General features: G+C 35.9%; 3 protein-coding genes and 1 long non-coding RNA gene across 9 annotated transcripts in view; 1 reads left to right on the top strand and 3 right to left on the bottom strand.

The window, feature by feature from the left end:
* LOC118277474 (snake venom 5'-nucleotidase) overlaps nt 1-18,437 on the bottom strand; it is a 27,568-nt gene extending 9,131 nt beyond the window's left edge. For 2 of the 4 annotated variants that reach the window (XR_007705661.1, XM_050696188.1), the window contains exons 1-9: nt 18,224-18,437; nt 15,499-15,641; nt 5,401-5,521; nt 4,041-4,148; nt 3,588-3,674; nt 1,826-1,992; nt 1,324-1,422; nt 686-808; nt 63-228 (exon numbers count right to left, since the gene is read on the bottom strand). Coding sequence is in view for 3 of the 4 variants with exons in the window: in XM_050696188.1 (XP_050552145.1) it covers nt 63-228; nt 686-808; nt 1,324-1,422; nt 1,826-1,992; nt 3,588-3,674; nt 4,041-4,148; nt 5,401-5,521; nt 15,499-15,624 (997 nt within the window). In the remaining variant the exon portion in view is untranslated. Of the gene's footprint in view, nt 1-62; nt 229-685; nt 809-1,323; nt 1,423-1,825; nt 1,993-3,587; nt 3,675-4,040; nt 4,149-5,400; nt 5,522-15,498; nt 15,831-17,979; nt 18,195-18,223 lie in introns of those variants that run through there. The other 2 variants (XM_050696187.1, XM_050696189.1) reach the window with 2 other exon arrangements.
* A 293-nt stretch (nt 18,438-18,730) lies between these two features.
* On the bottom strand, nt 18,731-19,745 carry LOC118277475 (carbonyl reductase [NADPH] 1). The gene has a single exon (XM_035596294.2). It carries the CDS (start codon nt 19,682-19,684, stop codon nt 18,827-18,829), a length of 858 nt encoding a protein of 285 aa, XP_035452187.2. The 5' UTR covers nt 19,685-19,745; the 3' UTR covers nt 18,731-18,826.
* A 12,984-nt stretch (nt 19,746-32,729) lies between these two features.
* Nucleotides 32,730-70,410, top strand: LOC118277646 (lipase member H-like). 3 transcript variants are annotated; one of them, XM_035596538.2, is made up of 5 exons: nt 32,730-32,968; nt 46,949-47,070; nt 50,996-51,148; nt 57,601-57,754; nt 69,567-70,410. In XM_035596538.2, exons 2-5 carry the CDS (start codon nt 46,953-46,955, stop codon nt 70,237-70,239), a joined length of 1,098 nt encoding a protein of 365 aa, XP_035452431.2. In that variant the 5' UTR covers nt 32,730-32,968; nt 46,949-46,952; the 3' UTR covers nt 70,240-70,410. The 3 variants fall into 3 exon arrangements, with proteins under 3 accessions (XP_035452431.2, XP_050552152.1, XP_050552151.1); XM_050696195.1 differs by lacking the exon at nt 32,730-32,968 and adding an exon at nt 41,891-41,917; XM_050696194.1 differs by lacking the exon at nt 32,730-32,968 and adding an exon at nt 41,995-42,062.
* LOC126911100 (uncharacterized) lies at nt 58,918-60,536 on the bottom strand. The gene is made up of 2 exons (XR_007705662.1): nt 60,389-60,536; nt 58,918-59,689 (listed from the first exon to the last, which is right to left on the bottom strand). It is a non-coding gene; the product is annotated as an uncharacterized LOC126911100 (long non-coding RNA).
* Nucleotides 70,411-72,089: the final 1,679 nt, after the last annotated feature.

Here is a 72,089-nt window from a genome sequence, read left to right as displayed (position 1 = left end):
TCTCTGCCTACCCCCATGGGACACAGGCGTGAGGTTATGTATGTATGTATGTATGTACTTACAGGAATATTTATCAGTTTTCTCCTTGAGAACCAGGTCCTCTGCGTACGCGCAGGTGACGGCCATCTCCGCGATATCGACCTGTACACCCTCGTCACCGAAGCTGATGCTGATCTTACTGAACTGGCGGAAGTCCGTGCCGCTCTTCACCACGTATTTGTTGTTTATCTGTAATTATGGTATTTTTTAGTTACACCTATGAAGTTATGTCAGTTATAATAAGTAAGTAATAGGTACCGATGTAGCTACATATTGGAGGTATGAGACAGTTTTGTCCAAAAGATTTTTTTAAAATGTATAACTGAAAATTACTACTAGTTTCGAGTCACAGAAGGACTCTGCATATAAGTGGGCTGCGCGACGTAACTGCGTCTGCGTACGCTGCTCTAGATGAAGAGTCCTACTGTGACTCGAAACTAGTAGAGCTTTCCTCCATTAATATACATGAGTAAACCGTGATTTTTAGTTAATTTAATATGTCTCACAATAGTTATTATAAAAATATACTTCAAAATATGTTAAACTAAACAGTTTCAATTACAATAAACCTAAAAAAGTCATCTTAAAAACCTTTTAAAGTCATTAACCGACTTAAAAAAAGAAGGGTTTTCAAATCAGTACTTACATGTAAGACCTCGTACACATGATCATGTCCTCCCAGTATGAGGTCGATGTCATTGCAGCCCTCAGCAAGCTTTATGTCGTTCGGAGTTCGCATGTGTGTCAGTGATATCACGTATTCACAGCCCTGGAAATTATAAACAAAATATTAGGTAAAGTAAACAAAAATATGAAGTAATAATAAAAGTTCTTGCCCCACATCTAAGCTGTGAAACTATGTAGCTGCGAGTATGATGTGCTATGAAGATGCGCCGACGCAAAGTAGCTGTATAAGATACGCAGCTGGAGTATGCGATGTAACGATAGTAGGGAAAACATCCATATCACGCATCGTTCCATATAAAAAAACATAGCTTGGCTGGGTCCGTTTCCACAAGTGCTAAGCTCTATGTACCAATGAATATGATTGATGGAAACCAAACACACACACATCCACAGCAACATAGCAATATAGAAACATGGCACATCTCTGGTCGAAAAGCAGCCTAATTCGTTGGGATTTTCTATCCATGATTATTCGCATGTAAACTTCATCGATTTGTTCGTCGATCGTCTATGTGCGATTTCTGTCTACTCTACCATTAGTTTATTAAATTCAAACACCTAAAAATATGGGAAACGACTAACAAATAGTGTACTTACCTCTTGTTTCAATTGTGTCGCTAGTTTAGTACCGGCCTGTACGAAGTCAATGAACGTCACCTCCTCTGGGTTTATGGTCGCTAGAGTTTCCAACCACTCCTGCAAATTTAAACAAATAATTTCAATATCAAATAATGTTTCATTAAAACTTAATAGACATGAAATGATAAATTTTAATAATGATGTACAAAGTAGATTTAATATCAATAATTATTTTTATTGAAACTGTTAACTATTTTACTAATGTTTTAATGTAATAGATAATCTACAGGTTTGGAACCTATGAATTAACCTATGTAGGGTGATATGTAATACTTTGCTCAACCCGGGAATCGAAGCGTTCTTATTTGACTTTCTTGACACTTAAAAACGCAATCAATTGTAAAACATTTTACCCAACATAGAAATTCAACCCTTGGAATGGGGTTCAAGAAGGGTCTTTGCTTTGGGTCAGTAAGTATCTCATCCACTATAACCATGTTTAACTAAGTACCAACATTACCTGTTCAACCAATCCGATGAACCCGATCTTATGTCCGTTGCACATGAGCGCGTGCGTGATCTTGCCGTCGCCGAGCGGTCGCCCCGTCTCATTGTCTATCACATTCGACATCAGCCACGGGAAGTTGCACTGAGCCACTAGCCCTGATAGGACTTCTAGACCGAAATCTGTAAGAGAATGTTTAGGCGGGCTTGTATTAGTCATAACATAACCTAATCAAAACCTAACCAAAACAAATCAAATCAAATTATTTATTTGCATAAATACAGGTATAAAGGTAAAAGATGTTACAATTAACCTAAACCTAAATAGTATGATTTTGTGATGATTTGATTAGACGGCTTACCTACTTTTTTTTGAGGGGGAAAATTCAATGACTTCTACCGCCATTGGGGAGGCGAGAGGGAGTGTCAGACTCTTACTGACTAATAACCACCCCGTTCCTACTCCTGCTTTTCCAGCCGGAGCCTCAGTAAACCCTCTAGGTAGTCCGCAGCTCAGACGAATTACCTACATACTCAACACCAGAAGAGACGCGTTGTTAGTTTATTTAAAGTCTTTTGAGGATTGGAGATAGGGATGATTGAGTCAGAAAATTGTCGTGAAACAATGCTTGCATTATGAGGTCGAGGTATTACTCGGGTAGAGCCCAAACATTGCTTATTCACGTGTTAAACTCTCCCTTGTGTTTATAGCTGTACCCACGACACTATTGTCGGGAGTATATATTATTTAACCCGTTTACACGATGAACGGACAAAACGTTTTTAAAGCACATACGAGTTTTTATTACATTACTAGTGGTCGCCTAGTGGTTGAAATTCAACCATATACGATTTAATTTACAATACCACTTAACATACGTTCAAGGATAATTTTTATTTAACTCAAACTCAAACAAACTCTTTTATAAAACTCTATTCATATGAGACGTCAATATCATCGCAATGTCTATCGATTTTGACGTTTTGTCAAATACGATCAGATACCTACTATGCATGTGTGTGTAATGTTTTATTTATTGATTTAATGTACTTTATAAGCATTATTTTTGAAAAATATTAGCGTTCTCCACTTCTCCTACACATAAACTATAAGTGTACCAAATTTTATGCTCCTACGTCCGCGCAATTTTCGTAAAAAGCGGTCCAAAGTTTTTGCATCACGTATTAATATATAGATTCCCAATCTAGGCTTGTCAGATGGTGCGGACTACCTAGCGGGTTTACCGTAAGAACGGGATTGTTTTTAGTCACTAAGGGTCTGACACGCCCCCTCGCCTCGCCCAAGGCGGGAGAAGTTAAATAATAAAAAAATATATATCTATAGTCGAGCAGGAAGTATTGTATACGGTAGCAAAGTTCTGGGCGTTGAGCCTATTGCGAAACTGTGGGCAAGGTTCCAAGAGTAGTGTTACTTGTATCGAGAATTGACAACTAGGAAGATATTGTCGACAGGTTTGGCATGTAGCTGTTATAACTAGTATACCTAGGTACGATTGTACTAAATAAACTATTAATTTAGTATGTCTCACGGAAGTTTGTAATAAAATTAAAATGTATTAAATTTTATCCTACTACTAAAATTGGAAGTTACAGCGGGATATTTACCATGTTTTTCAATTTTAATGAGTTTCCGATATTTCGGCACTGTTGCAAGCGCCATGATCACGGATAAACTCATTAAAATTGATTTATATATTAGCATAGCTATTAGTTTTAAACTAAATCTAATCTACACACAGAGGTATACTTTCACTCACCAAAATCGTGGTTTCCGAACACGGCACAATGCGTTCCGATTTCATTCAGTACCGGTACCATTTGCTCGCCTTTTGTGAACGTGCTCACTGGAATACGAAAGCACATCATTAGTTTATAGTATTAGACATTATTAAAGAAAAAATATATGAAAATCTAACATGTTATGCTTATTTCCGTCCTTCCTTAATAAAATTAACATGCTTTTTTGACTCAAAGCCAATGTCAAAATTACTTATTTCAAATAGACCAGGAAGGCACTTTTGCTCGTTCCAAAATGTAAATTCCTATGGAGAAAAACGAGTAAGAAACTCCATAGGTTACTCTTTTTCAATCAGGTTCACAATACAATTCTTGGTTACATTGTTTCGATTGCTTTAACTATGTGAGAACAATGTAACGATTCTATTCAGTCAAAGGGATAGAAAAAGAAAACGACCTTGATGACTACTTACACATGCTTGGCGAGAAGACATCTCCGCTAAAAAGGACTAGAGGGTTCAGATGCTGGAGTGATTTGACCGCTGTGCTGAACCTTAAGGCACCTCCCACTGGCTCCGTGTCTGAAATAAATACATTAAATAAGTCATAGGCAAAACCTTTTCATTGTGCGAATGACATTAAATGTGCCATTTCCACCCGTCTTGTTAATAGTTGATCATAATTAACATCAACGTTTTGATTTCTCAGTATCACAACAGACTTTAGATTTATTTTTTATGGAATAAGCCGGTAAATGAGGAGACGGATCACCTGATGGTAAGCAATCGTCGCCGCCCATGAACACTTGAAACACCAGAGGCGTTACAAGTGCGTTGCCTTTTAGGGGTTAGGAATTTAAGGGTTATTGAGGAATCGGGAAACGGGAAGAACTCAGACCTCACTCAAAATACGAAACACAACGCAATCGTTGTTTCACGTCGATTTTCTGTGAGGCCGTGGTATCACTCCGGTCAAGCCGGCCCATTCGTGCCGAAGCATGGCTCTCCCACACTTGAAATTGCGTCTGATGTACTCTCTTTGTGACACGAGACGTAGTGTATTTGGTAAAATATCCCGCCACATGCAAGCGGAAGGATTAAGGAGTGATGTAGTAGACGGATTAAAACTGTGATGGCTTCATTTCCACAGCGGTTGAGTGATTAGTAACTGGGGAAGCGATTATGTTCAACATACGATTGTGATCTTTGTAATGAGGATCCATTTCTGTGCATATTTAAATCCATTCCTCATCCATCCATTTAAATTGATTCTGTTTATTTTGAAGGAGATTGTTCAATTCAATTCAATCCCCTGCTTCGTTGGTCGAAAGTTCCAAAGTTCGGCAAGAGGTCTCGGGTTCGATTACAGTTTTTTATTGGGACATTAAAACTCGATTTTAAACTCTTAAAAGAAAACACTACATTTCTAGCAGCTATGTTTGAATTGCATGGTAATAGAAAGCGAATTTATTGCGATATATTGAGCACAAATCTAGCTCCTGTGTTTTACATTTGATGTTCCCTTACGGTCGGTTCATTGCTGACGTAAAATACGTCGAATGTATCATCGGTTGTACTAACGTTTCATCGGTTGAGTGTGAACGGTCAAGTGTTTTTCTATACATTTGACTGTTCTGGCGTTACGCGACCGATGATACGCGACCCATGGGCCGTCAGATATGAACTGACCCTTATAGACTTATAAAACTAAAGACCCCAAATTAATGTTTTCTTGCCAAAATATTAGACCGATTAAGAAATAGTCCAAAAATACTTAATAAACATATTTTTATAATAACCATCGTGAGACATATTAGCACATAATAATACTTACTAGTAGTCTGTTCGATGTTATAAACATCGTTGAAGTGTATGATGACGACCTCGTCTCCCATTCCTCGACCAGCCAACTGGCTGACAGCACGCCTGCCCACTTGACGCACTTCCAGAGACGCCTGCACCCAGCAGAAGAATTTAAGAACACAGAAGAGAACTTTATGGAGAAACCAGAAGATGTGTAGTTTGTTTGGGAATATGGAATACTAGCAAAATGTTTGACTGACTGACTTCAAATGATTTTGACTACTCTGTTATGACGATTTGGAAAGACTGGTAGAAAGAAATGTTTTGGTTTGTTCAAGGTGATTAAAACTACATTATTTATTTTTATGCAATTTTAATTGTTGTAATTAGCTGATAGATTTACTAATGGCATTTTGTTGATATCAGATTGAACGATATTTATTTATAGATGGACAATTGTTTGTATTTATTATTCCTCTTGCTTTCAAGTTAGTGTACTTAAACGTGTAGGTTTCTAATATCTCATGAACCATGTTTGCTTTTTTTTGAGGGGGAACATCATCCAGTGACTTCTCCCGCCTTTGGCAAGGCGAGAGGGAATTTCAGACTCTTACTGACTAAAAACCACCCCATTCCTACTCCTGCTTTTCGAGCCGGAGCCCCGGTAACCCGCTAGGCAGTCCGCAGCTCCGGATCCAAAAACAAGAACATAGACTATAATTTTTATTGTCATTTGTAAGATTTTTAAAATTACTTTCATTTTCATTAGAACTTAAGACGGGTTATTTACCAAGTTCAATTTTGTCTATTAGTTTCCGATATTTCGGCACTGTTGTAAGCGCCATGATCACGGATGAACTGGAAAACCGGAAACTCCAAGACAAATAAACATGGTAAATATCCCGTCTTAAGTTCTAATGAAAGTTTTAGTGATCATGTCTGTTTAATGACCTTCATTTGCAAGAAAATCGCCCACAATTCAGATCTCCCTTTTACAAAACACAACTGCGAAAATGACCAGCAGCATGCTAAATATACAGCTAGACTACCTATAGGTATATCCGAGTTTCCCACGGTACTTGAAGCCGGTCGGGAGTTCGGGAAGTACCATAATAGCTGCTAGGGTGCAAGGAGAAGGTCAGATCAATACCAGACCGGTTGCTGCCGTCGGATTGAATTTATTGTAGCCAAGAGTTCAAGTTTAATTTTGTACTACGATGCTGTATTGCGATTCTCGTTGATAGAGAATCTTTGAGTCATTAAGTGTTAAAAAATGGTATGGGGAAAGATGTATGTCTATTTAGAAAGTCGGACCTTTTTCTTTACTTATTGGTCTTTGTACCAACCAAGGTTTGGACAAGGTACTATGTTTGAAGATCTTTCTGTGTTTGAGTTATTTTGAAAATATGCTAAAATGTAAATTCGAATAATTTGCACGCTTGCTTGCAGGCCGAAATACTGTAACTTTTAGGTTATAAGATCTTTCCTTGTAAACCTTGTATTTCTTGCAAATAAATATTTTTGATTTTAATTATGTTAAAACTTGTGAGACCATAATATATATAATACCCAAGTTGTGGCTTCAATTTGTAAAACCACAGTACAATTTGATAGACGATCTTGATGTGTGAATGAGTCATTCAAATATCTGACCAAGTATTATTTCGTAAGCAACGTCTTTGACATTTCATTTGCGAAATGTTGCAATTTTTATCGTTCTCTTGTTTAACATATGTACATATTTAGTTTTTTGTAGCAAATTAAATACCAGTACCAATAGAAAGATTAGGTTTTTCTTTATAGCCTTTATTAGCTTGCTTCTCAGATCTTTAACGCCCGTATACTAAATGTTAAGATGTACTTAAATATCGTACTATCTCTGTCATTTTATAAAGAATTGATAGTGACAGAACTAGTTTAGAACGTCTTAAAATTGAGTAGCGTTTGAGTATTTGAACATAAATTCGAATACTCAAACGCTTTAGATACTTAATTTATCGTATTTTTTTTACAAGGCAGCTTTGATACATTCAAATGAGTCATTATTTTTTTTATCAAACAGCTACACGAATTACTACACTGGCGTTATATCGTCTTATCAGTATTGTGGAAAGCTTTTATTTCTTTATACAATGTGCGTGCCTTTACCCCGTATAATCAACTGTACCCTTACTACGAGTTTGCTTTACGTTGAACGAAAACGAAACGAGAGAGCGTTCAGCGCTCTGATTGGTCGGCGCGAATGTACCAACCAATCACAGCACCGAACGCGCTCTCGTTTTATTTTCGTTCAACGTAAAACAAACTCGTACTAAGGGAACTGGTGTTTTCTGGACATGAATAAGGAAATAAGTAAGTGCGTATTTTTTTATGATCGAGTCTTTATACACACTGGCTGGTAAAGGTTTGATTAAAGGAATAAATAGGGTAGGTTTGTATGACTTATGTGGGTCTAAGGTGTAGTAAAATAACATATAGCTATTGAATGGAAATGCTTTTTTTAAGGGGGTAATTCATTTAAGGGCTGCTCCCGCAATGGGCGAGGCAAGAGGGAGTATCAGACTCTTACTGGCTAAAAACCACCCCGTTCCTACTCCTACTTTTCCAGCCGGAGCCCCGGTATTTCGAGCCGGAGTCATAATAAGGGACCAATTTACACGATTCAATAGTCGGAATTTTGTTTTTTTTTTATCATTTTGTAGGTGTATAGTACAATTTATCAGAGACTATAAATCACACATGTGTTATGCCAGATGTTTATTTACAGGACGTAATTTATGAATGGCTTTCGGGATCCATTTTATAATTGAGAATTTTGAATTGGAAAACCAAATTGAAATGAATGATCTGGGAATCGAACCCAAGTTTTTGGTCAGCAGTCACGTTTAACACTATGAGGTAGAACCATGAAGCAAATACAAAGAGGAGATGTCATAACTGAATTTCCTTTTAACATAATGCGTGACACTTTACGGGGAGCGCGTGACGTTACAAACCACGCCTCTCTTTATTTTCTAACATGCAGTCCCATACTACAAACACGATGCCAATTGTCCACATTTTAATGTGCCACTTTCTGAGCGCTTATAACCTATCTACACCTTTTTACTTATAATATCATTGGGCAGGGCCCATGTTTTGTCACAGTGCACAATCACATTATGGCATCTCCTCTTTGTAATTGCTTCATGATACTAAAAACCATATTTGCTGAAATAAATATTGAGATTAACTGTCGTACTCAGAGACATTTAACAATTACTTAAACTATTCCTTAGTAACGATTTTGTTCTGAAAACAATTGCTAAGACTGTATTGCTAAGAAATGTCTCGGAGTACGGCAGTAAAGTAAGTATCGGTATTAAATGTTCAGAGTCATTTAAAGGTTACTTAAACCATCCCTTAGCAATCGTTTTCGATACAAAATCGTTATTAAGGACTAGCATAAGTTCTCATTAAATGTCTCTGAGTACGGCAGTTAATAGATATTTTATCTTAATGTAAATCATGCAAGACAACATGTAGATACAAGACACTGAATTTCATGCAGTGCTACTACTGAAACATGTCAATATAGTATGTAGGTATGTAATTAAGTTTCCTGAAGACCTGTAAAAGAGGACGAGCTCATACAACACTTGGGTTCGATCTAGACAAGATCGGAATCTAATAACCTGTATCAATTCAAAATCGGTGGATTTGAAACGATTTTTATCATGATATGCATATAATATCCCAAAATATTAGTACTTTTCGATACGATATAGGTACTTTTTTCCTGAATTTTTCTAGCAAATTTTTGAGAAATAAGTATCTATGATCTAGGTGACCAAAAAATTTGATGACGTTGTAAAATAAGACGACGTAAAATTCAACGTATCGTTTTTGACATTTCGATAAAAGTCTTGAATTCAATTAGGTCGAAACTACCGTATATCCTAATCTTTTAGATGAATAAAATTAAAGACAGCATTAACTAAGGATATTTCATCAAACTGAACACACGTACCGACATTGCCATAAAAGTCCGCTCTGCAATTTGCTTTTTCATAAATTCTGCGATCATTTAACGCTGTGTCATTAGGCCTTGAGTGGTAATTAAAACTAAAATTGACAATTAAAAGCGGTAGCTCTCCTGCCGCTATGTATGTTAGATAATGTTTGAATAGATTCATCGTATTTTATTCGGCCAAAACTAGGCCCTTTAGAGGGTTTCGTATCCAAAAGGCAAAAAACGGAACCCTTATAGATGCGTCATGTCTGTCTGTCCGTCCGTCCGTATGTCACAGCCATTTATTAAGGTGAGAAAATCATCCAATTATTCTCCCGCTTTGGGCAAGTGGAGAGGGAGTGTCGGACTCTTACTGACTAAAATACGACCCGTTCCTACTTCTGCTTTAGGAGAAACTGCCGGTAAACCCGATAGATAGTCCACAGCTCGTCTAAACTTGGCTGCGAACTGTATTATTTACAAAATCCATATCAAGTTTGCAGCAGTCATATTATATTATGGAGTACGATGAAGGTAATACGGTTTCAATTGCAATATTAATAAAAATCTCTGTCAATATGTTATGTAGTTCACAATAAACACAAGGAAAAATTACCACATACAGGTTACACTTTATCTGAAGTGTCTACTGCGGTTTTATTTAGCTTGACCTGTTGGTTTGTTTGCGTCAAATGTAGCTATTGGAATTTCTCCCCCTTCCTGGTGACATTTCAATCTGATTTTGGTACACATACTTATTCTTGATGACCATACACATTAAAATCGTTTAACATAAAAGAATATATTTTTATTTACCTATCACTTGTTTTCTTGCATTTAATAAACAGTAAATTAAACACCGTTTGGAAACAAACCGCCCATTTTAAAATCCATGCTACTACGAAGAATCTGGACCACGAAAATCCATAAGGACCAATGATGTAGCAAAACAATCTCATCCTAAAAGCTATGTATAATAAGGCATATTACCGCATAAAATAAATAAATAGCGAACATCAGTGCGGAATGCAATTACTGACGATAGAAATGTGAAATGAATTACTACTAGTTCTACGTGTGACCAGAAATATTAAAAAGCAATGAACCATATAAATTAATAGCGTAAATACTTAAAGGCGTGGTTGCGTTTGTCTGACTCTTAAGTAAGTTTATAGTATTATTCACTATTTCCACCAACCTACATTTTAAAGAAGCACTTTAACTAACATAGAAGACACGTAACGTAATTTTTGTGATCTATAAGTGACACCTAACAGTATATGTAAGGGTAATTCCTTACATATACTTATACTGTTTAGGTACTACATCACGCTAAGTGTCTTTTAGTTATATAGGATTCTGGGTATTTGCTCCATACATTTTTGGGCATCGTTCAAATGATAAGTTTATTTCTGGGTTGGAGCGGTGGGACCTCTTTAAGTCAGCTCTTACTATACCCTAGAGAAGACTAGGGGTGGGGATGGTGACTTTATTCTACTCATATCAACTACGTGGTTGATATACCTAAGCTTATATTATAGTATATTTCTTATTTCTTTTATTTATTTAAGTAGTTCAATAGAATTAAATATAATTTCAACACTTTTGCGACGACAGAAAATAGTCGCGAATGATAGGAAGAGATATTTATTGTGGGAGATGCTATAGCTATTTATAAACACACGTTTCAGGTAAAAATAGACCACCTACACGATGTAGAAATGTTTTTCATAAGAAAACATATTATTGGAACGTTAATATTGTGAGATTGGTATCAAATTCACGTTGTAACGTAACGGATAGGAGGTTCGTTCACACTTGCATTGGCTTTGTGGCTCGTCCGTTTTAAAACTGATTATAATCAGTTTAATAATTATTTCTTTAAAATGACAATTGAGGACTTTACAAGCATTGTAACGACTCTGAAGATATTTTTTATGGGAAAAGGGGTCAAACAGAAGACGGATCACCTGATGGTAGGCGATCAGTGCCGCTCATGGACAACACAAAAGGAATTCAAGTGTGGGAGAGCCATGCTTCGGCATGAAGTGTGTAAGTGAGGTTACCGGAGGCCCCATTACCCCCTTTTCCAATCTTCCCAATCCCCGATTCGCCAACAACCCTTAAATTCCTAATCCCCAAAAGGCCAGCAACGGTTCTGATGTTTCGGGTGTCCTTGAGCGACGACAATAGCTTACCATCAGGTGATGCGTCTTCTCGTTTACTGGCTTATACCATTAAAAAGGAAGATACAATTTTGTTGTACCACGACGTAGACATAAGACTCAATAGTCAACAACTATTTTGGGACAAACATACAAAATTATACGACATATATTTATTTAAAATCCTATAAAATTACATTTTTAAATACGATGAAATAGGTAGGAATATTGCAACATCGATTATATCAACGTACGACGTGACTACTTGTCAATCTATCACCACTACATCAGGTCTATAGCTATTAGTTAATTCAATTTATTATATCGACAAACTCTTGCCAAAAGGGATTTTCCTAAGCCTCTTCAATTGATGAGGCTGTTATTTTTAGCCTCGGTATTAGATTAGATTATAACTGCCGTACGCAGAGACGTTTAATGATTACGTAAACTATTCCTTAGTTACGATTTTGTTCCGAAAACAATTACTAAAGACTGGGTAAAGTAATTTGAGGCATCATAGTTAATAATAGTTTAATTTTTATTATATTAACATTTATTTCATCATGATCGGCTTTTAAAAAGGCCAATGAAAAATGTATTAGAACAAAAAGACTTGGATTAATCCATCCAAATTATTGACATTTGTTAGTCACAAAGCGATCTTTGATCTCTAGGTACTTAGGCTTATCTTTATCTTTTGTCAAAGATAAAAAGAAAGTCCTAAATTTAAGTCTGAATGAAGACCTAGTCCATTAATTATGTAAGTGATATTAGGCTAAAGAGGCTAAAACAAGAATATTTGATTAGCTTATAACAAAAATAATAGATTAGCCGAAAATACTTTTTCCACGAAATTAATCCTGATCCGACTATTTCGTTCACTACAGGGTTTTCTTAAGGATTCCTTTTAGTGAACCAAGAGCTTAGTTAATCTTCAATTCTATAAAGTAAGGATCAAAAACGGTAATATAATACTTAATGTGTACTCAAGCTTTTTATAATGTACTTATAGTATTTTGTAGTCCATCGAAATTATTGTTGACTTTTAGTTTCTCATTGATTTATGATCCTTATAGGTAGTTTTGTCCTCGGTTTTAACTACACTATAAAAATGAATATTGCATCCACTTTTTTTAATCATCCAATGTTTTTTTTTTCACCTTGGGCGAGGCGAGAGAGTGTCAGACTTTTAGTTACTGACTAAAAATCACCCTGTTTCTATTCCTGCTTTTTGAGCCGGAACCCCGGTAACCCGCAAGGAAGTTCGCACTTCTCGGTCGGCATCAGCCCTACTGGATCCTATCTGTGAATATTGCATCCACTAGGTTTATTTTTTAGTGGTAGGAACCTATGTTTATTAAACTTTTAGGGAACACGTTTCTAGATCCTTAAGTCAGACCTAGTTCTTTCGAATCGGTCATCAAAATTTGCACCAGCATTAAGAAAGATATTAAAACTCTACTAAAGGCATTTCAAACTGTCACAAAAATTCGCTTAATTCAGCTAAGCAGCATAAAAGCACTATCAAGCAATTACCTCGTACGGTGAGCAATGATTATGACGAAAAAATGGGTTAATGCGCACATTTCCAGCTGCAAATCACATAATGGGTCTTTAGGAGTTCATTAAAAGGAACGAGTCGTTTACATGTTCGCAGGCAATGGATGCCAAGGACGTTTAGATGCCAACAGATATTGGGAATGGAATTCTTCAGGCATGTTTCTTGGGATGAGCGGAGTAGCACGAACTGAATTCAGAACTATTAGGTGTTCTAAAAGACTATCTACGAGTTTTCTTTTTCTATTGATAATTGAGTTTGAAATGCTATGCGAATATATTAAGAAATCTATATCTAGAAAAGGAAAAAGTAACTTTGAAGGACTTGGGTGATCTTGTGGCCCACTTGAATGACCGTAACATGGTACTTGAAAGTTATAAAAGAGCGATAAAGCTAAATGTGGGCTGTGTGTCAATATTTGAAAAGGAGGGATGGATTTAGTATCAGACAGTCTACAAATTATGTAATTAATCCCTCGTCTAACAGTATATGTATAAGACACAATAAAATTTGTTCTCGCGTGGATCTACCAAGGGTTAAATGGGTTGTCCTTTTGCAATTCCTAGATTTAAAGGAAACCCAATTACCAAACTTGGATTTCATTTGCATTTAAAGATCCCATTGTCAAAGAAAACTACAGCAATTATCAAATGGAACGCGGTTCAAACTACAGCGAAAACTTATTAGGGAATAAATATAGTTAACAGATGTTTCCCGAACAATTGGAACTTGTAAACTTCCCTTTCTTAGTCTTCCAAAGAGATTTCGTTTATTCAGAAATCTAGGACAATTTATTCATGTCCTTGAGATAAATCGGTCCATTAATTTAACTCTTTCGATGTTCTGGAGTGTCGCCACTGTCGATTTTGGAGTATAGAAGTTGCACCGATTAAGAAATACTGTTTTCTTGTAAGCAAATATTAGGATATGCTGTAAATAACTTATGCTTATATATTTGGCTGTCTTTATTTTAGATTGCAGTGCAGCATTTTAAGAGTAACTTCACGTCTTTTATCCCCAAAGGGGTAGAGAAAGGTGCGCATTAGGGCATGGAGCATTTTTAGGTATGATTTTTGTATCTGCAGATAGAGTGATATAGGTAGGCTATCATTTTTACTTAAACCTATATAGGTACAGACGAAGCTGCGAACAGAATGCTAATAGGAATAATATAATTTAGCTTTGCCACCAAGCAAGCTGAGGTAAGAGCGATTTTTTCCATCCGGTCGTTGAACTAATCAAATTACCACATACTAGACATTTCATATGTGGGTGTTGAGCTATTTTATAGGTCTTTGGACTCAAATTAATCATTGTAACTAGTTAGATGTTGCACAAAAAACTTTTTATAACTAACTAAAAGCTACCTTAGATTGTAATTATGAATATGTTCGACTGATTATATTATTGAGAAGCTGAGCGTGTTATTTTTTGCAAAATGATAGGCCAAGTAGATTGTCAAAAAGCTGTTTTGATCATTAGGTAGTATGAAGCGATTTTTGACCATTAATATCTGGATATTTTGAAAGGCGAAAATAAAAAAATAAGCATGATTAACATGGAAATGAATTTCATATTTTCGACCCTGGCTATAAAGGCTAGTTAGAAAACTAATAATTGAGAATTTAACATTATTATTATCCTAACATTTAAACAAATCAGACATTGCAACAACATCATCATATTTGTTTTTCATAAAATAAATCGCTAGAAAACATCGAAAACATACAAAATACGAAGTATTCTGTAGAATAACTTCACATCAAGAGACCAGACAAACGATAACCATGCCAACATTTATATAAAATTAAGTTTAACATCTTTGCCGCTATAGGTTTTCCCACAGTACCCTTAGTATGAATTTGCTTTACGTTTAAATTAAAAGAAAGAAGAGCGCATTCAACGCTCTGATAGGCCGGCTCGAATAAACCAACCAATCAGAGCGCCGAACCCGCTCTTGTTTAGATTACTTTAAACGTAAAGCAAACTCGTACTAAGGTTACAGACCAGCGTTTGTGCATTCATGACGTTTATGTGCTAAAAAGTGCAGAAGAATAACAGTTGCAATACGATTGTTTAAGGGAACTACTATTTGCTGGAGGTTAATAAACATTTCGCACTTATTTAAGCATCAATTTTGAGTAGTATTTGTAAAGGAAATTGTTTTCTTTTACGAGTCAAATCAAGTGCTAATACATTTATTAATCTCCAGCTAAAAGAATACACCCTGTGCAAGAAGACTCCCTATAAAGAATGATTTACGCTAGATACATAGGAAATTGATAGTGATTTCTTAAAATCAACCATTTAGCAATAGAAATAAAGTCCCAATTACACTAGCATAGATCATTCTTTAATCACAAAACTGCACAAACGCTGCCCAAGCAGCATTGATGTTCTATATAAAGTCCGTGCCTGTTTCAACCATCCGACGACTGAACGGACTCCATCAGTGACTTCCCCGGGCACATCGACGCTGGTAGATTCAATTAGAGAACTCCATCTAGATCGCAGAGCCGCCTGCGCCGCAAACGACGCCATCGCACGTACTGAACGCACTAATATAATCATTTTTTGCTATTATTTTTTTAATTATATTAAACACTTTTTTAAACTAGTTATTTCGTTATCACATTATTTTTTTGTCTATAATTAACTATACTAATATCACTATAATAGGTATTGTCGTTATAACAGTCTTCTGGGTTTTGGCATTAATTTTAAAGTCTTTACGGTCATTGCGTACCCTGTGGTCGGTTAAGGGTCATTTAGTTGGGACGTATTTACTGTTAGTCGATTTGTAGTGTTGTGTGTGTTTTAGTGACTATTCCAAAAAATAATTATAATTAAGAAGCGATTTAAGTATGTTTTTAGTTAAAAACTTGATTACCTAACTAAGAATAGGTACTCTAAGGTACTCTAAACCCAAATGATTTCCAACAAACTAGTTTTGCACAATACTGTAAAGTATAAATATTCTGTTTTTATGGGATAGGTGGCAAACGAGATGACTGATCACCTGATGGTAAGCGATTAACGCCGCTCATGGACACCCGCAACACCAGATGAGACACAGATGCATTGCCGGCATTTTAATAAAGAATATGCACTTTTCTTGAAGGTTTGAAGATACAGATTCCAACATGTAAAAAGTTACACAAGAGTAAATGTAAGTAAGTTGCATAAGGTTATTAGAGCTAAACCAATTAAATACGTTATTAAGACGGATATAAAAAAAAGATATTTATACAATTGAATTGGCAATCTAGTTATGTTATCACTTTTATATACTATTGTAATGAAAACTATGTATAAGACATTAAAAATACATAAAAATTGGCTTCTTTTTGAGAGGGGAAAATCATTTTGACTTTTCCCGCCTTGGGCGAAGCAAGAGGTAGACTCACTTTGACTAAATACCACCCCGTTCTTACTCCTGCTTTTCGAGCCAGAGCCCCGGTAACCCGCTAGGCAGTCCGCAGCTCCGGATAAAAATTGGCTTAGTAACAAAAAATATCAAACAGATAATATTAAATAAAGCAACTCATTACTTAAATTATCTGTTTTAATATAAACATTTCTAATTGGCGGATGAATCATTTCCGCGTGGGATAAGACAGATATCTGTTATCATAACTATGTAGTTTTTTGTGTCATTGAACTTCTAAATAATTGGACTGAATTTGATAAAATAATATAAGATTAATGTGAACCTTCAAATAATTTAGGTACCTAATTAATTATATGGTATTTTATTTTGAATTATATAGTTAGGTTTAATTTCCTAGTGTTCCATATTTGCAAAAATATTTGATTTGACTAGATTTGACCTAGGCAATTCTACAAAATGCTTTTCTTTTTACTTTTATTGAAATGTTTCTTGGTTTATTGTCGCACAAATCATTCCTAAATTACAATATTACAGTTCTAAAATTTTGTAAGTTTAAAGGAAAATACTTTAAAATTTCTTGCTAACTATAACTGGAAAATAATAAATCAATGTGAACATATCGGAGGACCAATCATTTGGCAATAGGCGGCCATATTAGAATTTCAACTTTCTCTAATGGCAAAGGTAATTTAGGTCATACAGCCTATCTATCGGTAGTGTAGAAAAATTATCCAAAATTTTACTCAATAAAAATATTTCGTTGGTAATATTTTATTTGGACTGCATTGCAGTATTTCTTTCAACTACAATTCCAATGTTTACAACAGGTAATTAGCCAATTAGCATGTATTGGAATTCTCATCCTTAAACTTTGCAAGGTAAAGACTAATTTGAAACGAAGCTAATTGAAATACAAAATATTTAGCAGACTAGATTTCTAGTGTTAGTAACCATGACCTAGATTCAAAATAAGAAAATGCAAAATACTTGACATTTCTTTGAGAACCTAATGTTTTGTTTAACAGTATTATGTAATAATGTTTTTGCTTAGCTACCTATATTATTTATAACAATATTTTTTCCTGTATAGAGCAGAGTATTTGGTCAATTAAAAATACAAGTAATCAATCACCTTCTGTCAGATTTACTTGATTTATCAGCAAACCAGTTTACCTTGTGTGTCTAAAACAGAATTAATTATCATAAACTCAAGGTTACATACTCTACATCAAACCTAAACAAAGTATAAGAAAAATATTACATAAAATCAATTTGTCAAATTAAATTAAATAAATCCTAACATAATTCAACCTTCATAGTACACTAAAAACACCACAACACTAAATATGCCAAGGTCCCAATTCCGCATTCCGAATTTAAATTTGAAAAAAGGAGTTTCTAATCACTGTATCCTCTACATGATTCTTAAAAAAAAAACACTGTTTGAAAAACAAAACTATAGTCTGTTCACTTTTTAAAAAAACAGTAAACTGATTGTACATTACTGCATTAGGAATAGTAATGGCACGAGCTAGGTCAAGGCGTCAAAATATCTATTTTAGTACAGAAACGTCGGCCTTTTATGTACTGTCACATCTTAGAAAACATTAAACACTACTAATATACAGTTGCAGCAAGTTTACTCCTCATCTGACGTAAATTATGTCATAATATTGTATTCCTTTCCTCTCCCACCGATTGCATTTGTTAATATTTATTTCTATACGAAAAATCAGGAAAATTACTTACCCGACAAAATGGTCTATCGGTAAATGGAAGTCACAGTCTTTTGCCGCTAGAAATTAATTTTAATTCACTATTTTCTTTTATAACGTGTTTTTCGTAATAAATTTTCGATTTATTCGAAATGTTAATTCAATATTCACACCCACAAACGGAATTCCGCGGTCGAATTGCGAATTGTCAAACTGTCGACTGACATGTGATATGTCAAATTCGATCGACTCAGCTGTCCTGTCATTTGCGTTCCGTTTTTCCACGCGACCAATTTAAAATTTTTTAAGATATTCAATTTTCAATTTTGATAACATAAGTTTTAGAAAATCTTATTGGAAAATGTACCTATTGCACTAAAATATAATCTAAAGAGAGAATTTAAAAAGTGTTTTTTTTTTTACTTGGGTGCAGAGACATCTAGTTGTGGGAAACAGCAATACTACCTATAAGCATCAAATACCTGCAAAAGTTTTTGAAAATGTTTGTGAATATTATGGATTATCGAAATAAAACATACAATTTGGTACAATAACAAGTAAAGTAAGTAGATATTATTATAATTATTTAAAAACAATATTCAAATGGAAATGTTAATAAAAGTAAAATATTTAAATTTTACCAAAGATCTTTACAAGCAAAATCGCTTTCAGCATCGCACCAATCAATAAGACTTCTGTTGTGCCACATGAAAGTGCCTTTTAACTTCGGCGACGCATCCAAAATTAAATACAGGACCAGTTCAGCCGACTCGTCAGGTTCTACCTCTCCACCACCCTGAGCCATTTCAGTCTTCATGTGCCCTGGATGAACAGCATTTATAGAAATGTTCCTGTCTTCGTATTTCCTTTGCTGGACCATTGTCAAAGCAGTCAGCGCAATCTTAGACACCCTATGTTCAGCGTGCTTTCCTTCATCAGCAAAATCATCTTTGTTAAAAGTTCCATTTTTAACACTTTCTAAGTATTCATCGACAAACTGATTAATTTGTTCCGTAGTTAAATCTGGGTCTTGGAGCATTCGAATCCAGGATTGTTTCTTCAAATTCGATAGATGTCCGCAAGCACTCGAAATGTTGACGACCCTAGCGCCATCTCTTAGCAACGGATAGACATACTTTTCTAAGGTCAATAAACTTTTGTAGTTTATATCGATGTTTCTTTTTGCAGCTTCGTAAGATGGATAGACTTCATCCCATTCCAATATTGCCGCGTTATTTACCAGTGCATCGAGCCCGCCATATTTATTTTTGATGTAATCTGCGAATGTTTGCACACTTTTCTCGTCACTGACGTCGAGTTGATGGAATTGCGGTTTGAGGCCGAGGTTGTTTAGTTTTTTTACGGCTTCTAGACCATTTTTCTCATTCCTCGCTGTTAGATAAACAACACCTTGGAACCTTTTACAAAGTCCTTTTACGATTGCGAATCCAAATCCTTTGCTTGCGCCCGTAACAACAGCAACTTTTTCCGCCATTTTTTATGCACATGCGCACAGACTGAGATTGAAAACAAAATTAACATTGAATGTTGAATGAGTTGAGTCAAGTTGAGTCACTTCTGTTTGTGAGTATTGACAGTCGTTTAAAATTGCGACTCTATTTCATTATTCCTAAAGTTTATTTTCCTAAAATTAAAATTATCGCACAGGTTAGGTAAACCAGACTTTATAGATAATACAATTTTAACTTTGTAGCAAAAGTGATAAGATTGTCTTTTGTTTACTTTTATTGATTTCTTATTTTTTTTAATTGGTTGATTCGAATTTTTTTTATCTGTCAAACAATTGTCATCCTTTTGGGAGTCAATATAAATACTATTTTGATTGTAAAAAACGTTTTGCTATAGTTTTAAAATGTCAGTGCAGTTTATTTATTCGTAGTTAAGAATAACAATGAGATTAAAATTGTTTATTGTTTTATTAACCTCGTGTTACAGTATAGAACAGTGGTTAAAGTGGACATTAACATTCTATGTAGTTCGTTAGTACGGAATAAAAATGGCTATTGTGATTTTTATCCTATTTACTATATCAGACACGTTATCGTGTGGTTTATTTAATTGTGAGAACGAATAGATCCCATCTTTGCTTCCAAAAAGCTGGCAACGTATTTAAGTGTTTCGGGTGCCGGTCACACAACCTCCACCTCACTTGCTACTCACACAGCCTCATAGAAAACAACGCTTGCACAGTGGTTTAGTCGTATATGAGTGAGGTACAATGCACTAACCTATCCCCAACCTCCAATTTCCTAAAAGACCGGTAACGCACTTGTGCCTAGGTAACTCATCTGGTACCTAATGTCACAAAAGGAGGCTGCTGAGACGAGACGGCAGATCCCACTTGTAGAAGGCGTCGAGGAGACAACCGCCTTGACGGCTAACACGCTGAAATCCCACCTGCACTAGCTACAGGCGGACCTTTGGGGACACAGGTGTATAGAGTGGAGACCCTAGTTGTCCTACCAGAGGCTTCAGGGAAGACGATAGCAAAATGGTTGGTTTTACGAGTGTCAATGGTTGACGCCGATCCTTTAGTTATCAGGTTAATTCAGGTCAGTTAGTCATTAGGTGATCCGTATGCTATATGCCATTAAAAACAATATCAGATAATTCGTCTGAAACTCTGAATCTCTCGATACCGAGGTATGATGGGAGAAATCTGAGAATTTGTTCCACTGCTGAGAAATAGCTCGTTACCTCCCCTAAAGGGTAAGGTAGGTACATCTGAGTGGACACCAACTTAGACCAACTTGGGTTCCTTCGAGGCTATCTGACCCCCTACGTAATATAGTCGTAGGTAGGAGCCTACCCAGTTTGTTGAACCCAGAACCTTCACGCTCGCAATCAGCTTCATGGTTACCAGGTCAAAGCATACTGTTTAACATAAGAATTAGGCAGTTAGTTACCCAAATGAGGCACGTATCAAACTAAATATCTTACGGTAGCCATTTTCCTTATACAGGAAAACATACATCAGGTACAATTAATATGCCCTTTTTGGCAATGGGAAAATACTTTAATTGTAATTAGGACTCCCTAATTTTCTTGAACCTCCTCAGGCCCCAGTCGTCGTGAGGGACACTTCGGGGTATCGGGAACAGCGCGACGATCTCCGGCCACCGTAAGTGCGGGCGACGAGCAAGAGTACCTAACTCGCCGTCCGTACCAGACCCATGTGTACGGCGGGTCGCGTTCCGTGCACACCTCAAAGAGCTAACAGACCACCACAGATTGGGCCCAGTAGGGCTAATATCCGAAGACCCGAAGCTGCGGACTAGTTACCGGGGCTTCGGCTCGAAATCATGTGTAGGAATAGGAAAGGTGTGGTTTTTAGTCAGTTCCAGGCTGAAAGTCCCTCTTGACACGCCTTAAGCGGGAGAAGTCATTGAACGATTTTCTCCCCTTAAAAAATACCAAGAAGACAAAACAGGGAAAAGTCGAAAAAATATACCTAAGTACAAAAAACACATACAACTTATAAGGAAACGTTTACCTAATCCAGTTTCCTAACAAAGGGACATAACATTAATTGCATTACACACTGAAGTCGGTAAAGCGGACATGTTATATTAAATCACTATACATAAAAGCAACTTGTTTTGTCTTGTTCGTCAGTCTACGTACGCGGAATAAGATGGTTAAGGAAAAACGTATTGTGTTAAAAGATGTAGATTAAGAGACGGTTCTGGCTCATGGGGTTTTTAGCCTACGGTTCACGGCCGTCAGGCTGTATGTAAGTATGTTGTAGCAAGTCTACAACTACATGCATTAAATTACTTTAATCGTATTTGCTTGATCAAAAAGCCAGTTTTAACCAGCTGTTTAAGAGGTATGAAATGGGATATGGTTTCTTAATAGCGAGACACAAAGACTTCTGCCGTGAAAATTAAATTAGTAGGAAAAATATCTAACGTTTCTAATGTGAGAGAGCTATGCTTCGGCACGAATAGAACGGCTCGACCGGAGTGATACCACGGCCTCACAGAAAACCGACGTGAAACAACGCTTGCGTTGTGTGAGTGAGGTAACCGAAGGTTCAATAACCCCCTTCCCAATCTTTCCAAGCCCTGATTCCCCAACAACCCTTAAATTCCTAACCTCTAAAAGGCCGATAACGCATATGTAACGCTTCTGGTGTTTCGGGTGTCCATGGGTGGCGACGATTGCTTCCCATCAGGTGATCCGCCTGCTCGTTTGCCGGCTTATGAAATGCACATCTATACTAATATTATAAAGCTGAAGAGTTTGTTTGTTTGTTTGTTTGTTTGAACGCGCTAATCTCAGGAACTACTGGTCCGATTTAAATAATTACACTAGGCAACACTCAAAATTTCCCGGGGAAAATTCATACCGTATTTTATTGATAATCATACACCTAATACCAGAAAAATAATAATTTATTTCAGTCACGTATAGGAATGGAGATTTTAACATTTTTGTAAAAAATCACTTTTTTATTAGTTTTGGAGGGTAGCTCTAAATTCTTCTTAGTAACGATCACAATAATATTTTGTAGTGTCAGTATACATTGATTTCTTTCGCAATGTCTCGCTTTTGTGTTAATTCTCCGGATTTATTTTGTTTTATTTTCACCAAAGAGTAAAAAAAAACCCATAACGCCGTTAAGTAATTACGAAGTGTTATCGTGCATATTTTGGTTTAGACGTTCGCAACCAAGATAAATATTGGGTGCCACACATGTGTTGCTTCTCATGCCACAAGAATTTGACAAACTGGTTTAATGGAAAACCAACAATGATGCCTTTTGGTCAACCTATGATTTGGCGAGAACCTAAGGATCATGTAAGTGACTGTTATTTTTGTCTCACAGATGTCAAAGGATTTTCTAAGAAATCTAAGCACACAGTAAAGTACGCAGAGGTGTCTTCCGTAACAAAACCAATACCACATTCAGAAGATCTTCCAGTACCTAACCCACCAAGTCACGTTGAATCCTCAAGTAACGCTTCTATTTCTGATGATGAATGTGAAGACTTTCAAGTGGCAAGTACATCTAAAGCACCACATTTGATCAGCCAATCTGAGCTTGACGATCTTTTTAGAGACTTACCTAAGGAAAAATCTGAAATATATGGTTCAAGATTAAAGCAATGGATTTGTTCAAGTCACGGAAATTTTTTGGGAAATAAACGATCGCCTCAGTATGAAAGCCTTATAAACCAATTGTTACATGCTTATAAACAACTGGGGTGCAATATGTCATTAAAAATACATTTTCTGCATTCGCACCTTAATTTTTTTAAAGAAAATCTAGGCGCAGTGAGTGATGAGCACGGTGAGCGCTTTCACCAAGAAATTGCCTCAATGGAAAAGCGTTATCAGGGAAAATGGACCACTGCAATGCTTGCAGACTACTGCTGGTTTTTAATTAGAGAGACATCAACCTCTTCTTAAAACAGGCAGGCCAAAAGAACAAAAACTAGTTTATTTTTCAAGTCTAAATAATATTTTACTTTAAAATAATACAAAAAATTGTTAAAACTAAAAATAAATTTCTCTTAAAAGCTATACGTGACTGAGATGTTTTATTTACTGTTCTAAGTTCTCTATACCATGGCCTTTCCGAATCACACAATCAACACACGATCTCTGGGAAAAAAAAATATTTTTTTTGTTGCCTAGTGTTATTTTTGTGTTAGATAGCGCATTTGCGCTTTCCTCGATAAATATCGAGGAAGGTTATAGGCTATAAAACATCACGCTACAATTAATAGGAACCGAGCAGAGCGGGTGAAACCGCGCGGAAGTAGCTAGTAAAAATATAATACGCGAAAAAATACTATTAGGTATTCAGTCTGCTCTTGCGGAAAAAAACAATGAGTTGTAGGTAATACTATGAGTAAAACTCCAACAATGTTCATCAATGAATTGTTAATGCAGCAATATGGACACAGGACACGATTTCTCTGTATTTGTGTAGTAATTTGTATATTTAAGTAATAAACAGTAATATACGGTGTAGGCAATGCATATTAATATGACAACCAGCGGGAAGTTTCCGTAATTACGTGGCTTATGCAGTAATAGGAAAATAAAATCATTTCCATTATGATTCACACAATAGGGATGATGACTGGGTCAAAAATAAATTATTACAACTTTTCAATACAATAAAATATTCAAAAATAATCTCACTCTCATTCATTGATGAATTATGTAGTTAATTTTCATAAGAAATAAGTCTGCTATTTGACGTCAAAATCTGATGACGTCATAATAGAGTATTTCATACAACGTTCATAGAAAATATCGTTTTTGACGTTTCGAAAAAAGTTTTTATTGAATTTGACTAGTAGGTATCTAACCTATTGTATCATCCCTCAATTATGTTAAATGGTAGGAATAAGGGTATACCCATACCAGCAGTAACAGTCTGTGAGACAATGACGGTCCACAGCTGGACTGCAAGCCTCATCTTTTTTTTGAGGGGGGAAAATCATCCAATGACTTCTTCTGCCTAGGGCGAGGAAGGAGGGTGTGAGACTCTTACTGACTAAAACCCACCTCGTTCCTACTCCTGTAAACCTAGGTAGACAGTTCCAGGGACAACGGTGGGGCGCCATCACGACATCGACAGTAATTCCGTGTTACTCAAATCCAGTTAACGTACGAAAAGATTACATAAGTACCTAAGTGAAAAAACAAGAAAATATTTACACTAACACTACGTCTTAAATCGTATTACAAGACTACGTTATACGATCAAAGAAATACAAATAGTGTGTAAGTAAGAAAAGTACACTTAAAATACATTTCTAAAACAAACTTATTCCCCCACAAAGTGCTAGTGATTTGACCAAAAAGTTCCCAAATACGTGTCGCATCAGCATTCGAATGTAATCTGTATAAATAAAACATGACAGAGCAGGCTGTATGCGACGATTCCATTGCCTTTCGTCAGAAAAAAAAAGAATAAGAATGGCGCGCTTTATTCACGTTGTCTGAAGGATTTTCTTTATTTTTTGACAAGTTGTTGTAAAAATTAATATTGATGTTTTTGGTCGTGAATATTAATAAAATTAAGATTACAATCTTCATGATACTTAATTAATAATGTCGTGTATAAAAGTGAATCTTTATTTGTTTTACACAGAATTTTGGTCATAATGCAAGATAATAAGTACCTGTTTATGTACGTATTTACGCAATGCTGGCGTACCTTAAATGATTGAGTAGGTACAATTTTAAAGATGGTTCGCATAATTTTTTTGATCCTTCAAAGGGCTATAAAATAATAAAACTGAAGGAAGTAAATCTTGGAGACTTAATTTTGATGTTTCTTTTACAGAAAGGCTGCAATATCATGAAGATGAGCGATAAATATCTGTACAATTGACTTATTTAATGTAATGCGCGCAGTTATTTTGAAGTTTAAAGTTTATTTTAATATTTTACTCAAACAAAAGTTTCTAAGTATTGCTTTATACATACTTACCTTCTGAAATTATATTGTGGTTTCGCGTCTGGGTGTCATGTGTTTGCGAACTTGTATGTTTATAAACGCACCCACCATACAGGAGAAAATCCTAGTGTGGGATAAGGTTTTTTTAAAACCGTAAACTATTATTTAAATAAGTGGTCACAAAGTCGCATGCAATATATAAGTAAGTAGCCAAGTAAACAAACACTAGTTCTATGTTAAACCAAACACCGTTAGCTTCTGTTAGTCTACTAACTGTTAGTTAACTTTACGCTTGAATTATAATAACTTATGACAAATATACAATATACACTATTTTATGGCTTCGCCCACATTTCCGTAAGATAAAACGTAGTCTATGTGCAGTATTCAAGACCATATTCTACCCCTATTTCAAATTTCATCCTGATTCAGAAATTACAAGTTTTCAGTCTTATTATTAAGACTAGCTTCTGCCCGCGGCTACGCTCGCCGTCGGATAAAGTAGCCTATATGTTATTCCAGACCACAATCTATCCCTGTTCTAAATTTCATCCCGATCCTTTCAGCTGTTTTAACTTGATATTGAGTAACAAATATACACACAAACGCATAATCTCACTTACTTTCGTATTTATAATATTAGTAAGAATCCTGGGTTCCACTGTGTGTGACTAAGAGTCAAGTAGTCGCAAGTGCAAGCACAAGAGCGTCTTGGCTTCGTTTTACGGGTCGGGCAAAGAAAAGTGTAGGTATTTATTTTTTATTTAATTAATCAAGGGGAAATCGAGTGTAGAGGTAACCTTATGTAAATATGTAATCAATGTCTCCCATGGACTGCCCGCAACATCAGAGAAGTCAGATACCTATATTTATATCATATTTAGGTACATCCCCCTGTGGACTATTTGTAACCAACAAAATTACCATTATTTCTTTTGAAATCTGCCCCCACTTTCTTAGAAAACCGCGCAAGCCGGGCGAAAAGCCAGTCTCAAAATAAAACACTATTTATTCCCTCAATACTTTACAAAAGTAAGAAAACCCCAACATCTCCACATAAGAATGTTGGTTTTGACACCCAAAGATTTCGCGAAATGACTGAATAATGTATGTGTGGACTGAACACTGAACACAGCGCTGAACACCGAGCCTTTTATCCTAGAAAAACATTATAAGACCCACGGGAAATACGGAAAACAAATTGTGAGGAAAGCCGCGGGCTAAACAGCACATGAAACTGCACTAAATTATCCAAACCCTCCAAGGGATACTCTACCTTATATTGCAATAGTATAAGGTTGAAAATGTTAGAAAGAAATGTTGCAGATTAGGGTAGGTTGATCTGCTTTTGTCTATGTATAGTTGTGTTTTTTTAAAGCCAGGTAGAAAGGGTTAGGGATTCATGTATGTATTAATACGTGAAGAGTGAATTTTGAACAATTGTTTTGTTGTGTTTGAATGTATAGCGATTTTGTTATAGAACAAGCCCGCTACAACCTCCCAAAACCGCTGCAACTCTTGTAAGCCAGGAAACACCGGAGCACTGAAGTCTAGTGCGTCTCAGGACCATGAATGACTGTCTTAGATCTCACAACGAAATAAATCAGAAGATATTATTAGAGGAGAAGATAACAGAAAATCGATGGTTTTTACTTCCCTCGGTTTGCAAAGTATTGAGGGAATTTAATGCAGGAGATAATGACTTAAGTCTAAAAACACAAAAGAGATTGCACAACTAGGTGAAGCCCAGTCGCCAAGCACTACTGAAATTTTATTTACCAAAAATGAAGTGGGTGTACATTGTACAGTAGCATTACGTGCCATAATGTGCACCTCTGCCTACCCCTTCGGAGATGAAAGGCGTGAGGATATATAAAAAAAATAATTATTCAATTCGGACCAGTATTTCCGGGTGTTCAACCAAACAAACAAACTTTTCAAGCTTTATAAAATAGACTAGCTTTTGCCCGTTCCGTACCGTTTATCATTAAACGTCTTTATTCACTCATTAAAGAAACAAGTGTAATATAACAAAGACTTTATATACAACCTCGTTGTTATATATAAAATATGTACCCGGATATCTGATGCTACACTTTTACACACTACAAGGTATAAAGCTTACCCATTTATTTTAAACAGCTTCTTACAATTACCAGAAGGCATTTTAAAAATGAGTTAAGTTCAAGTTAGAATACAAGTGGAGGTTCTGTACCAACGAAAGTAAAACGTATGAATTTTTTGGTAAGATCTTAGTATTGATAATAATCTATATACGAGTAGGTATAAAAATCAATTGCAGTTCGTTAGTCTCTTTAAAACTCGAGAACGGCTGGACCAATTTAGCTAATTTTGGTCTTAAGTTATTTGTGGAAGTCCAGGGAAGGTACAAAAGGTAAAAACAAATTTTTTGGAGATATAGTACGAAGTTTACCGAGTCAGCTAAGTATGACATAACAGCGTAATGTCAGCGTAACAGCGTAATGAGAATGCGGGTTCGAATTCTACTAAGGGTAAGTACCAATGTGACGTTTCGAGTTATATACACTTTCTAAGATTATTTAGACACCACTGACAAACGGTGAAGGAAAACATCGTAAGGACATAAAATCCTAATAAATCTGCACTAGTGTGTGCGCAAACACAAGTGCATTCTCTATTCCCTCACTCTCTGATCTCTGAACCCAATCCCTCCCAACCCAAGGACGGCAGACCGACACGACCAGAGAGAAGTCAGGTGCAGGACTAACAGTTTTACGTACTTTCTGAGACATAGGGGTGAAATACAACCGAACTTCCTGACTCCGGACTAATAATGGTCATTTTACTCAGAATGCCATTATAATTTTTGGCCAGAGCGGCAACCGACGCGTTGCATATCTGGTCACTCAACCACTGCGCTCACTGTGCATTCAGTAAGTAAAGGTTCATCTTTATTTTTAACTTGAGCAACTCTAAAAAAACACAAAAGATACTTGTAGCACCTCTTAAAAGGTAAACTCGGTATTTATTAGCACATTGTTACTCTCAAGTGGGAACAACTTGCTCCTCACTTAACTTGCTGCACTGAAGAGTTATTTGACATACACTTCAGGCTTTTGTTTCTTAATTTATTATATAGTACCTTCCTTGTATACATAGGTAGTACCTATATGTAGGTATATTATTGGATAATTTATTAGTAGGTGTTTCAATTGTTCGTTTTGAGCTTTTTACTTTGTTTTCCTGTTCGGTCAAAGAAATTTATTTTGTTACTAGCCACATCCGAGCACGGTTTTATAGCCCATAACCTTCCTCAATAAATTGAATACACAACACAAAAATATTTTTTACAAATCGGACCAGTAGTTTCAGAGATTAGCGCGATCAAGCAAAGAAACAAACAATGGTTTGTGTCGGCTTTTCTTTATTTGTTGACATTTCAGAAGTACTTATTTATGGTTTAATTGGAATAAACGATTTGACTTTGACTTTGAGTTTAAAAATAAACATACCTTCTTTTATTATTTGCCACCCCTTTTAACAATAACAAAAACTCAATGGACGTCAATCAGACCGGTAAATGAGGAGTTCATTTACCGGTCTATTTCATTTACAATTACTAAAAAAAACTATTAACATAATATCACACACATATTGTAAACACATATAGAAACAGAAGTATGCATTACCATATACCAACATTATGTGAAGCTCACTCGCCTTGCATGGAGTTCAATGACCTTATATTTTTAATCTGACAGTAACTGAAATAGTGAATTGTTAACATTTTAACTTGAACCGGATTAACTAGTGTTCTTTGCGATGCAGTTAATATTTTATTCTTTGTTAAATATAGAACAAAAGTTGTTCGTTGTCCTTGCCATTGCATCGATAATAATTTAGCATAATTTTATTGTGAATGTTCCATATAACATAAGGTAAGCTAACCAAATAAGGCCTACCTTATTTTTATTACCGCCTAGCTCGTAAGTTTAAAATGACAATGGGCTGATAATTTCAAAATCTTATATTTATTTATTAAACTTTGTTATAATGGAATCAAAATGGCTTTAGAAACAAAAATTACAATTTTGTAAACACAAATAACTTAAGTGTCACTTTGGCCTTATTGGGAACCCTATGTCTTAATAAGGCCTCAATAAAAACTAGTAAGTATTCAACTTCTTAATTATAACAAAACTTTGTCAATGCTTATAATAAATGTAATGAGATCTTATTAATTAATTTTGGTCATTATACATCAGGCTAAACGAGTTTCTCATCATGTAATACCCAAGTAACATCTTTGAAGTCATCGGTACCCCAACAATAGTCATCGGTACCCCAAATTCAAACGAATGAAAATAACTTCTTGTTCTGTAGCCAATTTAGCGACCGACCTAGCTTTCGTGTAGTGGAAACCACTCTTTAGATGATGCGTACTTCTTTGGAAGTTATATCTGGCTGCAGCAGCCTACCGAGTAAAACAGGGTGCATAAAATTCGAAGGGTGAATAGATACTATGAAGAATTTCCCGATATCCATTCACCCCTTTTCTGTATCTATTCACCCCGTTTACCCCTTTCTACCATTTTAACAGCGTTTTCCATCTTTTGCAAAATCCATTGGCTTTCTTTTTGACAGAAGCTGGTGATCCGTTTTCTATGAAATTAATGAAAAACAACTATGCCGTAATAAGGCCTACACGTTTTTTTTGTAGGCTTTATTAGGGCATGGCACATAGGTAAACAAAACAAAGATTATATGAAATACACCGATATTATAGCTATTTCACTAATGTGAGGAGATGGCTAAATGTATAATTGTCATATAGACAAAACACGGCACGTCGTATACTGATAAATATAAAAATACTAACAGTTTACGCTACTCGAATTTTATAAAAACTAAAGTGCGCTCCACGTCGTGATTGTTTTCGACTGTAGGTTCCAACATAATCGCGGCACGGGTTGCTTGCTGTGCTCAAATTAGTTAAGTAATGTGCATGCACACTTCCACAAACTTTGGCGACCATATGACATCGGGAAGAGGGCAATTTTCAAAATAGGCTTTATTGGGGCATAGGCCTTATTTGGTTAGGTTACTATAGGTAAATATGTATAATATTCATACTCTTAAAAGGGATTAACATAGGTTTTGACATCTAGGTAATCTTCGCTAGTTAGTGTTGTGAGATCGATTGAAAACTTTGTATTCTGTTTTTAAAATGATATTTTTAAAACGCATCTTGAAGTAGACACCGTTACTAATTTTACCTTCAAATTACAATAAATCACATCAAGTACAATAACTCAAAAACGGCTAAATCGATTTGGCTGAAAATTTATAGAAACGTAGCTTAGAACCAAACACAGCCATAGGATACTTTTTATCTAATTATTGCACATACGAAGTCGCGCAAGGATTGCACATATGAAGTAGCGGGCAGAAGCTAGTGTTTAAATAATAATAAAAATTTAACACCTCTATCTGCATGAATTGCAGGTGTGATGTTGCCACAAGATTTTGTTATGTTACAAAAAAAAAAATACGAAAATGTTTCGTATAATTACGTACATTCACAATCGCTTTAAACATGGACGTTAGTAGTGTCATGTTTTTAAGTAGATTTACAAGGAATTTGGGTTGTAAATATTTCTTTACAAAAATACAAAATATGTATTACAGTACCGTATAGTACTAGTTGTTGTCCTTGTTGATTGATGATTATTATGTGTGTATATGTCAAATTGTAAATGCTGTATTTTTAATTTTTTAATCTTCAAATCGACTGAATTGTTGGTAAGTTAGGCAGAGTACCTATTGTAATGTGGAGACTTCGGGAGCAATGAAAAAGACGGCTTGGTCTTTAGGATAACTTTAATTAAGTGTTCTAGTACAACATAAACAACATAAGTTACGCTACTTATAAGAGTGAGGTGTCATCCACACAGCATTGAGTATCTAAATGATAGATTGAATTTCGAAAACACTTCTAAAACTTCATTTGTCTTTTATTTATTCTTGTCAATCATAGTAAAATTAATTATTGTTCATAATATCTTGAGATTGGTCATCATTGTCACATGTTGCAGTAGGCGTATCGCCCCATCACCCCTGTAACCACCTAAGGAGCGGCCAACTAGTTCCGCATACACTTTAGTCGATTTATTTTTCAATATAAAATTATAAATATTAATATTTTCCGGGTAACGACTCGACCAACGATGTATTAAAACTACTCATATTTATGCCAGCATCCTTATTTTATTTTCCGCCTATCATAAATTTAAAAGCAGCCTTAGATACACTTCATTAAGATCGAAGTTTACTATCAGACACAAGTTGAACGTACCCCAAGGTGTGAAAGTTTAGTAACAGATACGAGCAGTTCAATGTACCCTAAAAGTGGAAAAGATGTACTTTTTTACAAATTGTAGAACAATTGGTTTCAGTCATATCTCTGATAGGATAAGTCATTGCCTCCTGTAGGTAAGTGACCTTAGTAAATTTATACCGTGACAACAATAGGGAAGTGCCCATAATGTTTTTGTAGGCTTTATGCACATGAGCCTATAAAAAGTACTCCGACTTCAATACTCCGGAAATTACAAAGATTTTTTAAACGAAAACGGACTTCGAAAATACTTTTAAAACTTCGACAAATAACGATAAGTTTAAATACTTACTCACAGTTCGGTTAGAAGTACTTGCCATAAGCTCATATCAAAAAAATTGTAAACAATTTACATATTAGGTTTCTATTAATAAAAACCTTATTTTAATGAATAAGTAATTTTATTTAGAACCTTTAGCACCGATTTCTAACCTAATTAGCCTAGGTGTAGGTAGTCCTCTTTTTCTTTGTTCTTAGCTTTTGGCTTTTTTAAGTCGTTTTTTAAACGCAGTTTTTTTTTCTGTAACCAAAGTCCTGATAAAATAACTATCTATCTTACCATTTAATATTAATAACATTTTATACTTTATGTCAATTTTAATTATACCTACTACCAAGTCCTAGATGAATATTATACGGTAATTCTCGTATAAAATTGTCGGAATTAACCTTATCATCATGTTGTATTGTATAATTAAAAGCGGCGCGGGCGCAGCTTGTCCTTAAACTTGGTCTAGTCGAGCGCATGCGTGTCGCGTAACACACGTCCGCACATTGTTCTTATTTCGAAACGCGATCGAAATTAAAATCGAACGTTTTATTTTTAAATGTTTTAAAATTTCGTAACGGATTTTAAAAAAAGTTAAAAATATAAGTTCGTTAGTGTACTTTTTATTAGATTTTTGGTGTGATTGCAGAATATGATGTTTCTAGGAGTTTGAATAACAATAAATAAGGTATGTGCATAAATATTATGGTATTTTTATAAATCTCTGAAATGGCTGGACCGATTTTGACGGCTTTTATTGACAGATAGATGATGCCCTAAGGAGTTACTTAGGCTACTTATATTTTAGAAAAAAATGAAGACCCTACTCTGTCAGAAGTAATTATTCTGCGCAGACGAAGTCGCGTGCAACAGCTAGTCTAACTAATATTTAAAATTCGAAAGTTTGTGAGTTTATGTGTTTGGGTATTTGTTACTCAATCACGTCAAAACAGCTGAAGTGATCGGGATGAAATTTGAAATAGGGGTAGATTATGGTCTGGAATTACACAGGACTTTTTATTCCACGTTATTCGGGTGAAGCTGCTGGTAGAAGTTAGTTTATCCAAAAGGCTCTGTTGATTCTTACTACGTACAATGTATGGAGGTATGTAGTTACTTAGGCGTTATTGCTATCGATAGACCTACAGGAAAAATAGACATACACCCGAATACTCAAACGCTACTCAATTTTAAGTTGTACTTAAATATCGTGCTATCTCTGTCATTTTATAAAGAATTGATAGTGACAGAACTACATTTGAGAGCGTCTTAAAATTGAGTAGCGTTTGAGTATTCAGGCAATAGTCGCAAATCTATTTTAACATATCGTCACCACATATATATTTTTTTATTGTTTTGTAAATGGAACATAAACGTATTATTTTCCTAGTATCATTCATAATGTTCATTCGCATTATAAAGCTATTTTAAAACAGATTAACGAGTCAGCCATTAAATGAAGGTTAAAATATTACTGACCGGTTAATAACTATTAAACGCGAAACGCCGGTTCATTTAAATATTTTTTTTTGCGTTTAAAAATCCTATATCCGTGTTATTTTTTCTGTTTATCATAATTTATCAGATTTGGTTTACTAGTTTTTGATAGAAACGCGGACATACAGACAGACTTGCTTTGAGTATGGAGTTAAAGGTTTGATGATTAGGTGGGGCTTGTCAAATTTAGAACTAAAATCAATTTTTGACTATTGAACTTAAAGTAAGTGTGGGACAGAAAACCGGTGTGAAACATCGCTCGCGTTGTGTTTCGTTGTGAGTTAGGTTACCGGAGGCCCCTCTTCCCAATCACAGATTCCCCAACAACCCTTATGTTCCTAACCCCCAAAAGGCCGGCAACGCACTTGTAACGCCTCTGGAATTTCGGGTGTCCATTGGCGGCGATTGTTTATCCTCAGGTGATTCGTCTGCTCATTTACCGGCTTATATTATCAATAAAAATAGAAAAATCAATCTGCCTCAAATCGAACCAATTCAAATTCTCATTCAATGATAAGGCCTTAGCTTTTATGATGTGATTTAAATATCTACCTACACCAATCCGTGACCTTAGCATTGCTAAAATGCATTTTTAAAATATTTTTGACCTCCAATTTTTATTATAGACCCAGAGCTAACTAGGAAGACATTTTTTAACCTAGCTTTGTTTTAAAAACTATTTTATTTAGACATGGATAGTTGTTATGAACGGGTTTCTTTTGTTTGTGTGGAAAAAAGGTGTTTTTAATTATATTTTTTTTTTGTTTTTTCCTAGTTTAAATATAACAGTAGCCTATACATATAGTTTAGACTAATTATAAAATTGGAGCATCTGTTTGTTATATTGATATTTACTACATGCATATGAATATACATACGATACATTTGTTCCGGCTAATCAGAAATGGTTGGACCGTATGTGACGGACTTTTATTGATTTGAATGTACCAAGAAGTAACATACGCTATTTTTATTTTTGAAAATAAAATCACATCGCTGTTTCCTAGTCTCTGTCAACTAACAAAAAATAACGGTTTGCTCACGCATACATCGAGAAAGCTACGTCGTCTAAAGTGCTAAGTCGCTGCGTCCGCGCACGCTGCTCATGATGAAGAGTTCCTTTGTGACTCGAAACTAGTAGAACTTTTCTCTTTCACTTACGTGACTGAACTGTTGTTTCTAGTAAATCCCTATTAAAAGTAGATAACTCAATAATTTCGCTTTATGGGAAACAGACGCAGTGTCCATGACCTATCCAAGCCAAAGACAATTGACCGACCTCGCTGTGACTTTGAACACTGCCTACACAAGTATTCGGCAACAAATAATTAACTAAAGCCTCCACTTAATCTTATATTATATATTATAACATATTACGTTACTAAACTGGTTATGTAATGTAATCGTAAATAGCTAAATTCGTTTAGATAATATCTGTATAATATAGTGCGTAGAATCGCAGATTATATTATCTTACTTCGATTTTTCAGCAGTGATATTATGGATGGAAAGACGAATGGAATGGAGAGAGAGAGAGAAAGAGAAAAAGAGAGAAAGAGAAAGAGAAAGAGAAAGAGGAAGAGAGGAGAAAGAGAAAGAGAAAGAGAAAGAGAAAGAGAAAGAGAAAGAGAAAGAGAAAGAGAAAGAGAAAGAGAAAGAGAAAGAGAAAGAAAAAGAGAAAGAAAAAGAGAAAGAGAAAGAGAAAGAGAAAGAGAAAGAGAAAGAGAAAGAGAAAGAGAAAGAGAAAGAGAAAGAGAAAGAGAAAGAGAAAGAGAAAGAGAAAGAGAAAGAGAAAGAGAAAGAGAAAGAGAAAGATAGAGTGGGGGAGGAGAAAGAGAGAGCGTCATTGCCAGGCTCTCACTCAATTCCACTGCCAGTCCAGGCTCTGTTAGTATTATGTGGCTATGTGCTTATAATGACGAAAAGTAAAATCCCATCCCAAGATCTATTTCTCCCCAGGCGCGTTTTGTCTGAGTATACTAAGTAGATACTTGATGTGCCTTAAGTCCTTGTGCTTAATTGCACTTACTGCAAAGGACAATAACCTTATTTTTGCCTGGTTACCTATTTTAAAGGCCTGGCTTTTAGGGAATACACACCACGAAATGTGGGATAGTTATGCTACTAACAACTGTAGCTGTAGCTGTAGCACATACATACATAGCTTTTTTTTTTTGAGGGAGGAAAATCATCCTATGACTTCTGTGCTGTAGGATTGATTTTACAAAGCCACCCCGGTCGCCCGGTGATCATCAGACCTATAGGAGGCACTAGATCTTTTTATAGACAAAATTTGAAGCCTCCATAAAACCGTAGTTTTTTTTATGGTGGAAAATCATCTAATAACTTCTCCCGCCGGCGAGGTGAGAGGGAGTGTCAGACTCTTACTGACTAAAAATCACCCCGTTCCTACTCCTACTTTTCGAGCCGGAGACACGGTAAACACGGTCACATTTGTAAAAAAAACTAATTACAACAAACTAATTAGATCGTCGGTGTACAGGTTGTCTGCCATTACATAATGCAATTTACAGATTTACAATACAATATTGTATTCTTTAAATATTTACATGCAGGCACTAATTGGCACAGTGCGCACGTTTGTCGCAAATAAACTGATTTGATGTTATTTGCATAATATTGTGTTTGAGTTGTTATTGGTACGTTATTTTATTTCCTATTCCTATGTTCTATGTATCGATTTTTTTTAAGTCTTTCAACAGTATCTGAATAAAAGTACATGGAATTTGGTACAAAACTTGATAGTTTAAAATGACTGCACAGTTGGTGCGGTGGCTAGGCAACTGGCTGCCGCGCAACGGGTAGCGGGTTCGATTCCCGCATGGAGCAACTCTTTGTGTGAACTACAAATTGTTTCGGGTCTAGGTGTCATGTGTATGTGAACTTGTATGTTTGTAACGCACCCACGACATAGAAAATCCTAGTGTGGGGCAACGATTAAAAAAAATCACATGACAGAGGGCACCTGCTCTGGAACAAAACAGAACCTTTTAAATTGTAATCTCCAACAAGGAGATTATGTAAATCTTCTCCTACTGCTCGACTAGGCTTTTTCTACTGCTACTACTACTACCACTACTACCTAGAAGAAAAGGTTTATTACTGCTACTACTACTTCTACTCCTGCTATTACCTACTGCTCGACTATAGGAATTTTTAGGTAGAAAATGCCTTTGCTCCCAAGTGTATTAGTGTGTCTGTATCCACTATTTTTAGAATTCATAACAAATATTTTTGTAAAATATAGTTTATATCACTCGTTTATTTAGGGTGTGAAATAAATGTTTTTCTTTCTCTTTCTAACTGGCAAAGAGCGTGGTTTTTCTGGTTAAATCTTAGCATCTTGTTCCTGCAAGAGCCGTGATGTTTTATTATTTCCGTAACACGATTGTTTTTTACACATTTCAAGGTTGGAATTCAAATGATAATATTTTATTTTATTATAGAATAACATGACATGTTTTGAAGTACTGTCAAAGATAGAAGTCTTTGTCGTCAATCTATTTTGTGCTTTTCTCGTGGAAGACCCATCGCCAGTCAGCGTCGGCACGAACGGATCGCCCAGCTCGATCAGAGTGGTACCACGGCCTCACAGAAAACCGACGTGAAACAACGCTTTTGGGTGTTTCGCTGTGTGAGCGAGGTTAATGGAGGTTAAATGCCTCCGACACCAAAGGATCGGCAAAGTACTTGAAACTCCATTGGCGTTGTAGGTATAGGCGACACCGATTGCGTATGTGATTCATCTGCTTATTGGCCGGCCTATATATCCTACTAGCTACTTCCGCGCGGTTTCACCCGCTTTGCTCGGCTCCTATTGGTCATAGCATGATGTTTTATAGCCTATAGACTTCCTCGATAAATGCACTATCCAACACAAAAATCGAATTATTCAATTTGAACCAGTAGTTCCAACCAGTAGTAACAAACAATCAAACAAACTCTTCAGTTTTATAATATTAGTATAGATTAAAAATGCATAACTATTAAGTGAATGATAGAAATGTTTCATTGAATACAGAAAACTTATATTCAATGGTAGGTATGTTTCCAGCCGATCTTTAAATAATTATCTCAGCCTATTTTTTCTGGAGCTCCGGATAACACGATACTAAGCGGGATACCAGGGCTTTGCCTCGAAGTGAAGGAATAGTATCGGGGTGGTTTTTAGTCAGTAAGAGTCTGACACTCCTTCTCGCCCCACCTAAGGCGGGAGAAGTCATTGGATGGTTTATCCCTTTAAAACAAAGCCTGAGTTTTCTAGAAATTAATTATAATATCGGCTCAACAGCGATCGTGATTTAATATTTATGCCTTTTATTGTTCACGGTACGAAATAAGGTTACAACATTATATTTATTAGTGTGTAACATGCTATTATAGATAGTTTATTAAATAAATGGTATTTGGCCATACCTTTTAAAACCCTGAAGGGCTAGGCACTTGGAAGTAATTTTTTGATACAATTATTTTATTAAATTGTACGTAATGTATGTTTCTAGGAGAAATTAAACGAATATGCAACCTATTCCCAGGATACAAACTTCAAGCCCAATATTAGGTAGTCATACTTGCAACCACTTTTTGCACGCCTTTTTTTAAGGGGGAACATCAGAGAGGGAGTCAGACTCTTACTGACTAAAATCCTACCCGTTCCTACTCCTGCTTTTCGAGCTGGAGCCCCGGTAATCCGCTAGGTAGTCCGCAGCTTCAACAAGATTTTGAATATACTGACATAATAAAACAAGAAGGGACGGTTTTTTATAAAAATATATGCAATTGCGTAGTACCTACATATGTAATGCAATTTGTTCTTATCTCAATGATGGAGGAAGTGATCTTAATAATGTGCTCACATGTTTTTCATCTCGAGTTTTGAGGACAAAGGAATTAAGTAATGGCAGATATCATTTAAGTTACAATATAACACAACTTTGTATCTGTAATCCTTCTTATTTATATCTTCTTAGTATCTCTACTTACCTTATTATTTCTTCTTATTTAGGCAGACAGGTTAACAACTTATAAATTGCTGTAGATTTTGCTATGGAAATACATTTGTTGCCGTAAGCCGTTGATTATTAAAAGTCCAATGGGTTGATGATTAATTTTTACATTAATTTTAACATTTAAATCTGTTTTGTAGATTATTTTAAAATACTAGACACGTATTTTTTATTTTCTTACGGAAACAAATTTGAAATATTAGATTTGAAATATTGCGTGACAATACTTCTAGGTACATTTAATTTTTATACGTAGGAATTACGGCTTCCACTCCTAAACGTTGATTCGTTTTATCTAAATATATTGTTATCTTATATGACAAAATAAAAAAATACGTGTCTAATATTTTTTCATTACCCAACTAACAGACTATAGATTTTTAATTTTCATACCCCGTCATCATCCCTATTACCGTACAATCGAATACGACATTTGTCTTAGTAAATGCAACACTGGCTAACACACACACTTTGCTCAACCTTTGTGCTCGAAACTGAGAACTCGTGCCTAACTGTCATAATATTATGTATGTATAGCCATTCAACCAACTAAGCAATAATTGGCTGTATCTATGTGCAATGTAACAGTACTTGAGAACACAATAAGCTACACAAGTACCTTCGTAGGTACTTCAATTCCAATCAATTGCCAAATATTTCTATTATTATTGACACAAAAGTTCATTGTCAACTTGCGTAAGAGTTGATGTATTGAGTATCAACAATATTAATCGTATATTTATTTTATTTGGGAGAAGCCCGCCACAGTCTTCCAAACCACTGCAACTCCAGGCTCCTGCCAGGATCTTCAATAGATACAACCATGAAAACGCCGGGACAATAAAGATTGCGTCGCAGGAATATGAATGACTGTCTTGGATTTACATAGATCCCTCAACGAAATAAATCAGAAGATATTATTAGAGGAGAAGAAAAAATAACGACAGTTTCCACTTCACTCGGTGAATTTATATTATATTAAACGTATCAAAGTTTAACCTACTGTAGACTTGTTAGAATGCATCTGTCTACTAGTTTACGTTTTTTTATGAAATAAGCTGGTAAACGAGCAGACGGATTACCTGATGGTAAGTGATTGCCGCCGCCCATGGACACTCGAAACACCAGAGGCGTTACAAGTGCGTTGGTACTCTTTTAGTAGTTAGGAATTTAAGGGTTGTTGAGGAATCAGGGACTGGGGAGATTGGTAATTGAGCCTCCAGTAACCTCACTCACACAATGCAAACGTTGTTTTATGTCGGTTTTCCATGTGGCCGTGGTATTATTCCGGTCGAGTCAGCCCATTCGTGCTGAAGCGTAGGTATTCCACATTTCACTTGCATAATTTTAAAACTGATACCATCCACTAGGGTCTCTTGTATTTTGGGTGCGTGTATATAATATTTCAAATACACGTCGCACTTAGAAGACGATATAGCAATAGTAATCTGTTTACATAAAATTACTCAAAGAATTGTTCCGTGCGTAACCGCGACGCGTTCCGCAGTAGCTGGTTTCTAGTTTCTACTACTGTTTCAAATGATTGTCTACAGGATGACATTTTAAGAGCAGGTTTAAAATACTATTGTAATATTTTTTTTTAAATGACAGTAAGTATTTGTGTACTTGTTTTTTTTAAAGTGGATACTTATCCAAAGAATTCTCTCGCATTGGGCGAGGCGAGAGTGAGTGCCAGACTCTTACTGACTAAAAACCATCCCGTTCCTACTCCTACTTTATGTAGTTATTAGGAGGTAATTACGAGATCGAACAGTGGTTGGATATATCTGACGAAAAGTTTCATATTATGTCACTCTGTCTCCTTAAACCCCCGAAGGGCTTAAATGCTTGAAATGACATAGCTCATTGTGTCATCCATACAGTTGAAAATCTTATAAATCTGTAGATAAATATCAAATTCTAAGTCAAACGTCAAAAGAAGGGCACTTTTGAACGTTAAAGCAAATATAATAATATTAAAAATGTCAGTCGGTCGGTCAGTCCTCTAGCTGCTTATTTTATCGTTCCAATTGTAGATTCTTATGGAAAAGAACGAGCGAACGAGAGATTCACAATATAATATTTTCTAATCTATAATTTTGTGTGTAGGTATAATTATTATGTAATATTCTCAATATGAATTAAAACAGTAACCTTGGATTACATAAAATCGTGTAATAATATGGCGGATTCATGTAAATTCACTGATGTATCGTGATATTAGCATCGGCATCGAATGTAGTGGAAACTATTTCGTAGTCATTTTTGTAGGTACAGGCTGTTTATAATACCTAATGTAAAATATTTTTTTATAAAAGAAGTATTAAGCTTGCATAGTTTGGTTGTAGTAGGTATATTTAACGACGAATTTATTACCTATTTATGCTAATAATTATTCATGATATAAATTTTAATTTCAATTACTGAAATGAATTTAATATTAAAAATATCTTTTTTATTGTAACTTTCGTGAGACATACTAAATTAATTATTATTATATTATGGGCTTACTCACGCAATGTTTTGACGAGGAACTCGACTAGTTTGCTAGCGGAAGCTGCTCATGAATATGAGCCTCTAGCATGGCTTGAAACTAGTCGAGTTCCTCGTCTAAAATTACGTGAGTAAGCTCACGAAACATAATAATTAATTAAAAATCTAATAATAAAAATACTCAGAATTAAATCTGAGTTTTGTTAGTAAATGAGTTATTTTCCTGGGTCAAAAGTTAAATTCTTTTGACGCTGTCGTAGTGGCGATTTTAAATTCTTTTAAAACTATTGATAGAAAATTTTAACGGCACTGAGCGATGTTGTCTGTCAGAGACAAAGTCCTAGAATAAATTTAAAAGAAAATATTTTTTACTAGTTTTAATTGTCAAATTCCCGCAAATAATTCCAGCCAGTAGATAAAAAAAACCCCTTTAAAATCACATAAAACTACAACCAACACCATTAATTACTGTACACACTAAAACCACACCCTGTACACAGTAAATATCAATAAGATTTGAACTTGAACTACACTGTGATCGGAATCAGTATACACGCCGTTGTCTATGCACGAGGCAGTTTGGATTCATGTCAGTGCCACGATTAGAATTAAAAAAAAATGTAAGTGTCAAACGTGTGTCAGTTAGTTGGCGGGTATTTTTTTGTTATTGTATTTGAAAAAAAATAACAGTTTTTTTGGTGTTTTTCTGAAATAACATTGTTGTTTTGTGTTTATAACATTCATTTGTTTGGATTTTTTAATCGGGTAAGTTGTGATTTTACATTTTAGTACTGTTATTGTTACACTCAGACACATTTAATGATTTCTTAAACTAACAATTCCTTAGTACCGATTTTGTATCGAAAACAATTCCTAAGGATTAGGTTGAGTAACTAATAAATGATTTTGAGTACGACAATAATTAGTGTTAGTTGTTTTTATTTATTCGATTTCTTGGTGGACTAACATACTAAAACGACCTATGATTACACTTTATTTACAACTTAAAAATACCAAAAAAGGAATAAAAACTAATTTAAAATAAAATAAAGAAAAAAAAATCGTTAGACGTCGAAAAACGATCTAGTATATTTGTTAAAATAATAATCAACCAGACGGCCATTAAAATAAAGTCAAAGTCAAAATTATTTATTTCAAATAGACCGAGAATGCACTTTTCAACGTCAAATTAATTACAATATAAAAAAACCAAAATGTCTGTCTGCCGGTCAGTCCACTAGTGAAGTTATTTCTTATAAATGATTACTTAATAAAAATTAGTCATTCAGGTAACCTATTTGTCTAATAGCAGTTTTTATAAGAAATGCCGTTTAATAGGAAATTCAATAACAAAATGAATTAATAACCAACCAATATTAAACCTTGGCGATGCGATGTCACAAATTATAATTTTCGGAATTGTGTAGGTCATTAATTTACATAAATGTTAATAAATGACAGTTCAAGGCGTTAGATAAATAAATAAATAATAATAATGAACATGTTACAAGCATAACGTCACGGCTTTTAATCTCCGTAGAGGATAGGCAGAGTTTGCACATAATATTACCTAGTAAAGTAGCTACTCCCACGCGTTTTCACTAGCTCTGCTCGGTTCCTACTGGTTGTAGTATGATGTTTTATAGCTTATAACGTTCCTTGATAAATGTACTATCTAAAAGAAATTATAACGTTTCTTGATAAATAGACTATCTAACACAAATCGGACCAGTAGTTACGGAGATTTAGCGTATCAAATGCAGCAACGACCAATGTGGTAGGGTAAAAATGTTGTACAAATTGATGTGTAGACCATAAGCTGTAGAAGTTTTTATTGTTTTGATTGTCTACGCAAGATGAATCGTCAGTTGACGAAAGCGTGCGTTTGACATGCTGTTATGTGGCCAGTAGGGCTACTCCGGTTTTCGAATGCGAAGATTCGTTTAATCTTCGGCCGTAGGTTTTATTGATTTACTAATAAAATTACTTAAAATAACGTTTTAATTTTATTTTAATATGAAAACCTATTTATTTATCTTCATTTCTATCGTTCATTTTAGTTCACGAAAGTTCGCAATAAATAGAATTGTAGTATACAATCTGCGAAATTTCGGACGAAATTTCGTTTTTCGTTGAATTAGAGTAGGCCCTCAGGTACATAGGTACCCTCCCATCATTAGATTTTCTCTGTTGTTGCACTTCTAGCCGGTTATAACGTTTATTTTTTGTGTGACTTAAAATCACCCCTTTTCTATTTCGTTGTCCGCAACTGCGGAATGAATAGTTAGTCCTAAATCTATATTATTGTCAAATGCACCAAATTCAAATATCGTGATAAATTCATTGACCGTGGCCTTGCTATGTGCGTGGCTACTAGTGCTAATCAAGTTCATTGATAATCAAAATAGAGCCTTAAATATATATGACCTTAGAGACTTAATTAGCAATAATTTCAGGAAGCGATACTTTTTTGACCTTTCGACTTCCTCCTATAATGTATCAATTTTGTATGTTTGTTAGGTCTATTAAGTACTGAATATTGGACTATTTTTGCATATCTATCTATATGTTTTAGAGATTGATGTGTAAAAATGTTATACGTAACTTCACGCCTTTTTTATCCACGAAGGGATAGTCAGAGATGCACACTACGGCACCTAATGCCGCTGTACAATGTACACCTACTTTTACACTATTTGTGTTATAAGTCCCATGTAATAGAGGGTGAGCCTATTGCCATATTATACTGGGCACAATTCCAGACTCCGTACTACTATTGAGAAATTTTCGAAAAACCGAAAAAAGCCCAGTAATAATTTGCCCGACCCGGGAATCGAACCCGAGACCTCTTGCGACCACTCGACCAACGAGGCAGTCATGAACTTAAAAGTGTTATCTTGTAACCTATTTGCAAAAATAAATATCATTTAGAATAAGAGAATCAGTATCGATAAAATAAATATCATTTATAATTAATCTTTTATCATTTACAATGAGAGAACCAGTATCGAAAAACCTAATTGTTCAACCGTACGTACCTCATTATTCAACCTGGGAATTGAATCCTTTAGATATACGGTACTCTTACCACTCTTACATAATATGATAACATCACGCCTTCTGAATTTTTACAAGAATTCACGTAACAACTTCAACATCCATTGAATAAAAGAAACACTTAAGAACAATGTCATGTGACTGGGAATTTTAAAGATATCACAATCAAAATAATTAATAAGGGTCAGATTAACTTGCGACACACATTTGGAAGAGATCAGGCAACAGTGGTCTCTGATTAACCGGAACATTTTAAACTACGATCAAGTCAAGTCAAAATTAATTATTTCAAATAGACTAGGAAGCCTTAAAAGTCAAAGCTAATATTAAAAATGTCTGTCTGTCGATCAGTCCTCTAGTGAAGCTATTTGCTCGTTCCAAAGTGTAGATTCCTATGGAGAAGATAAAGTAAGAAACTACCATAAGTTTCTTGATGATCAATATTCAATCCGTTTGCCATTCGGATAAAATTTCTAGTCTATAGCCCAGGGCTACTCTACCCTATAGCCCAGCAGTGACACCGGAGGCAAGATCACCCCCATCCCAGGATTCCTTAAATTCCTAACCCCTAAAAGTCCGGCAACGCCCTTGTAATGCCTCCGGTGTTTCGGGTGTCCATGGGCGGCGGTGATTGTTTACCATCAGATGATCTGTGTGCTCGGCTTATAACAAATTAAAATACTCGATACAACATTTTCTTGAAACTTGCAACTTCAAGATCAGACAAATATCAAAATATGGAAATTGTGAGACTCATTAAAGTTGCAATAACACACGAAAAAAAAGTATAGGTAAACCGTTTAAAGTGTAAACAAAACTTGTGACCTGATCCAATTTGTGTCAAAATTATCATAACACTACATAATTAGCATTTATAACTGATGATACACAATGTAGATAAATGTGCAGAAGTACCACAAGAAAGACGCAAATCTAAATAATAAAATAAAATGTTTGCAGGCGCTTATCTTATAAACAGCTGCATTAAATGTTCAAAAGTTTGCATGATCTTAACTCTTGAACGGTTGCACTGAATTGAAAATTTTTTTACGTGTTAATTATTGAAAAAACGTCAACATAACCTAAAAATCTATTATTTGTTGATGATGATTTTTGAGATCAAAGAGCTATAATTCGTCGTAAAACGTCACGTGACTTAGTACTAATCGTGTATTGAGAATTAGTGACATGAGTAGGATATTTTATTATAGTATATTATAGTAGCTTGAAACCAGTCGAGTTCGTCGTCAAACAGTTACGTGAATAAGCCCATAACATAATAATTAATGAGTAATTCTCCAAAGGTACAAGGAATGGTTACAAAGCTGTTTCTTCTTCTTTCTTGAAATGAATGAAAATGATCTTGAATCTTCACCCATGAAGCAAATTTTATACAATTAGTATTCACCAACCTAAGCATTTATATGTTTCTTATATCGAAATTGATCTTCTCCTGATTTTCTGTACAGTGACACTTTTGGATGATTAATGCGCACTCGATTAGTCGAACCTAATCGCTGTTAAACAAGCTATTTGCCCCATTATAGTGGAAATTAATTCAGCTTGGAATCCACAAACATTCGTTTAATATTAGACATTGAATTTTTTGACTGTCTCATTTGTTGAGCAAAGACGTTTCTGGGCCGGACAAGTTATATGAGACAATTAGGTCATACATATCGACGGTTAAAAGGAAATAGGGTACCTAAAAGCGATATTTTGGTCTAAAATGAGTTTATTATGCTATCCTACGTAAAATTTCCCGCTCTTTCGAATGCGCTTACTCTCATACCTCTGCGACGACATTTTTATACCCTAGTAAAAAAAAATCCTAGTATTTTTTCGACGATCGACGAGTTTAAACAGTTCTCCTGAACATTTCACTTTTTTATTCGCTTATACCCTATTTCTTTTTTACTGTCTATATACATATAGTCGGAATTTGAACCCGGTAAAATGAATTATAATAATTTTGATCCGTGTATTGAATTCGATATTGTCATACACTACACATACACTATTGATGATGATTATGGAAATGATAAAACTAATTGTTTATTCATAAGTTTCCGTTGACCGATTTCCAGTCATTTTTGTAATTATTTTGATGTTATTGAATAGTGAATATTGTGAAACAAAATTATTGTAATTTGGAGATAAAAATTTAGCCTCCATTATTAGCTGGCTAACTGAGCACTCATAATGTTACTCATAAGTAGATGACCTCCTGATAGATGTGACGTCATAAATTCTATATTACATCTACAGTTTATAATGCAAATAAACATGGATAGAAAACCCCAACGAAAAACTTTTGGACCGAAAACGCCCCAGGCACGATCACCTTGCCTGGTCGGAGGATCCTCCTTTTCTTAGGGAACTTTACTCTCTGTTCCCTAAACTGTCATAAGGTTCTTGATAGTTTTTTTTTTATGGAACACGCAAACTTGCAGGCGTATAACCTTATGGTGTGCAATCGCCGCCGCTGAAAAACCAGAGGCGTTACAAATGCGTTGCCGGCCTTTTGGGGGTTAGAAATTTAAGGGTTGTTGGGGAAACGGATAGTGTTGAAATAACTGTTTTCTTTATTCCAGAACAATGTCGCAGATGTTCAGACTGGTGGTGGTGACCGCTTGCCTCCTCATCGGTCAAGCACGAACTGCCACTTACGGACCGCGCGCCGACTATGGATATCCAGCTGGTCTTATTCCTGATTGTAAGTATTACATCATCGTGAGGTCTTAAGTGAGTCAATTTTCCAAAATCTATAGGAAAAATGCTATAGTAAAGCTGTAGGATGTTATGAGTCCCTTAGCTCAACAGTAGTCCTTTTTTTTGTTTACTGGGGGAAACCTTCAAAAGGCGCCTAGCTTTTTGGGGAAAAAACTAGGGAGTGTGGGATTTTTACCTCACTAAAACCTCCCCGGTGGCCACCTAAAAGAGGCACGGGCCAACCCCGGAGGCCCCGTGGTCAACAGTAGCCTTAACAACCACTTGAGTACTGCAACATCCAAATGAGTTAACAACTTATCTATTATATAAAAATAAGTTGGGTTTTCCTTCCTGACGCTATAACTCCAGAACGCATGAACCGATTTCCACGGTTTTGCATTCGTTGGAAAGGTCTCGGGCTCCGTGAGGTTTATAGAAAAGAAAATTCAGGAAAAAATCAAGAAGAAAGCAGGAAAACAGGGAAAATCATTGGTGGCGAAACGGAGTTCGCCGAGTTTGCTAGTATTACTATACTAATGCACGCTATACAACTTACGATTTAACTGTGCAGTTATAACTGTACAGTCTTAACTGTTCAGTTTTGACCGGATCGAATCAAAAATACTATATACTATTTGCTGTGCCCATCAGGGTCCACGTTATTTATATTATGTTGCTACCATGTTATTTATATTACCATCTTATCTTTACATTGTGGATTTGCAATAAAGAATTATGATTAAAATAGAAAAATCTGGACTGCCTCGTTGGCCGAGTAGTTGCAAGTGCGACTGCCGAGCAAGGGGTCTTGGGTTCGATTACCGGGTCGGGCATTTATTACTGGGCTTTTTTTGGTTTTTCGAAAATTTCTCAGTGGTAGCACGGAGCTTAGAAATGGGCCCGGTATATGGCAATAGGCTCACCACCATAAATTGTGAATGGGGGTGTACATTGGCATTATGTGCCATAATGTGCACCTCTGCCTACCCCTTCGGGGATTAAAGGCGTGCCGTTAAGATAGATAGATCAAGACTACACAGTTAAATAGTAAAGTCTGTAGCGTGCACAAGTAATAATTAAGTAACAAATGCAGAAGTCATTTCTCGAGTGTAGTGCAAATAAACGCACCCATGTAATTATTTACCTACCACATAATTATATTATGTGTTTAAGAATCAGTTTTGCATATTGCAAATTGTATTGAAACTATGTAATACTCGTATTATTATGTATCGTACCTATTTCCTGGTTGACATCGCACTTTGAACTTAATGTATTTGAAAAGAAATAATATTTTATTACAACCTATTCATTTGACATAATAAGTTTTACAACTTTACTTGCTTTGTATCTTAAATTATTGTTAAGTGCATTTTGTGTCTTCAATAGAAGTTGTAAAACTTATTATGCACAAAAATTGTTTACAAAGTACGTTAACGTTAGGCCTTTTATCCTCGAAGGGGTAGGTAGAGGTTCACATTATACATATGTACATACATAACCGCACGCCTGTCTACCATAGGGGGAGGCAGAGACAATGGCTCGCCAATTGCTATGAACCTTACATAGCATTTGCCGTTCGCCGGTTAAGGGTGGTTTTGATTTGGCCTTTCTTTAATATATCTTCTAAAAAATATATTTAAAAAAAAGTAACGATGGAGTTTCTTGCTCGTTCTTCTCCATTAGAAGCTACACTTTGGAACGAGCGCCTAGCTTCACTGACGGACAAACTGACGGACAATTCAATTTGACGTTTCAAATGTGCCTAATTTAGGATTAATAGAAATAAATGATTTGACTTTGACTTTATCGCCGATCTGTTCGCTATAATACGTCCGTTTAGGGCGCCCTCTACCGATAGCCCCATTCGTATAGATATAGATTAAAATTTTTAAAGAACTCGGCTAAAAGCATAGATGCAGTTATACCGATACGCAGATAATTATGCAGTCCTTAATTAAAGATAGCAATGTAGGCTAAAAGTGCATAAGTTGAAATTGATTAATCAATAATTGATACGCAGCCTATCATTAGGATAAACCACTTCGAATAGGCCTAGGTTAACCGGTTAATCCATCTATATCAAGGTTATGAAACACCCAGGACACATTAAACTACACAACCATTATAAACTGATCTTCAAGTGTGAGGACACCCCATACAAAGCCAGACCATGTTAAACTGGATTTATAACCAGTATAATTTGACCGTCCGGTATAAGGAAAGATTATATAAAGATAGTTCATGATAAACTGGTTATTGATATCCAGTATAAAAAGACCGTTGCATGTATAGAAAGATCATATGAAGCGGGACCATGTTACACTGGATTGTATAACCAGTATAATCTGACCGCTTAGTCTGTGGGAAGGTCATACAAAGCGGGATCATTTTAAACTGGTATTGTGTAGTTTAAAGTGTAGTCTGTATAAGTACTAGTGCATTCGGTCACGGCTCGCTACTTTGTTGTACTTAGGTTCATGTTCTATGTCAGTGACAGATGGTCTTGCATTACTTAGAGGTAGACTAGCTGTTTATCGCGGATTCACTCGTGTGTATATGTATAAGGAAAAATAAGGCCGTATTTCTGCCTGTCTCCAGATACTTGAGTACCTATCAGCAACGTCACGCCTTTTATTCCCGAAAGGGTAGGCAGAGGTACACATTATGACGCGTACCTATAATTTTTACCTACCTACTATCTACGTTGAGTCTATCATTTAACCAAAAAGGCAAATTTGGCAGCCAAGGATTGATTTTTAAAAAAATATATAGGTATGGCTTTTATTCATTTAGGGAAACAATTTATTCTTATTTCTATACTAGGCGGGACCAGCGGCTTCGCTCGCCTGGTTTATGGCCGTTGTGACTATACATATAATAAAAGTTTAATTTGTCTGTCAGTATGTTTGTTTGTTCTGGATAATCTCTGAAATGCTGGACCGTTTTTGACGGTACTTTTATTGGCAGATAGCTAATGTACTAAGGGTAACAAAGGTTACTGAAATCCTGTCAGAAGTAATTATTCTACGCAGTCGAAGCCGCGGGCAACAGCTAGTTATGTGTATAAAATGCCAATATAATATCTAAAAATAAACATAATAATAAACACATAATAAATAAATAATCTGCACAAAAAACAATAGAAAAGCGAGCAAACAATTAAATAATAATTTAACTGGAATTCTATAATAGGTGCAGTTATTATATACCTGTTTTTAAATACCACTTACTAAGTAGTCTCACTAGTTTTTCCTGATTTAACTGAGATCAAAGTTTACGTCTAATGTTCAATTGTTACATCTCTATTAGTCTGAAAAAATTGCGTAGATATATAGGACAAAATAATATGTAGTTTTAATAAAAATAGCTTACATATTGCATCGTCAGAGTTGAACATACTTATATTATTTTGTTACCAACGCTTTTTTTTGTGAGAGGGAAAGTCATTCAGTGACTTCTCCTATCTTGGATGAAGCAAGAGGGAGTGTCAGACTCTTACTGACTAATAACCACCTCGTTCCTACTCCTGCTTTTCGAGCCGGAGCTTACGGCCCCATCTGGTCACCAACTGACTAGTAAGCCGGCTGATAATGATGATGATTCTCACTAAGCTGTACGCTTCTCTCATGGGAAGAATATGAGGGTAACAGAAGTGGCTACTGGTAATTATTTTATCATTAGAACTTAAAACGTGATATTTTTTTCCACAAAAAACAAACAAGAATGATGGTAGACCGATTTGTCTACACGATACGTCATACGATTTGAAACATCCGCATATACACCAGTTCATCCGTAATCCGTAATCCGTTGCAACCAAAAATTCCATGGTAAATATCCAGTTTTAAGTTCTGACCACACTAATAGTGACCATGTCAGTTTAAAAAAAAGTAATTATTTTTAACAACTTTTCTCTTCATCCCCAGGTCCCGGCACCCACAAGAACGCCAGCATCAGTGCCCGCCACATGAACAACCTCCAGATTGCCATCCACCGCGTGTCCAGCAGTGGGCAGGTCGTGAGGAGGGTCATACCTCTGGAGACTGCGCCCAAAGTCATTGTCAGGGATAAACATATTGGTGAGTTAGATAGTAATACAATGGTGTAAGTGATGAACCTAGGTAATTACTATGTTCTGGACACAATTCCAGAATCCAGACTTTGTGTGTTGTAAACTTAAAATCGCATTTCCGACCTGGAAATCGAACCTAATACCACTTACTTGACAGTTACAATTTACCGTAGTTTTTAACTGCGGACTAACCTAGTGGGTAACTGGGACAGCAGGAGTAGGATCAAGGTGGTTTTTAGTTAGTAAGTCTGACACTACCTCTCGCCTCACTCAAGGCGGTACGTGAAACAACGGTTGCCTTGTGTTGCGTTGTATGAGTGAGGCTACCGGTGGCCCAATTACCGCCCTTTCCTGATCTTTCCAATAGCCGATTCCCCAACAACCCTTAAATTCCTAACCCCCAAGATGCTGGCAACGCACTTGTAACGCCTCTGTTTCGGGTGTTCCTGGGTGGCGGCGATTACTTACCATTAGGTGAAACGTCGGCTAATTTACAGGCTTATATAAAAAAACCTGATGATATCTAACCTTTGGACAGAATTAAGCTCTATTAAAAGAAGTACCCATTCATTAAAAACGTAATTGTGCAAAATTACTCTTAATACAAAGGCGTAAAGGCTAATGTTGTTATTTTGTCATGAAACCGGTAGATCTCTATTATATTTTAATGACACATGTCTGACATTTAATGTTTTCATCATTAATTTAATTGTAAACTTGTTTTATACAAATTATTGTGCATCCATTTATTGTAACTTGCAACAAAGAACAGTATAGTGATGCACTTGATCCCGGACTTTGCTTTGACATTCCCGGGACCTGGGATCTGGGGGCACGGTAGTGCTGTCAAATTCGATTTTTTAGCGTATAGCGCACAGGGCACTACCTACCTTATATCTACGACAGCGCTTCGTCGTATTAGTTGAACCTTCATAACTTGAGTTTGGGTTATACCAGATAAACAAAATTTTCAGGATATAATGTCAGTGGTAGACTTAATAAACCTCTAAAGTTTCAATTGCATAGCTCTTATACTTTAGATTTTATTGATATCTAAAATACCCCGATTTTGTCACTCACTCACTGATGATCAACAAAATTCTTAAGGTACTTCCTGAAGTCCTAGAAAACTGAAATTTGGTATGTAAGCTAGTATTAGTACCCAAACAAAAAAAAATCCTAAAACTTGGAACTTTTACCCCCCAACCCCTTAAACTAGGGGATGAAAGTTTGTTCGAGACTTCCGCAACTTTTGACGCTAGAGGTCTGAATGCGGCCGCGGAGGGGTAAAAATCTAAAATAGGGAAACTTAATTCCCTATTTCCTGCTTGAGATCTGAAAATTATACACAAGTACATAGAACACAAACTTTTCATCAAATCAAAACATTATCCTACCCATAAGTACTTAGATATGAATAATATTACTACACTTCACTTCGGTAAGTGTTTATTAATCAACCTATACTTTTGAACATAAGCATCGTAAGTATAGTATGCGCCAACGCCCGCCGCCTGCCCCCTCGTCCCCGCGCAGTAGCTAAAAATAATCGGCCCGTCAGCGAGCGCGGCACCCGAACGCGGGCAGACGCGCGAGGGCAGACGTCGTTGACGGTTGTCTCGTTGAATGAAAAATTTTCGGAATATTTCGGTGATTTAAAAGAGTTTTTACGCTATAATCTCGTAGGCGTGCAAACCTTGGACGTAACTGGCGAGTTGGCCGCACGGAAAGAGTTTAGAAGATTGAATAGATTTTTAAGTTCAAGCCCATATGACGAATAGCAAAAAGTCCGTGCGGTCGACTCGCCAGTTACGTCCAAGGTTTGCACGCCTACGAGATTATAGCGTAAAAACTCTGCTACGCGCTACGAACTACGCAGTACGAGCTATGGCTGTAGAATTTCCCCGTAACTTGAGTGTGAAATTAGGGCTTATCGATCTAGGTCTGGGCATGTAGGGTTAGAAACTTGGCTCTACACGGGATCTGATTACTTTTTGACAGTGCGACCTATATGGTCTCGTCTTGGCAACATTTAACATGAAATGTTTTTGTGGGTTATAACTGTCAAATTCGATTTTTTATGTATAGTACATAAAGTAGGTAAACTACCTATTTAAATAAAAAAATGTTTTTTAACCCAATAAGTTCAAGACTTGCAAATCACTTAACAGTACCCTTAGTACGAGTTTGATTTACGTTCAACGTAATCCAAACGAGAGTGCGTTCTGTGCTCTTATTGGTCGTTTTATTTGTGTCGGCCAATCAGAGCGCCGAACGCGCTCTCGTTTCGGTTTCGTTCAACATAAAGCAAAATCATACTAAGGGTACTGAACGAAGTGGATACGGTACCATAAATTACGATTTAACGCTATAATAATAATAACAAGCAGTGGACTACTTCTTAAAGTCAGTAATAAACACAAACATGTCCTATCCCAAAAATCAACAGCGAGATTTTACATGTTCTATCCCGAAAATCTGACTGATTTTATGCTTGTCATCATAACAATACATTATAACAGATACCCGTTAATTATAACCAATTATAACTCAACCAATAAAACACTCAAATTCCCCTTACAAAAGTCATATAAACGTAATCAAATTATATTATGTCCCATAAAATCCTTTACGATTTAATTAAAAGTCATTGAGTTTGGTTAATATACCAATTATTAGTTCAAAACTTCACGGAAATTACCCCAGTGAGAGTGAGAACTGAAAATGTCCAAATCCCGGGGTTTTCCGGGATCTCAGTGAAAACTTTATTTCACATCTCTATATGGAGTAGTCATATTATAAAGTCTATACTTAAGATATAAAGCTGAAGATTTTGTTTGAACGCGCTTATCTCTGGAACTACTGGTCCAATTTGAATAATTTCTTTTCTACCCTTTTTATATGTAAAACGTTACCGGGGCTCCGGTTCAAAGCAGGACAAAGATCGGGGTGGCTTTTAATCAGTAAGAGTCTCACATTCCCTCTCGCCTCACCCAAGGCCGCAGAAGTCATTGGATAATTTTCCCCCTCAAAAAAGGGTACTTTTTATTCCACGGGAAAGCAAGTGAATCCACTTAACAAAAATTAGTTTAGAAATAAATGCCTACCTAATTTCCACATTAAAATATAAATGAATCACCAAAAAAAAAAATACCGTTCAGTACATATACTCATACCTATTACATAATTGGGCAAACTGCTTTTAATTAATAACACGATATTAGCTTAAGTAAACGATTAGAACAAACAATCTACTCCGACCTTACAAATATTTGTTTTATAAACCTAAAGTAGAATATTCTTTAATTAAACTGGTTTTTCATTGTTTAGTATTACGTTTGTAAGAAAGGATTGGCAGAAGTGTTTTATTCTATTTTCTACGATATTTGCTAGGTTTGTTATTCTTTCACGCAAAAACTACTGAACAGATTTAGATAAAACTTTGCACAAAGATAGATTATTTTTTACTCGGGTAACGCAGGAGAAGCTGCTGGAAGAAACTAGTGTTGTTTTAAATCAGTAATAATTTTGGCTTATTTTTTAGACTAGCTAAAGCAGTATGTGATATTAATAGGCCTCAGGTTAGATTTCACAGTTGGAAAATCCACAATGAAATCTACACATCCACTTGAATAATGAAGTGAAAAGAATTCAAGTGGTGAATAGATATAGGAATGGGATGAATAGTTAGATGTTAGAATATTTCCCCAACATTTATTCATTCCTTATCTATTCACGCTTTGAATTCTACTCACTTTGTTTTACTGTAGCTATAGTTTCTCCTAAATTACATGGAAAACATAACGTAATTAGTGAAAACCGTCATTTAGCTTACTATATTCAGTCCAAGAAAACCCGTTTACGATATACCTCTATACCTAACTACTTATGTACATATGTCGTCACGTTCAATGTAACATTTTTGACAAGAAACTCCTTCAATAAATTGAATAGTCACCTTATAACAGGCCGATCGTCGAATAAGCCAGCTCATATATTATTCATAGCATGATATATAAGTTTGCAAAACTTCGCCTTGCAGCCATAATCTTGACAGTGGCTCTCAAAATGTTGGGAGATTTTGAGCGCTCATGTGGTGCAAGGGAATCTTGGGTGTTTTCATAGTCAGTGAGATTCTGACAGTAACGTTCGTCTTAAGACTGGCGAAGAGCCTCTATGAGGATTTTTCGGCTTGTGGTTAATTACTGTTGCACTGTTGGTGCAGTGGCTGGGCAACTGGCTGCTGCGCAACGTGTAGCGGGTTCGATTCCCGCACGGAGCAACTCTTTGTGTGATTTGTGTGGTCTGGGTGTTATGTGCATGTGAACTTGTATGTTTGTAAACGCACCCACGCAACCCACACAGGAGAAAATCCTAATGTGGGGCAACGTTTTAAAAATAAAAAAAACAAAATTAATAAAAATAAAAAAAAAACTGCTTTTCTGTTGCTGCTGCTATAATCATTACTTACCGCTGCACTTAATGTAACCATTGAGGTTACTTAATCCAGTCTTTAGCTATTGTTTTCGATACAAAATTGTCACTAAGGAACGGTTTAAGTAATCATTAAATGTCTCTAAGTGCGGCAGCTAGGCTAGATTCTCAGCTACTTTTTTTACTTACTTTCAATAATTAACTATTTATCTTTTCTTGTACCTTTCAAAAAAGTTTGAGAACCACTGTACTGATATTCACAGCTTCTGTAATAATGCGAATGTGTTCTGAACAGTCTGTGTGTATGTGGCCTCATCTTGTATTTTTTGGAAAAACTAAGGATTTTACTATTTTTTATTCTGATAATGGTCCATTTATATCTATGAAGTTTGGGCTCTTTAAGAACTTATGGACTGGAAATGATTTACTTTAGTGTAGAAGGAATAAGGTTTAGTTTTGTTTGTAGGAAAAGTAGGTAATCTTCTTGATGTATTTGTTTTATACCGATGATTGTAAATAAGGTTAGGAGTTTGTAGTTGATTTTCAATTTTCTGTCACGATTTGTGGTGCTTTTCCACCAGAGGTGTGCTATGCTATGTTGCTGTGGATACGTTTGGCTTCCACCAATCATGCTTTGTAGCTATGCTACGTAGATCTAATAGCTAAGCTGTGAAACTATGTGACCATTTCCACTGATATTAAGCTTCATAACTGTGCTATAGGAAGATGCGGAGCTCGGGTATACAATGTATCGTTAGTATGGAAGCTATCCATAGCACACATCTTTCCAAATAAAAAACACATAACTTAACTGACTCCGTTTCCACCAGTGCTAAGCTATGAGCACTATTGAATACCTAAGTGGTGGAAGTCAAACGCTTCCACAGGAATCTAGCATAGCATATCTCTGATGGAAAAGCACTTTAATACTGAGAAAACTACATGCCGTTCTGAGATGCAATTCTCCAAACCAAATCACACATCAGCCAATACACAAATCTTTTAACTCTGCTACCGTAGTTATGTATGTATAAAGAACTACTGTCAATCGTAAACGGAACATATGTGGATTTTATATACACCCACTAGCACATGAAACTATACCAACCAGCCTAATCACTCCAAGCAAATTCCAACCTTAAAACTTTAACATAAAGTTAAAAATTATTTAACAAGTTTATGGTATAAAGGGTATCTTGACATGCTTTCACGTATACTTCAAGAATTTTACGATGCTATTACAGATTGATAATATTTCTAGAACACTCCCAATCACACTTGGTACTTGAAGATCTCATATGCTAGTAGCGTACAAGCACTGAATAGTCTTGGTACTCGTATAATGTTTTACGATTTTGATTATTATATATAGCATTTTTAGAGTCTAGATTTCCTTGTAAATATGATTTAGGACGTGGTAAATCTTCAGAGATATGGGTTAGTGGTTTTTAATGCGGCTACTGAGCGTCAGTGCGGTCTTACATTTCCGATATTTTCTTTATGATCTAAGTCGGCAAATGGATCACGTGATGGTAAACAATCACCGCCGCCCATGGGCACTTGAAACACCAGAGGCGTTACAAGTGCATTGCCGGTCTTTTGGGGGTTAGGAATTTAAGGGTTGTTGGGGAATCGGGGATTTGTAAGATTGGGCCTCCTCCCCAATCTTAATTGGTTCTTCGGTAACCTCACTCACACATCGAAACACAACGTTGGTTTTCTCTCTTTTCTGCCGGTATATGAAACACAATAGAAAATCCACTCTGTCTCGCGTAGATCTGTGCTCCCGACATACTAAGGGACATACTAAGGGAGGAAACCATTCCATGACTTCTCCCGGGAGAGGGAGTGACATACTTCTACTGACTAAAAACCACCCCGTTCCTACTCCTCTTCATAGAACCGGAGTCCCGGTAACCCGTTAAGCAGTTCGCATCTCCAGAACCATGTAAGCGAGGAATTCAATTAAAAATGTTAGCTTTCTATACCTGATGTTTTACGTTGATATTCTTTCTCTATTTTCAGATTTAAAGAACAAGAAGACGCTGGTGTACGCAGTGGGTTTCATGGACAGTTCAGTGCTCCCGTTCTCCCAAGCGATCGGCACCTCATACTCCAAGCGAGGGTACAACGTGTTCATTTCCGAAACACTGGCTTTCCTCACTTATATCTATCCGAAGTAAGTAAGACATTATTAAGAACATTAATCCTAATATACAGAGGTTTTTTTAAGGGGGGAAAATCATCCAGTGACGTCTCCCGCCTTGAGCGAGGCGAGAGGAAGTGTCAGACTCTTACTGACTAAAACACCCCGTTCCTACTCCTGCTTTTCGAGCAGGAGCCCCGGTAAACTGCTAGGTTAGTCCACTGCTCCGAGTCGGCATCGGTATCATATTTTCTTTCACCGTTTGTCAGTGGTGTCTAAGTAATCTTAGAAAGTACTAAGAAGTAATGTGACTTTTTCCAATTTATATGCATGTACTTTCTAAGATTATTTAGACGCCACCGACAAACGGTCATCAGTCACTTATAGGCTGTTGATATGATGTGAACAGTATCACAAATATCCATCTTGATTGTCTATAGACTATAGTTGAACACATTAGCATCAACTTTAGTGCGTCAAGTTACACTTTTATAAAACAGTGTGCTAAGCACGAAAACTATCGAGAAAGTATTCGTATCGCAATCGAAAGAATTTTCTATGGGATTTGAACAGCGCCCCTACCGTGCGTAAAAGGAACTAAATATCGCAAGCACGAATGTTTTTGATAACTATCGTATAGTAATCGTATCGTATTGGTATCGAAACCTAGAACATTTTGACACAAATTGGAAGCACGAACGAGCATTTGACGTACGGTAACGTAAATTTCGAAAGCTGGCTATCGAAACGACTCGACACATTTGTCACTGAGAATTTGTCGGTGAGAAAGGTATCGAAATTTGTAATAATACAAAAATTATTATATTGTGAAGTCAGTGAGTGCTTGCAGTGATTTTTATAAAATGCCAAGACCGTCGTTGTACCAACAAAGTACCTACAACAAGTACTTAAGATCGTTAACAACGATTGTACCAACAACAACGAATACGTTTAAGGGTTGTTGGGGAATCGGGGATTGGGAACATTAGGAAGGGGGAAATTGGGCCTCCGATAACCTCACTCACACAACAAAACAACGCAAGCGCTGTTTCACGTCGGTTATCTGTGAGGCCGTGGTATCACTCCGGTCGAGCTAGCCCATTCATGCCGAAGGATGTAATCCACAGTAATAGGAAATAAGTAAAGAAAACTACTACTAAAAAACATTTTGGTGGACAGAATAAATAGACTCCATAGTTATTTCAAGTGTTTTATTACTTTTTAGTACAAAATCCTCTTTTTATAGTTAATAAAATGTATATACATATATAACTAATAACGTAGTTATAATTAGCGAAACAATTGTATAACAAGGAAGAGTGAGGCTTATCCCAACACAAGTATCTTCGGATTACTTTTTGGGAAGCCCCGGCAACTTATTGTACTAACTTTTGTCAATAAACACATTTTTATTTTTTTATTTATTATTATTTAACTAACTTAAAAACTATTTTATCCTAATCTTAATCCCAATAATATATAATTTATTTATTTATTATTATAAGACATTAATGAAAAACAAGATGAAGACACAAGATCATGTGCTTATGCCAATTATAGACATGCACCACATTCACAGTATTGACACAGTTAGAATAATTATTATAAATACAATGGCATTAACAATATTTTGATAATATTTTAAAATAACATAAAAACAGAAAAATTCAAATAAATATAAAATTAACAGTAAGTTATAAAAAATAATCAACTAATAAAAAATAATAACTTTTCTCATGCTCCTTAGCATAGCATTCTTGTCATTATCTATACACATTTTAATCAAACTCGCTTTAGGTTTTTTCACTGGTGGAGGATTCCAGCTATCTTCCTCGGATGGAGGATCGGTGGTTTTGGTGGAGGCGCTGGCGAAGGGTAGGCTTCGTGAGGAACAGTGAGTGGTGTGGTAGGAATACAGTAGGCCCACTGCTCCCAGAAATATTGGACTGGTCCCACAAATATTCCAATCTGTAAAAAGATAATACATCAAATATTACATTACAAATATTGTTTAAGTATCCGCTGCTGCCTGAATGGCTCCTTCCATTTAGCCTGAATGTAACTGCTAGGGGTTTGCACCGGAGCAGTGAGTACCGGAGAATAACTGGTAATATACCGGTAAAAGTACTCGATTGAAATCAATTGGTTGTTAACCGATTAAACTCTGGTGATTGTATTATATCTAACTGGAATATTTTTATGTAAATAATATTATTTTTCAATACTATATTAATACTACTAAAATAATAGAAATATTTATTAACCATCAGTTTTTAATTTAATACATAATTAAGATAATTTATTTACTGATTTGCTTCTTTCGAATTATATTATTTATTTCGGTCATCAAATCAAAGCGCTCCTGGCAGTTTATGTGGCACAATTCACTTTCTACTAGCTTTCCAAAGAGTTCAGGGTTCGTTGAAGTCCAATTATCTATTTTGTTTTGTTTTTCAATTAATAAAAACTTGATTATCACCGGTTATCACCGGTGAATCTCCGGAGATCGGCAAATCACCGGTGAATTTCGCCAGTACGCCAGATTTCGCTCCGGTGCAAACCACTAGTAACTACCACCCCGGGGAGGGTTTAGACAAATCTCTGTTAAACTATTGTCCATCACATAAAAAAGGCTAATCAAAGAAACATTTAGAAATCTTTACTTACTTTTGTATAAATTCCACCATTAGCTCATATTGGAGTTGAATCGTCCTCATTTTAAATGTAACATGTTAAAATTGTAATTTTATCTTATTTACATTTTACATAAGATAAAATAACAAACAAACAACCGGCATGACAAATGTGATGTCAAATACGACGTTCGGAAATCATAAAAAAAATTATAAATTTATGAAACTAAGTACTTATTTTTTTTCATAGATAATGTCACGTTATATTTCTCTTAACTCGCTTTAAGAACTTTTTGCACATAATTAATATTTATTTAATAAATATTATTTCATAAAACGTGTACACAAAGGTTGAAATATATATATAAATTTAATTTAGTTTTCAGACGAAATCTTTATGCTCAACAAGTCATTCAAATCGTTCACTTGGCTGCTTCTCTAGTTTACATTAGCATGACGTCACTATCGAATTGGATTCGAGCTCTCGATAGTTGAAAGAATAGGCTTCGTGCTGCCACACTCCGTTAACGTCTCATGACGTATCGTCATCTCGATACGTTTACATTACGAATGCGATAGTTATTCGTGCTTGGCACTCAGTTGGCAACTTGGCAGTCACTATGAATGATATTAAAATAGTTTATAAAGGTCAGTAATCTTACTCCGTAGTCTACGTACCAGCGAGAAAGAAATATGGAGGTTTAATAAGTAAAATATTGAGGTAGGTATTTTAAGTCAAAAAATGTAATTGCACTAAACTAGCATACGACTGCCTCGTTCGTCGAGTGGTCGCAAGTGTGACTCCCGGACTAGGGGTCTTGGGTTCGATTCTCGGGTCGGGCAAAGTATTGCTGGGCATTTTTTGTGAAATATTTCAGTAGTAGCACGGAGTCTGGAATTGTATCCAGTGTAAGTCCCATGTGATAGGGGTTTCACATGGTGAAACGTAGGTACATGATACAAATGGTGAAAAATGCTACTACTGAGAAATTTCCGAAAAACTGATCAAAGCCCAATATTAGTTTCCCCTACCCTAGAATCAAACCTGAGACCCCTTATCCGGCATTCACACTTGCGACCACTCAACCAACGAAGCACTCCACGTTCCAAACTTCCTTGATACAGCGATAACTTGCGACTGAATCCAAAACGCAAATCGCTATGACAATTCATCCTTCCGGGTAAGATCTCTGATTCCCTAGACCTATAGACTCAAAATTTATGGCCCAAAGGTCATCGGTTCGAGTCCCTGCTCGTAAATTTTGCCGGAGTTTGGCACCGGCCAAAGATATTGAGATCGCTGTAAGTTGATAGGGGTGTGCCCTTTAAGACAGGATTAGGTATTTGTGTCCTTCGTAGAGCATAGTTTTTTTTGGGTAGGATAATCTTATCTAAAGATATTATGATCTTAGTGAATATATTAGGTGAGTTTGTCGGATTAAGTTACTCCGGCACGTTTGAGATACGGGAATCTCACTCACACAGTGACACACAATGCAAGCGTTGTTTTACGCTGGTTTTCTGGGTGCGGCATGACTCTCTCAAGTTTAAGTCTTTGACTGCCAATAGAAAACTGTTGAAGACAAATCCTACGCTAAAGTCGGTCATCGGTGACCACCACGGCATTCAATGTGTTAAAAACTACATAGATAGTATCTATTAAACTGTAACGAATTGTATGACTCGAGTACTTAACTATTTTAATATAAAAAAAATATTAAAAACAGTTTCTTATTTGTTTCTCAGACACATAATCTCGGGACGATTTTGCTCAATTCCGGGTTGATTCCACTTAACTTCATCGTTGAATAATGTGATTGGAATTTGGTCATCTATTTTAGTTAATGACATACATATTAATTTCATGTACAATGTACATACATTCAATTATTTTCTAAGTATACGACCACATTATAAATTAAAATTAAAAGCTGTCTAATTCAAGTTTAATCAAAGTCTAAGTCAAAGTGTGGGAGAGGCCCGATTATCCTCATTCCCCAATTCCCCAACAACCTTAAATTCCTAACCCCAAAAGGCCGGCAACGCTTTTGTAAGACCTCTGGTGTTTCGGATGTCCATGGGCGGCGGCGATTGACTACCATCAGGTGATCCGTCTGCTAGTTTACCGGCTTATACCTTACTTAAAAAAGCCAAAATTATCTCATTCAAATAGACCAGTAACGCTTTGAACATCAAAATTAGATGATCACTTAAGCATAATTATAAACCCTATAACACAGTTCTTAAAACACCTACTTATAGATGAGTTGTTACCGTATAAACAGGTATCCGGTTCAATACGGCTCCCGGCAACTAGTGATGTGACTCGCGGATATTTGGCGGATACTATCCGTCATGTAATGGGCTATAATTTTTTATTTACCTATTTAGGGTGTTTATAGACTTGACAGGTTATTAAGTGGTTGTAAAAGAATAAATAAATAACACTTGCCAATCATGAATTGTTCTGTTAGATTACGTAGATTCATACTTAACCTCACGCCTGTCTCCCATGGGGGTAGGCAGAGACAATGGAACGCCAATTGTCATGATATTATTATTTAATAATGAAATCTTATATATAAAAATGAATCGCTAAAAGTGTTGGTAAGCGCATAACTCGAGAACGCGTGGACCAATTTGGCCAATTCTTTTTTTGTAATATTCGTCGAAGTTCAAGGATGGTTTTTACGGCGAGAAAATATCAAATAATTGACGGAAAAGCCCTAAAAACAGCCCTTTTCTTTATCCCATACAAACGTTTTCTAACTAATACGTAGAGTTAATTTGAGCTTTATTGCTATTGGATAAAGTTCATATTGGATAAATGCTATTGGATACTAAAAAAACAAATGCTATTGAATACACTATTATAAATGCGAAAGTAACTCTGTCTGTCTGTAATTACGCTTTCACGCCTAAACCAGTGAACCGATTTTGATGAAATTTGGTACTGAGATAGAATAGACCTTACTTGATACTTTTTATTGCAAAAAAATAGCGGAGAATGGGTAAAAATAAAAAATAAATAAGTATAATGGTCATATGTAAATTCGTCATTTTAAAAGCTGTAACAGTGAAATTTTGTATTTAGACACTTAATGAGGAGCGAAAGAACATAGGCTACTTTTTAATAAAAACATTCTACGCCTTCTACAGGCGTAGAATGTTTGATAGAGGAGATTAATGTTTGCTTGAAAATTCGTCATTTTCGTTAATACGTTGCCTGTGGCTTCACTCGCGTTCGATTCTTATTTAAATACACATATACTTATTTAAATCGCCAATATCCCTACTACCATACTAATGTTATGAATGCGAAAGTAACCCTGTTTGTGTTGAGGTTACGCTTGCACAAATGTTTTTTTGGAATATAAAAACGAAACAATGTATTTTTTTATTAATAGGCAATATATAGGAAATTAAAGGATAATAATATAGATAACCTTGGCTACTTTTCATCATGATTATAAAATGATGAATCGGCGGTCGTGGTTTCTATGGAATACATATCTTTAAAAATTCACATTTTAGATGACATACGGCAGCATTTTGACCACTAACAACATTACGCGGACGAAGTCGCGGGCAAAAGCTAGATGTTTTCAATAAACGTTCATGTCAAATATTTGTTGTCCATCCTGTCAAATACTGTAAACAATGATTGACATTTATGCATAAACTATTTGAAAAGGGTGAATAAACAATTGTCTGTATTTTTTTTAAATCTATTGAAAATGTTGAAAAGTGCATTAAGCATTAATAGAAATTCCTCAAATATTTTTTATGCGTGCGTTCAGATATAATGACAAATTATCAACAGTTACGCGTGTGTTCAGAAATTTATTTTGTGTAAATTAAAGTTTCTATTCACGTTTTCGAACAAACGATGCTCTTTCAATATAGTCTATTGGTGTGAATGACATTGACATTCGTATTGCGCGTTTTTTAAAATATGCCTAATTAAATGTATATTTTTCAATATTTCTGAGAGATTATCTTAATATTTTTTCGAGTTTTAAAGACTAAGAAGATTTTTATTTGCTGATAAGTGTTTGTTAATCAAGGTAAGTTCACATCTTTACATTGATTTTTAGTAACTTTTGGTGACTATACAATACTACAATTTGGTATACATGGTTATGCAGAAAATGTATGAGAGCTTTTTATTTTCAGTTGGAATTTCGTTGTTAACAATGCTACCAACCAGACGTACAAGCTTAGGCCGCAGAACTCGAAATACGGCAAGTCAAAGAAATATAAGAGCAAATCAAACTGATGAGCAACGCGAAGCGCGAAATGAACTTGAACTGAATCGATATCAAGATAAAATGTTGTGTTTAATCCCCACAAAGCTGCATTCAGTTATAATGTGGCAATTGATTACAGTTCAGAGCAAATTGTTGCTATTGGACTAATGAACATTGTGTGTCCACATTGGGATTCAAATTCAAAAATGAAGCCCCTGGATTGTGTTGCGCCAGCGGCCAAGTCAAATTGACGCCATTGGTACCGCCACCAGAGCCACTACATTCATTGGTTAATTTTTTGACTCATATCCAGCAGTACAATAATTGCTTTCAAATGACATCATTTGGGGCAACAAAAGTTATACGAGACAATTTTATGCCTACTTTTAGTAAGTAAGTATAATGGCAAAGGTTTTTTTTTAGTTTTAAAACCATGTAGCTGGTGCAAAATATGTCGAGTCAGTGATGTGTTTATTTTGTAAACAATAAGTCAAATACATATAATAGTCTATAATCCGAAGACTTAATCAGCAACATTTTATAACATGTTGTATTTTATAGTGGCATGAGCAAGATGTTCTTGGTAAAGCCTACTACTTAAAGCTGCCGTGGAAGGCTGTTCAATGTCGAAGTTAAAAGTAGTTTTAATTTGAAATGATGTAAAGTATTGTGGCAGTATTTTGCGAGCTACATGATGGTACAATTTGCTATACAATTACCTGTATACATTTTTATATTCTTGCAGATTCAGGGATTCAAATATATCATCAAACAGGTTCCTTATTGCCAGTGCCTGTTGAAGACTATACATTTTTTTGAAGACTATACATTTGGACAATTCAGCAAGAGAAGTCGATCAGCGTTGCGCACACAACAACTCAGTAAAAAGATCCATTGTGATGAACAACTTCAAACATTTTTCCATCAACACAATGAATTAATTGCATTATTCACAAATACATTAGACCGCATGCCATCAGATAATCACAAAATTGTCACAAAATGCTGGACATTTTAATGTGCCAACAATTGATAAAGAGCGCGCGTGGTATTTAGCTCAATGTTTACTTAAAAATGCCAAGTTCTTCAATAGTGATTTGTAAAATTATTTGTGAAATTATTGAATCCTATGGAATAATCACTATTATGAAAATATATTTTGTTTTTTTTTTTAATTAGTAAAGTCCTTTTCAGGTATAGTGAGATCAGGAAATTATGGATTCCTTTTTATATGGAGGATATTATAGATTCCAGTTCAAATTGAATATGGACTCATACATAGTTCAGCTATACAAAATAAAGTAGAGCATCATTGCTACGCGAAAGCGGTACGAAGTTCGCTGGGTCAGCTAGTTATTAATAGTAATGTTAGTTAGGTTTATGGAAACTTGTAAAACAAAATAGTATAGATTAATTTTGTATACTAAAAAGACTAAGAAAATATTTCACGAATCGAAAATTAAAAGTACTCAGAAAATAATTTTACAAAATATATTTCCGTAAGTAAATTCCAAGTTCCTTTGAAATCGCTTTACTTCGGAGCTAGAAGCTTTACGCAAACTCCTTTCTCAAAGGGGAGAAAGTACACAAACATACAAAACATTTATTTAAAAAAATATCGAATTATACTTTTCGCGATCTCAGAATCAATCTTTTCGTTTAAAACTACTCAACCAATAAAACTTAATATTCTACATTATTATATTACGGATACTAGAATGGGGCTACAGTTTAGGTATAAATTATTATAATAAATATTATAGGTATAGGTATTATTTATAATTATAGGTATAATTAATTACAATTATTAGGTTAAAAAAAATGCTACTCTCGCGTGGTTTCACCCGTTCTGCCCGGTTCTTATTGATTGTAGCGCAATCTTTAAGGGCCTTTCTGAATAAATGCTCTATTCAACATAAAAATATTTTTTCAAATCATACCAGTAGTTACAGATATTAGCGCGGTAAGCAGTGGCGTAGCGTGAGTGTCGGCCGCCCGGGGCGGAAGACAATTTTGCCGCCCCCTTATTTAGGTATTTTAATTTAATGTATACTACACATTACATACATTCATAATAGAGAACTTTTCGGCGAGAACAGTCATGAATCAGAGCACTCCCCGTGGTATAGGCGATATAATGAACGAAGCTACATCTCTACGCATTGCCAAAGTGTCAAGTCGGTTTTAAATTTCCTGCCACTCAACAATCCTAGACTAGTATTCCATATGGGGCCGAACCTGCGCCTTATATAGAAGCAGGCGATGGGCTGGAGTGAAATACTGCCTTGATCTGTTGAGCACACCAAGCTTTTTCGAGGATAATTTAGCCTTATCCTCTAGATGGCCACGGATATGGACGTCGCTCGAAATGTTGATGCCAAGTATCCCAATTCTAATACCGGGCTAAACACGCCGACCTGTGTCTTAGTATTATTTATTTATTTTTATTTTACACTTTATGTACATTATACAAAGGAGGACTTAATGCCAATTTGGCATTCTCTACCAGTCAACCTTGGGGTGATGCAGAGAGACAACAGTAGGTGTAACAGCAGGCATATATTGAAATATTAAAAGATAAATAAATTATAATTATATTTATAACGATCATGTTATATATACAATAAATATTACAATATATACATACATACATATATACATATATACATACATACATATATACATACATACATACATACATGTACTATGTGTGTGTTGAGTCTGTCAGCCTCTTCCATAATTATGCTCACGAAGCCTAAATTTGAAGGACAGTCGACTGGTCGCCGTCCTGACATCCGTAGGCAGCGCATTCCACAGCAAAATGGATTGTATGAAGAAAGAAGAGTGAAGGAAGTCAGTACGATGAGTTGGACATTGTAGAAGAAGATTATTAGAGGAGCGGAGATACTTGCTGTGGTTTGCGCTTATATACTGGAAATAAGAGGATAGATATGTAGGAGAATTGGGGGAGTTTAGAAGGGAGAATAAAGTGGTTAACGCCCGTTGTTCCCTGCGCTGGCGTATGGGCAACCACTTTAGTTGCAATCGAAATGCAGAGACATGGTCGTATTTACGCAGATTGAAGACGAATCGAATGCAGTTATTCAGAAAGTGGTCGAGTTTGTTGAGTAGGTCTGCATTCAGGTCGTAAAAACACACATCAGCATAATCAAAAATGGGGAAAACCAAGGACTGGACAAGCATTATCTTGGTGGAGGACGGAAGAAAGTTCCTTAAGCGATACAGAGACCGCAGCGTTCCAGTAACCCGTTGGCATATACTGGTGACGTGAACACGCCAGGTCAAGTTGCTATCAACGTACAAGCCAAGGTTCTTCACATCACTGCTGAACGGAATGATCGCACCGTTGAACAGAACAGGCGGTATAGCTGCAACGTCAACCCTGCTCAGGGTACGAGAGCCTCCCACCACGATTGCCTGACATTTATTCGGGTTTACAGCTATTCCATATTTCGTAGACCAGTTGTGTATAGCCAAAACACAACTGGTCAAAATTAACCGTTTGAAAGTTAGACGCTTCTAAATTGGAAAAATGAGTGTGTCCCCCCTCTAACTTTTAAAATAAGAGAGGGAGAAAACAAAAATAAATATATGCTCTAGATTTCAATAGAAACTAACAACGACAATTGGTTTGAACCAGATATCATTATTAGTTTTTAAGAAATAAAACATTTTCAAAAACCGCAAATATAACTTTGTCGTTCTTACAAACACTATGTAAAACCAAGTTATTTTACAACTTTTATATTATGTCATCTACTTGCTGTTACGGAATCCTTCATGGGCGAGTCCGACTCGCACTTGGCCGGTTTTTGTTTAGGGATCGGATGGACCAAGGCCGTCTTCCATGATTTCGGGACTACGCCTAAAGAGTAAGCTCATTTTATTCGGTCCAAATTTGTACAGTCGACTCTATCTAAAGGTTCCCTCTCGGGCCAAGACCACTCGTTAAAGGTTCCATCCCCACTATCACTACTTTCTCCGATCTCTAGTTGCGAAAAAAATATAAAATGGTTGAAATATTTACAAAATATTTTTATTATTTATTGTTTAAAATTTGCCGCCCCCTAAAAAGTGCCGCCCGGGGCGGGCCGCCCCTGCCGCCCCCACTACGCTACGCCACTGGCGTTCAGACAAAGAAACAAACTCTTCAGCTTTATATATAAGAATATCCGCACTCCATACAATCCAAATATTCAGCAGTATCCGAATATTCTAACGCCCATCCCTATTGTACCTTAAGCCCATGATCTGTTTGATCAGATGCGGGATTATTGCCTGTTATTGCGTATTACTCTGATAAATTGAGTTGAAGACAGTTCATTACAAAAACGGGGTAGGTAGAGCTCCTGCTACTTTATGTATAGCAACTGATGTTGATGAGTGAAATGTTGCTAGTTTTATTTGGAAAGGAGTTTTTGTGAACATGCACATGCAATGCTCTGTTATTGTTATTGATTATATTACTATAATTATATTTTTGTTGATTAATGCTTTTGTTTCTTGAATAAAAAGTACTGTAGATATAATAATGTATCTAAGCCCCCAATTTTATGCGCCAAATACTTTGGTGCATAAAACGGTACAAAGACAAAGACGAAGATTCTTGAATAGGATTCATGCTTTAGGTATTTCCTGCTATATTTTGTTAAGGTTAAGGAAACTAGATAGGAAAACGATGTGATGGGGATGATGATGATGGGGAAGGGGAGTAATCGGACCTCCGCTAACTTACTTCACTCACACAACGAAACATAACGCAAGCGTTGTTTCACGTCGGTTTTCTGTGAGGCCGTGGCCGTATCATTCCAATCACCTCGGTCGAACCGGCCCATTCGTGCCGAACCATGACTTTCCCACACACACTTACTTTAAATATTATAAAAAAAGTAATTTTAATAACTGTGATATAATTTTAATACCAACTCACTTTCTTTACAGATCCGTCCGCCTAGTAAGATTTATCGGCAAGAAGATGGGAGAATTCCTTGTAAAACTAAACGAACTAGGCGTTGAACCAGCCAACCTAGAACTTGTAGGCACCAGCTTAGGAGCCCACGAACTTGGGTATGCAGCGAAATACTTCTTCAAAGCCACAGGGAAAAAAGTCTCAAGATTAACAGGATTAGACCCAGCAGGACCTTGTTTCAGAAGCTTGGGCCCAGAAGATAAGCTATGGAAAACTGACGCAGAATTAGTCGATGTTGTTCATACAAATATAGACGGTTTTGGCATAGCAGAAGCATTAGGGCACATTGATATTTATGCGAATGGAGGTGAATTTCAACCTAGTGACATCCCATACATACCCTGTCTAGTGATTTGTAGTCATGTTAGATCTATTATCTACTGGTGGCAAGCTTTAGAACACCCTAAAAAGTTCATAGCTGTCAAATGCAATACTGTTCAGGAAGCAAGGTTTGCTCAATGTTTTAACAATACCGATACTAATTACCTAGGTGTTGAGGCTCAATTTGATAAACCAGGTATTTATTATTTGGCTACTAATAATGAGTTTCCTTATTATAGGGGTAAAGAAGGTTTGAAAGCAGAGAATGAGATTTATACTTCTGTTGTTAGAAGAATTAATAGTGATGATGAGTTTGTTGTATAGTTTGGGGGTTTTAAGGTTTAGAGTAATGTGGACTGTGTGTGTTTAGTGATAAAGTTTATAATTGAAGTGGTTTGGACGACTAATGAACATTGCACAGAATAATAAGCTTTGTTTAAAGTGTCGTAAAGTACAAATATGGATGTAAAGGAGTGTTGTTAATAAGTTTTTTAGTCTTTTTAAAAAAGCAGTCTATAGAAGTCACTTAAGGCATATTTTGTCACTTTCACACATTTGGTATCTATAATGTGATGAACAGAGGCAAGAATATTAAAAAAGAGAGATTGCATTTTAGACTTGACTACATAAAATTTTCATTTTCTTAAAGATACTCCCAGACTCCCAAGTATTTTGTCATGTTTATATTATAACTTTCGTGAGACATACTAAATTATAATTATGTTTTTCGGCTTACACACTTAATTATTTGACGAGGAACTCGACTAGTTTTGTCTTAGTCGAGTTTGTCAATAATTTTATTTTGTTTGTGATGTTTGACTGTGATTGTGACGATGTGATGTGTATTGTATAATTAAGTGTACGAAAGTAGGACAATATTTCACCGGGACACCATGGTAGCGTAACCAGTCGCACCATATAATTTATGCTACCAAATAATTTCGACTGCACGGTTGGCGTTGTGGCTGGGCAACCGGCTGCCGAGCAACGTGTAGCGGGTTCGATTCCCGCACGGAGCAACTCTTCCGCAAATTGTTATTTCGGGTCTGGGCGTGATGTGTACGTGAACTTGTATATGTGTAAACGCATTAACGACACACCACCACCAGTACCTTTAGTACGAATTTGCTTTGCGTCGAACGAAAACGAAACGAGAGCGCGTTTGGCTCTCTCATTGGTTAATTCATTCGGGCCGGCCAATCAGAGCGCGAGTGATCTCGAATATTTGAGAGGTCCAATTTTAGGGAGAGAGAGTGCAGCCGGTGTTGAACCCTTTTCTTTGCTCTTGTTGTCATTATGGAGTTGAAGATTCCCCCACCGGTGACCTTCAGATGCGCACTGCATTTAGCTATACCATTGGGAGGTCAGTCTGAAGACTGCGGAGACGCCTGAGTCGCCACGTACCTATATTTCAGTTCAGTTCTCTATAGAGCTGTATATATCTTGTTGGTAGCGGCTACCAATCGCGTCACCATGGTGTCTCGGTGAAATATAACCCTTAGATTTGTAGTAGAACATAAGGCCTAGTACAAACACTTTAGTTTAATTTAGTACATTAAATTAATTTATGTCATATACGTATGTATTTAAAATTCAAATTATGTTGGTTACAGGTAAAATTATATTATGTAGTAACATAGTTGTATGAAGCTAGTACAAAGAGGAGATGCCATAATGTGATTGTGCACTGTGACAAAACAAATCGGCTCTGCCTAATGATATTATAAGTAAAAAGGTGTAGATAGGTTATAAGTGCTAAGAAAGTGGCACATTAGAATGTGGATAATTGGCAACGTTTTTGTAGTATGGGACTGCATGTTGAAATAGAGATAGGCGTGGATAGATAGAGAGGGGCGTGGTTTGTAACGTCCCGCGCTTTCCATAACGTGTCACGCATTATGTTAAAAGGAAATCCAGTTGTGACATCTCCTCTTTGTATTTGCTTCAAGCAAAGTTGTAATAGTGTTGACTGTTTCATAGTTCGATAATTCATCGTCTATAATATTCTTTTTTTATAATAACTATCGTGAGACACACAAAATTAACTAAAAATCACGGTTTACTCACGTAAGCTGCGTGCGGAGACGCGGCGACGTCGCACTACTGTTCGACCTAATGGCTGCTCAAGATCAAAAGTCCCTTTGTGACTCGAAATTAATAGAGCCGTGCCGAGT

Source organism: Spodoptera frugiperda, chromosome 10 (assembly GCF_023101765.2).
Source record: "Spodoptera frugiperda isolate SF20-4 chromosome 10, AGI-APGP_CSIRO_Sfru_2.0, whole genome shotgun sequence".
Lineage (NCBI taxonomy): Eukaryota > Metazoa > Arthropoda > Insecta > Lepidoptera > Noctuidae > Spodoptera > Spodoptera frugiperda.
This window is presented reverse-complemented; position numbering and strand designations above follow the sequence as displayed.

What these genes read in the sequence shown, in the direction of transcription:
- LOC118277646 (XM_035596538.2), top strand. Translation starts at nt 46,953, where the DNA reads ATGTCGCAGATGTTCAGACTGGTGGTGGTGACCGCTTGCCTCCTCATC. An exon ending in TGTCAGGGATAAACATATTG is followed by an intron (nt 51,149 to 57,600) that starts GTGAGTTAGATA and finishes CTCTATTTTCAG; the next exon opens with ATTTAAAGAACAAGAAGACG. An exon ending in CTCACTTATATCTATCCGAA is followed by an intron (nt 57,755 to 69,566) that starts GTAAGTAAGACA and finishes CTTTCTTTACAG; the next exon opens with ATCCGTCCGCCTAGTAAGAT.
- LOC118277475 (XM_035596294.2), bottom strand. Translation starts at nt 19,684, where the DNA reads ATGGCGGAAAAAGTTGCTGTTGTTACGGGCGCAAGCAAAGGATTTGGA.